At 35.8% G+C, this 67,066-nt stretch overlaps 1 protein-coding gene across 1 annotated transcript; it reads right to left on the bottom strand.

Moving 5' to 3' along the window:
- Positions 1-9,226: 9,226 nt before the first annotated feature.
- Positions 9,227-41,028, bottom strand: atp1a3a (ATPase Na+/K+ transporting subunit alpha 3a). The gene is made up of 21 exons (XM_026289556.1): positions 40,884-41,028; positions 31,179-31,295; positions 30,835-30,894; positions 27,214-27,417; positions 26,458-26,571; positions 26,030-26,164; positions 25,335-25,452; positions 23,029-23,297; positions 20,045-20,243; positions 19,139-19,383; positions 17,945-18,137; positions 17,467-17,779; positions 14,562-14,712; positions 14,286-14,454; positions 13,184-13,338; positions 12,909-13,032; positions 12,632-12,777; positions 11,220-11,350; positions 11,007-11,108; positions 10,817-10,908; positions 9,227-10,179 (listed from the first exon to the last, which is right to left on the bottom strand). The coding sequence occupies exons 1-21, from the start codon at positions 40,887-40,889 to the stop codon at positions 10,151-10,153; spliced, it is 3,072 nt and encodes a 1,023-aa protein (XP_026145341.1). The 5' UTR covers positions 40,890-41,028; the 3' UTR covers positions 9,227-10,150.
- Positions 41,029-67,066: the final 26,038 nt, after the last annotated feature.

The raw sequence follows: 67,066 nt of genomic DNA, 5'->3' as shown, positions 1-67,066 counted from the left end.
GCAAAATATCTGGAAAAATGAATATGGTTTTAAACGTATGCAATCATTTTGCGTGATTTCACTTTGACATTAATTTTACATTAATAATTAAAAATATGTATTCCCAAAATATTAATTTATTTTAAAGCATGTGCATGCATATTATAATAAATTGCTGCATTAACTATATTTCAATACTAAAACACTGCGCAACACCACTAAAATGATGTGCAGAGTAAATCAAATGCTTGAACACTGCATGATTTCACATCTTCCATTTGGAGTTTTTACCGACACCTGCACGTTCAGTTGTCAAAAATAGATTTCCCTTTAGTTGCTCAGTAATTTGATATGGGTACATTTATCATAAATCTAAATAAGCATTAACATTAAACAAATTTATTCATAACATAAATGATCAAAGCATGCACATGCATCACTAAAACTCTCACCCCACGTGCGCACGTTTGTCTAAAAGCATGCATTTATTTAATGAGTGTATAGGCGATTTGCATTTATAAACTCAAATATCTAAACGTTCCTTTAGTTTGTAAAAAAATAAATAATAATAATAAACTATTTTAAAGATTATTTTAGTTCCTAAACGAAATTTGAAGACTGGGTCAAAGGCAATATAATCCAAAATTAATATTCACTTTTTACATAAATTTGCGTTTATTTTAAATTTACGATTTTAATGTTTGTTTTAATCTGTGCGTTTTATGCATAGCAATATGCATAGATGCATATTGATGCATAATTAAACAATAAATGCAAATGCTGCCATATTATATATTTTGACCATTTAGCAAAAAAAAAAAAAAAGGATTAAATGTTATATTGTGAAAACAATAGGCTACATAAAAGAGCAGTACATATTTTAATCAATGCAGGACTAATAAACTACATTTCCATTGTAAATTCGACGATCCAGTTCATAAAACGAAAAGCACTGCACTAAATGCCCTATACAGCCAAGTTGTTGCAACATACGGTAAATTAATAAAGTAAAATCAACAGAAGACATTAGATTAAACACTTTCATAATCGGACACCATTAAAATAAGTTTCGTTCTGAAATAAACAAGTGAACACAAGAAAAGTTTGCATGGCTATTTGCTGAATAATGATAAACCTTACAAATCATAAAAACTGTAGACTATAACATAGGCTATATACATAAAAATACATACATTTGTGTTAATGTTTATTTTTTAATGTTTGTATATGGCAAACAAGCAATGCAAATGTCGTTTTGCTAAATTCCACATTCATTTAACAACGGCAAACCTATAGTCAGTCTCAGAAAATATTAAAAGCGTTAAAAGAATCTTACAGGCATACTCGTGTTTTTTTAGACATAAAATTATGTATTTTAGTCTAACTTTACGATTAAACCCTACAACGAATTGGTGGATGATGCCAAAAGGAAAAAAAAGGAGAAAGAATGAGAGGTGAGATAAAAAGGTTACGCATATTGCAAGCATGGGTGAAGTAAGGTTTTATTATTATTATTACAAATTAAGCATTATAATATATATACACAAAATGCTCAAATTCCTAAGATTTCTAGATTCCTAAATGCACATTCCTTTATAAACTATTTAATTTAAACCTAAATAGCCTAATACGTTTCATCGTAAAGCCCTTCACGCTGCCAAGACAGCTTCCTAAAGACAGACAGACACAGTTTAAACCTGGAAGATTTTCACTGTATCTTTGAGGTTGGTGTCAGCACGTCTCTCCCTCTCTCTTTCTCTGTCTGTCTGTCTCACTCTCCATGTCTCTAGTCCAGATAGAGAGATACCAGCCGCGCGCTCCAGACTTCAAACACGCGCGCGCCGGGAGGAAGCATCTCTCGCTCCCCTCTCGACCTGTCGATATCCCGATGGCAGTTCGCTCTTTATAAAAGTCACAATTCCATCCTTTTAATTGATTTCTCATAATTAACTCAGTGTGTTCATCGATTTCCACTCTACGGCGCATCGGCCTCTATCCGGGAACACACCGGTAAGGCCTTATTATTTTCGCGTTAACCGAAGCCGAATAAATAGCCTATTGACCACATTCAATATCAATTAAAGCCAAACTACACTAAATAATCCCAAGTTTCTGGCACCGGGGTCCCGTCGGCAGGTGGAGAGGTCATCAAAATGGAGGGAAAACGTGTGTTTTGAAACTGGCTTGTGCATATTATAAGCCTCATATATTCTGTCATTTGAAATAGATACATTGATAATATATTTAATTAAATAAACATAGTGCTAATTACACACCGTATACGTAGGCTATGTATACACACCTTTGTCTGATTTGACATTTTCTGTAAGGAAACAAAGTGCACCTTGATATAGTCGCCTCAAGATATTCTGTCACTGATGTAAAAATTTGCTATTATTGAGCGCGCGCGCATGCACACGCAAACACACAAACAATAATAAAAAGAAAAATAATTAAAAATCGATTATTAAAACAGTTATTAAAAAACTAAATCAGCCATTGAGAAACAAACTCATTTGAATAATTTGGTAAAGCCCTCTGCTCTTAATGTCAATGATTTGTATATGATATTTATTAAAAAAAATATTTATCTGTGACCAATGCCGGTAGCTAGTCGTGTGAAAGCTGGGAAGATTTTCAGGATCCAGCAGGTCCAAATTTCTAAATTTCATTTTTAAAAATGTTAGAAGTGCAGAATCCCAAGCTTTTTGAGAAAAAGGGCTCTGAAATTCAAGAACAGAGAAAGACAGGGAGAGAGCAAAGCAAGGACAGGAGAAAGGTTTATCGCATCTTCATCAAACAGGCACCTGACAGGATAATGGTCACTAACTCAATGTGTAATTATCAGAGAGTGAGCGGGTCAATCCTGCACAAACTCTATGCATTTATATGAAACAAAAACTGTATGATTTCTTTGTTTGCATGTGCATTTGAAAAAAAATCTGATTAGTTTGATCAACAGCAAAACATATATTATCACACTTCTCTGTATTTTCTTCCAAACAAATGCATTATGAAGAGCTTTTAAATATCTTTTTATTCAGAAATTTACTTCTGAACAGCAAATGGCAAAAGAGACAGGAATGCAATGCATGGAGGAAAAAAGGGGAGTGAATAAAGGAGCTGCGAGGGAAAAAAGTGAGGTGAACAGAGGAAGAAATAAGATGGTGCAAGAGTGGATCAGAGAAAGAGAGAGGGGCAAAAGAACGCAGGCGGAGGGAGGGATGTAGAGGCCCCTTCTCTGTAGAATCAAACCCCTCATGAATTAAACGCTTTAAGGCTCTGAATAGGAGGCACGTGCAGGAGGGCCTCTGAGAAAAAAAACGCTCACCCCATCTGGCTCTTTCAGGGAGAAAGAGTGAGCCAGAAAGAAAGAGAGAGATCAGGAGAAAGCGGAAGATCAATGTGCGTGACATGGCGAGAAACCGGAGGAACAACAGCCGAACATGATATATTTGGGGTTTTGTGGGGGGGTTTACAAAAACACAGCATTAACTAGATGAAATATTTAATGTTACTAACATGAGGACCTGAATTTGAGCCCGAGCAGGCACAGAAACAGTTGTCATTACCAACCTTTAATCTGTGAGCGAGCGACCTTTCAGACACTTTTTTCCAGTGTCCCTCACCCTCCAGCTCTCCTTCTCTCACTTTCCCTTGTTGTACCCAGCATCTTGGCTGTTTCCATGACGACCGATTAGATACTGATGGGGAAGAGGGGCACATTTGTGAGGGAGCCTGAGAGTTATTGAGGGTGGGACTCTGCTTGATGGACATTGGCACATCTAAAATCCATCATACACGACTTAATGGATGAGCTCTATAATTCTGCATGTACAACAATCAAAGCATAGGGTTATATAATACTTTCAAAAATGTATGCATCTTAATGCCATCATGCATTCAAAACGTATTATAGCTACATTTTTAATATACAAGAATCATCAGTGCACTCTGTTCCAAAGGAAAAAACACATTGGCTTGTAATATTTGTATATATTCTTTCCAATGTATAAAATAAAGTCTGACTTCTACTTTGTTATATCAATATTCTTTCAGCAATTTGGTGTAATTGGTGAATCAACATGGCCAAAATTTAAGATGAAATTCTTATAGCTTGTAATGAAAATCATTGAGATCTTTATAACAGTGTAGGCTACTTTCATAAAATGCATGTAAATATAATTGTTCTCATTTGTCATTTATCCCAATGATATGTCTTATTAAGATAATATTAAAATTTTTAGTTTGTGGGATTTAAAACATAATGCAATGCAATATAATGGCAATTAAGAGATTAATGAAAAAACTTATTCAAAAGCATAATGTATCATATTTGATGATACACTTTTCTTAAAAGAACAAGAAAATATGCATGGAAATTAAGTAAACCTAAGTTGTTCCAGTCCAGTATTTGTGATCTTGAAATATTACAAAATAAAAGTTGTACATGTACTTTATAGAAATCAGTAAAGATTTAACAGCAAAAAACACATGTGAAAACCATGACCTAAAGAGAATTATAAAATGATACTAAAGGGTTTATTGCATGCTAAAAAAGTTTACACTATCAATCGGACAACAGGTTTTTCAGGTCAGTGTTGATCATGTTGATGATTTAAAAGCTTTAGAAATTTGTGTATAAATTTAATTCTACACTTCTGTATGGTTCAGAGCTCTCAATGAAGAAAATGCAAGGATCTGAATACCTCAAATAACACTAATCATCCCTTTAATCGTGCTTTTAAGGCATTTTTCGATCACAGATAGACTGCTGCACCTCAGGTCCTCTCTGGTCCACCTGTATCTGCTACACGGTCCTTCAAGCACATCCAAAATGCTGCCGCTCGAGTTGTATTTAACCTCTGGAAATTCTCACATTTTCCGCCTTTGCTCAGTTCTCTACACTGAGTGCCAGTAACTGCGAGAATTAAACCCAAGACATTAGTCCTAGCCTGCAATGCTGCCAGTGGCCCATAGAACCATTATCTAAAATCCTTCATCAAACTCGTACACCCCAGTCTTGTCACTTCAATCAGCCACTTCTGGTCACTTAAATCCCCTTTATACGAAGACTTCCTGCTCGTCCAAGTTCAGATTTTTTCATCCATTTCTATCCTGGTTCCTCATTGGAACAAACTCCAACTATCAAATATCGGACCAGCTGACCATTTAAAAGCTTCCAGATACACCTTGACATGTTTTACCCTACCTCCATGAAAACACACACACACACAAACACTTTAAAAACATATTTAAGCCACTAAGATTCAGTATGAACAGTTTTTCTGTATAATCAACATTAATTTCTTGTGTAGCTATTAGTTTCTTACTGAGTTTTAAGGCCAAAGCTTTATACAAAGACTATGAGATATAGATTAAGAAGATGATGGCTGTGTTTTGCAGCATGGCAACTCATTTCTAGCTTGTCATTTCTTACTAACTAGCTAACTAGCTTCAAGATGGTTATACAAGTTTTTAAGGTTGACTCAAGGAAACGGTGGTTATTCAACTAGCCAATAACCTCAATCTCAATTATTTTTGTCAACAATCGTTTTGAATTTGAAAAGAAAAGGTCCTCTACACACATTTGATGTTATGTAAATATTAACCTAAATATAAATCTAAACAGTATTTATTCAGTCAAGAGCATCATTATATAAGTGCTAACCTATCTATTGGTTTATTTTCTAACAACAATACAATTTCCGTCTTGTTGACCGGAATACCATATAAATAACTTTTTAAGATTAAATCTTGTCAGTATAGCCCTATTAGTGTGATAAACCAATATAATGTGTATATATCCAAAAGCGTGTAATATTATCACCTGATTGAAAGGATGAAGTTCGATCAGAAGAAACCTCTGAACCCAATCTTGAACGTCAACTCGACGTTCAAATAATTATCAACAAGAAATCAGATGATTTGGCGCGTTTGGTCTCCATCTAGCGGCGGGAATCGTTCTCTGCACGGGTCAACGGAATAAACGGTCAGTCTCACCTTAAATAGCTCGTGGAGACTATACGGAGCGAATTAAGGTTTAAATCCACCACAATAAGTTAAAACAATTGTTAAGAGGGTCTTAAAAGTTGATTTCAGTATTATTAGTAACCATAAAAGTTAGACAAAGTCAGTTTAAGCGCACTTAAACGGTTGCTCACAAACAGGAATATCCGTTAGACTCAGAAGGTAACCATAGCAACAGTTAACCGCTTTCCAAGGGCTTTTCGTGTCAATATATTATGTATAATTGATTTATAGGCTATTTAGCAAGTTTTTCTCAATGTTTAAACATACATACATAATGTACATATATATAATATAAGAAAACGTTTTCCCTTTGACTTTAGCCTTATGTTATGTACTTCCTCAAATTATTATATTAGCGAAGCAGTTTTGAAGAAAATAAGCTGATTTCAGCAACCTCAAATGTAGTAACTTTGACTTTGGTGGACTGATTACAATTTGTATAACCACAGTTTTAATAAAAATACCATGGTTAAACTATATGGTCACTGTAGCAAACCCATGGTTAAACCATTGTTACTGTAGCAAACCCATGGTTAATATGTTACCAAGGTTTAACCATGATTTTTTTGTAGTAAAACCCTGGTTAATTTTCGTGATTGTTCTTTAAATTCTTATATAAATGAAGCAGTTTTGAAGAACATAAGCCGATTTTAGCAACCTCAACTCACACAAGCCTTTGATATTATGATATAGAGGACTGTTTATTTGAAATGGACTGCGCTAGTGTGGGAAAGATCACCATTTTATTGAATATAGGCTATGTCATGATTACGAAAATTAACCATGGGGTTTTTTAAAGTAAAAATGTAGTAATTTTGACTTTAATGGATTGGTTACAATTTGTATAACCACAGTTTTAATACAAATACCATGGTAAAACTATGATTACTGTAGCAAAACCATGGTTAATATGTGGTTACCAAGGTTTAACCATGATTTTTTTTGTAGTAAAACTCTGGTTAATTTTCGTGATTGTTCTTTAAATTCTTATATTAGCGAAGCAGTTTTGAGGAACGTAAGCTGATTTCAGCAATATCAACTCACACAAGCCTTTGATATTATGATTAGAGGATTTAAACACAAAAGTCACACTCTTTATTTGAACTGGACTGCTCTGTTGTGTCAAAGATCCTCATTTTATTGAATATGTGATCACATATGGTCTGTATTGTGTATGTAAGTATAGAGATCAATCAAAACATGGCTGGTGTGAACATGAACGAGTCCCCAGTTGCACAACCAAACACAGAGCATGTCCGCAATTACTCATCACCCAAACATTACTGGTCAGCCCAATGACCCCTCCTCCTCTCGGTGACCCCGACGACCTAGGCGCCATGGCAACCCTGTGACCTATCCGGCAGTTGCCAAGGAGACAACCTTGGAGCACATCTGACCATTGCCCCCTCCCTTCCCCCTTTCTGCTGAGACGAGGCGAGCGATCGATATTCTATCACACAGAACAGTGGAGCGAGAGAGGGAGAGGGGGAAAGGGGGAGAGAGAAAGAGAGAGAGAGAGATTGGGGGGCTGCATTGAGCAGAAAGATTAAAGCGGGCAGGACAGCTGACAAGGGGAGCGCGTGTGTATGTGTGTGTGTTTCATAATGAGGAGACATATTTCTGTTATTTTGGAGAGTTGGCTTCAAGGCATGTTTGTAATTCTGTTTTTAGAGGTGTAGTTTTGTGTGTGTGTGTGTGTGTGTGTGTGTGTGTGTGTTTGTGAGCCCTCTTCATCATCAAAATGAAACAGAGGCTGAATGTAACCAGGGAATTCATCAAAGACTTTACTGCAGCCCATCTCCTCCTCTCTCTTTCATATAAAACCCCAAACTGTATATATATATATATATATATATATATATATATATATATACAGCTTGTATAAATATTATAAGCTGTTATAGCCTCTCTATCTGTGTGTGCAGACGGTGTTTAAAAGGGGTGACCCACACCTCTAGGTGATATGTCTGTGCAAAAGCAATTTTATTTTATTAATTTATAACAGAGAATTTTTTATCTCAAATTAAATTTATGACCACCTGAAACGTTATTGAAAAACAACTTCCTCAAAATGATGAATGTTGTTCAAATATTAGGGAGTGATTTCGGGTGAGATGTGTTTAATGTGATATGATTTTGGGAGGAGCCACCTCTATAAATGTCACAGCGCCAAAACTCATAAAAGCTATGAGAAGGAAGGTTATAAACCTGTGAGAGTGAATTAATGACAGTAAAACCATTAACAGACTCGAAGAGTTCAGAGAAAAGCCATTTCAGAGGTAAAAGTTCTCACACCGGTCATGTTAATCGAGCGAGTCGGTTTTAGTAATATTTTTATTAGCTGACTACGATTTACTTGCTGAACCACACAAAGCTATCAAGAATGTGCCTATATATTTCAACCCCCAAATACAATAAAATATAATAATAGAGTAACATAAATAGAAGTCATTTTGAATTAGATATTCTAAAATAAAATAATCTATTTTATCAAATTATTTTCCCTACATTAAATACAATTTCTTATCCCCAAATTCTCATACATACTGCAAAAAATATTTTAATTAATTTGAAAAAGTTTTATATCAGTATTGAATCACACAAAACCTCTCAAATGAATAAATAAAATAAAATGTATTTTATCAGATTCTTTTCATAATCACATTTCTTAACCCCACAATTCTCACGAATATGCTGCAAAACTGTGTTTTTTAAAATTGTAAAGCATTATATCAGTATTAAAAGTAGTATATGGCAGTATTTTTGTACATTATTATAGTTTTAATTAAATTAAAAAGCATTGTGTCTGGAAAGGATGATTCTCTTTATCTAAATATAGAAATGAGCAAATAATGACATTAACTGAGAATAATGTGAATTAAAAACTGAAAAGACATCTGGATGCATTCTGGGTGATATTCTACTACACTATTTACTCCTGTGAAATGACTTTTTGATATATTTACAAATTAAAAATGTTGATTTTGAACTCAAACACAGTGTGAATGCATGTCCTGAAAATGCAGTAGATTTTTTAAATTTGCACAGAAAATTTCATTTGATCTCAAGCCAGACATCAGACACAAAAACAAACCGACGCCAAGCTGAGAAAAGAGAGGGATCCTTCTTTTTTATTTCATTTTTTGCTGTTGTTTCACATATTGGTAACATTGCTTTTATTCCATCTTTTTCTGCACTTATTTAAAAAATGAAATCAGAGAGAATCCTCTTTTTCCTAGGAGACAGAAAGATTGTGTTTTCTCTTTTTTTAACAGGGGAAGAGGGGAAACGGGGGGCGGATAGAGGAGGGAGGCTTCTTCACATCGTTCACGAACAGACAAACAGACGGGGACAGAGAGACGGACAGAAGGAGCAAGAGCTGGGAGGGAGGGAGAAGTGCAGGATAAAAGGGGAGGGAAAAGAGGAGCGAGAGAGAGAGAGGGTGAGTGAGAGCGAAAGATTGAAACGGTGGCAGTGTGCTTTGTCATATCTAAGAAAAATAAAACCAAGCAGCTCTTAGACACACTTCTAGCATAAAAAAAAACAAACAAAAGAAGTTATGAATGATTAATAAAAACAACACTCAAAAATACAACAACAACAACACGGAAAGAAAACACTCTTAGAAAGAGAGACGGACAGGTGCCAGATTGGGGTTAGGAAAGCTGTGCTCCTCTTTTCCCCAGCAGAGGGCGAGAGTCTAAAAGAGTGAGGATCTTCAGGTTATTGTCTTTCTGGACAGTAAAGATAACAGTAACGGAGCATGGCAGTGTTTGAACAGGAGTCCCTGTCGAAAGTGACCGAGTCTTTATGCAGCTGCTGGGTTTGGACAGACGTGATGCGTGCGCACACGCTAACAGTGTGTTAGTATCAGTATACTGGCAGATTCAGCTGTAGTCTTTGAGCAGTAAAAAAATACAAAAAACAGGAGGTTTGTTGTCTTCCTCTGTGGTTGGTCCTCTCACCTTATTCTTTTTTATTTCAGTAAAAGGAAGGAGTAACATGGCTGTTTCTGTATTGGTGTTTTTATAGTGAAGGGAGGAATGAGTAGAATGTCAAAGACAGATAGAGACAGAGAGAGAGATAAAAAAGAGAGCGAGGGAATGAGGGAGAATCAATTAGAGAAGTATTTGACAATTCAGTAGTAAGTCTCCTTTTCAACCCAACCTGAGATAAAACAGAGAGAGAAAGAGGATAATAAAAATTCAGCATCAGTAACATGGATATTAAAATTTGAGCAATCAGATATCCACAGAACATTCACATAATGAGCATAAAGATGGCACTGTATTTTTGCAATGCTTCCTCAGCACTTATATGACTACGATTGATCATGAATCAGTTGATACAGTCAGCTCCGCTGATTAAATGATTCATCTGCATCATAAACTCTTTGATGTTCACACGAGTGTCTATGTGACATCTTCCATGCAATAAAACGTTTTATTAAAATATATATATGTAGGTCAGTTTTTCCTATATGAAAAAAACAATATATATTATTTTCCTTTTGGTTAATTTAGTGGAAAATAGTTTAGAAATAAATACTTGGTTTATTTTAACTAGATATTTACTGTGTTTTACCAAATTACTATATTATAATGATTTACAATAATCTTGAATTTATTATTATTATTTTTTGCAATGTGACAATTCTACTGTTTTACTGGATTTTTGATCAAATAGTTGCAGCCTTGGAGAGCCAATGGCAGAGTAAATATGTAAATATCAATACTTATATACTGAATATCATCATAAGCCTAAAATATGTATATATATTTAAAGAATAGTTCAAGTTCTGTACCTCCTGGGTTCCGGCGCAGGATGAGTTTTCGGATCTCATCGTAAACAAAAATTAAGAAGCTGTAAGGGAACGCACAGAACCACCAACTGGGCCTAAGAGAAGAAACGAGAGGATTCACATTAGTTAAACTGATGCTTCCTTTCACTATGACACTGTTCCATCAGGAGGTTTCTATCCAGGGAACACTCACTTGAGAGGATACATCCTGAGGGCCACGTCCATGCCGGGGCAGTACGACAGGAAGGCAGCGAGAGCCGTCTCCTCAAACAGGCCGAAGATCAGGATTTTATTCCTGCAGAGAACAAGCACAAGCACAGTCTGCTTCAGTCACTGCTTAATATCTGATTCAGCTCTCTGCTAATGAGGAATCCTAGTGTGAGTGGGACATGAGAGAGATGCTAACTTCATGCCCTGCTGGAACACAGAGTTGCGGCGAGTCTTGCAGATGATGACGTCGGCCCACTGCACCACCACGATACTGACGAAGAAAGCCGTGTGACAGGTGAACTCCACGATCTTCCTCTGCTCATACGTCTGACAGAGAGATGACATTTATGATTACACACTCTCATGTGTTCACATTCACTACTGTTCAAAAGGCTGGGTTCAGAAAGAGTTGACATTTTTTGAAAAACTAATTATGGCTCAAGGATGAAATAAATGTGATGTGATGGAAAGACGTTTATAACATTACAAATGGGTTCTATTTCAAATAAATGCTGTTCTTTTGAATTTTATATTTGTCAAAAAATCCTGAATTTTTTTTTATCATGGTTTCCACAAAAAAAAAAAAACTTTTAAACATTTATAAATGTAATGATCTGGTTACAGAAGTTTCTGAAGGATCATGTGATTACATTTTAAAATATTTAAATAGAAAAAGGTATTTTATGTTGTAATACTATTTCGCAACATTACTGTTTTTACTGTATTTGTGATTAAATAAATACAGCTCTGGTGATTCTTTTTTTTTTTCAAAAACAAATAAACATATAAACCATAGTAACCCGAATCTTTTGAATGGTGCGGTATATTACATGTTTATGTTTTGCTAGTAATCAATGACATTATAGATTTTATTAAAGGTTTCAATGATTTGTTTAAGTTTTATATATATATATATATATACAAAAACATAAAAATTTATTTAAAAAATTATTTTTATTAGTTTTAGTTTTTTTAGAATGTATATACAGTTTTTTATTGAAATTAGTATTTTTTTTTATATAAAAACAAATTATAATAAACTAAATACCCTTCAGTTTTAGTTATTTTAGTACATCAATGATGCCCCTGAATCTAGCTAAATAAAATAAGTTTTTTATATTTTACTTTATTTTATTTAAAAAAATTATAATAATTTGCTTATGTTTAAATATCTCAATCATCAATACCTTTTTCTTTTCTATCTCCCACATTGCCAAACACTTCTGAACTATCTCTGTGAATGTGTTTGAACAACAACCTATAGATGCATCCTCATGAATAAGCTTGGCTTCCTTATCTTAGACTTCCTGTCTTGAAAATCTGCATGTTCTCCTGTATGGTTTTGTTTTCTTATGTCAACCCATATAATTAATAGCTACAGTATGATGACAGGCCAACCCTGAAAATAAGTCAGTCAAAGTTTTGGTCAGCCTGTCTGAAACAGGATAGTTGGTGCTTTTGTTTGTCTCTTTATAGAAGCATCTGTTGATGAATAAATGTAAAATGCAATGTACCTTGCTTTGTTCAAGAGCATCTTCCAAGTGCATGAATGTCAAAGCTGTTCTATCAAAGCTGTGTATCGTTTGTGTCATGTGACGCAGTGTTTACCCATTGCTGTCCGTAACTGTCCTCCAGGTCATTGTTAGAGCGATCGTCCCAGTTTAGCCGGATGCCCACCAGCAGACTGGGAAGCCAGCCGTTCTCAGCCAGAATCACGAAATAACTGAAAAATCCTCCCAGGGCCTGAATCATACCTACATATGACAGGAAGTCACTTTTATTCAGTTCCCTTCAGGTCAGTAGACCAGTCGGTTTCTTTCTACAGCAGTTGGGTGTTACCAAAACCGAATTAAAATACATTTTTATAATGTAACAGCTCACTAACCGATCTGTCCATAGGCGATGCTGATGAGACGCTCGTTCACCAGCTTGTCCCTCTGAGGGTTACGAGGCTGGCGCTTCATGATGTCACTCTCTGCTGCTTCATAAGCCAATGAGATTGCAGGGACCTGAGATGGAAGGTAATGATTGGTTAATATAACAAGGGAGTGTATTTCAGAAAACTACAAAAGAACAGTTCCAGTTACATTGTTCAATATGTTCATTATTGAAATAAAGACATTAGATGTGTGTGTGTGTGTGTGTGTGTTGGGGGCTCACCATGTCAGTGCCCAGGTCAATGCAGAGGATGGTGATGGTTCCCAGAGGAAGAGGAATGTTGACTAAGATGAAGAACAGGAAGGGAGTGATCTCAGGGATGTTGCTGGTCAGTGTGTAAGCGATGGACTTCTTCAGGTTATCAAAGATCAGACGACCTGGGAGAGAGCAAAAATGCAAACAGACTTCACTAATACTGAGCCAAAGTCATTTCTCTGATTCTTCTACAATGTGTTCCTGTGCTTTTCCAAAATTTGTCAAGGCATTTTGCTTGCAAAGAAGTGTCATGCATATAATAAAAAATTTATAAGTTATAAGATTGTTTTTAATATTAATTTATACACATTTCAAAATCGAAAAACTATAAAGCTTTTTTTATGAAAGTTACTATACAAAAACATGATCATTGTGTTTATTAATCAGTTTAAATGTCACCAACTCTTCTTTATTTTTTGTTTACATTTTGTTGCTTTTATTTATTAAAAGAATTAAAAAACTATAGTAAACTAAAACTAAAATTTTATACATATAAATCAGTAAAAACAAATAACACTATTAATACAAATACTGATTTGTACTTGTTATTTTTATTTATTATGTTTTTCCCCCCAGAAATTATTAGTTTTTTTTTTTTTACATTTATTGAATATAACCATTAGTAATTTATTGAATATAACAATAACCATTTTATGTAATATTTAATAAATGTTTAATTTGAATTAATACAAATCAATACAAATTAATACAAATATTACCAAGTTGTTATTTTTTTAATCAAACCATTAAGCTGTATTATACTTTACTATAATACAACTGTTTTATAGTTTTGTATAATACATTTTTATCAAAAATTTAATTTCTGAATTATTTGTATAATTTTTTAATTTATATTATATTATAGAATGAATGCTTTATGGACCTCAGGTAGACTAGCAACCACTAGATTTGTGAAATCTAATGGCGCTCCAATTAAATAATGAACAAAGATCAAAATCCAGGTCATAGACGAAAATAATTGCCTCATATGAACTGCCTTCATTTTCTGGCTTGCTCTGGATTTCTTTCTCTCTTTCCCATTTCCTTTGTCTCTCTCTCTCTCTCTTACCTTCTTCAACTCCAGTAACGATGGATGCAAAGTTGTCGTCCAGCAGGATCATGTCTGCAGCCTGCTTGGAGACGTCTGAGCCAGAGATCCCCATAGCAACACCGATGTCTGCCTTCTTCAGAGCGGGCGAGTCGTTCACCCCGTCACCAGTCACCGCCACAATGGCGCCCTAAACGACACAGAGAGTGTGTAAAAACATAAGCCAGCTGTTTCCCTTGATTCTGTAATCATGAATAATAATGGACAACAGTGTTTGTGTGTTATTTAGGAGTGCACCTGTCTCTGGCAGCCCTCCACGATGATGAGTTTCTGCTGGGGAGAGGTCCTGGCGAACACGATCTCGGTGTGATTCTTCAGCACTTCATCCATCTGGTCCTGCGAGAGATCCTTCAGATCTGAGCCGTGGATCACACAGGCTTTAGCATCCCTGACAACACACGCATGAAGAATGCCAAATCAAGACTCATCCTCTCAGGTTGTATCAAAATCAGACGAACTTGTACAGTTGCTGATATTTTGATAAAAATTAGCCGAGAGTATTAGACAAATCACATTTTTCAGAATTCAGTCTATTTTGCATGACATCCCGTAGCTAGATAATGTACCTACACTATTATGGGGCAAAATCATGTTTCTCCATTGATGGACATTTAAAAGTGACTATATCTGCACAAATAAATTGCTTATATTTAGCTATATTACAGTACACTCTTAAAAATAAAGGTTTCAAAATGCATGTTTTATTTATTTTTTAGTTTAGTTTTTTTTTCTTACAGTGATTCCATTTATGAGCTTTTGTAAGAACATGTTTAGTAAACAGTTCTTTAATAAACCTTGGTTTTTTTCTATATTTGAAAAACATTTAAAAATATAAAATATAGTTTAAACAATCATTTAAAAGGTTCTACTGATGTTAAAGATTTAGATTTATTTTTAAAAGTGTAGCTGTTTTACCAGTGACCTGCTTTTGAAGTTATTATAGAGAATATTTAAGTATTTTTGATTTAAAGTATAGTTCAAACAAGCAGGATTCAATTTAGACATGTTCCTGAATCAACGTTCTTTGTCATTCCTAGAAACAATATTCCTATCAAGCAACAGACACCATATCCTAAACCTAGCCTACTTCTGAAAGCAAATGATTGGTGGAAAATGATACTGTTAAAGGTTAATCCCTAACCAGTAATCCCATCAGTTGATAGGAATGCTGTTCCAGCACTGAAAAACCTGCTGATCCAGGAAAACATCCTTGGGAAGATCATGAAAGAAAAGTACTGGCTTCCTAACCAGCTGGGATATTTTTATCCATAGTATATTATTAACCCCTTACTAGTAACCCCCCTTTTTTGGCATGGAGACCAAAATTACATTCCCTAAATAAAAAGGTTTCTGCTCATGATTCTTTCTGACTAGATACATAATCAACCTTTGTTCACAAAGCTGACACTTTAAAGTTTACTGTTCAGGAATCAGAATCACTCAGACTGTTATGATAATAGAGATATATAAGCTCAAACATAAAAACAAAAATAAAAATATTAAAAACATATGTTTTAAATGTATTTTAAAAAATGTTGATGTAGGAAATGAGTTTGAAAACACAGTGTAGCTAAGGCCACAAGTCTTCCAAAACTTCATAAAAAAATTCATAATCGAATCTGTAAAACTGTGGATTTTATTAAATATTTTCTAAGGCCATGTCATGTGTGTTTTTAGAGAAGGCTAATCAGATTGATTTATGGCCCTTGTCATCTCTGTAAGATCTCACATGTAAACTCTTCTGTGTATTTTGTGTGAGTGTTGGCTTTGCAAAACTCCCCATTCTTGATTCTATTGTTCTCACCAAACGAGTCTTTCACACCTCCGCCAAGTATGACACATTATCCGCATTATTCTTTTATCATTATTCTTTTGTTTTTATTCCACCTTTATTAGCATTGATTGTGGTTTTTCAGGCTTTACAAAGCAACAAAGCAGCGATCTCACTTCAGTCTCTCTTTGCATTTAGCCCTTATTTATCAAAAGTCTTACTATAAAAATACAACAAAACATTTTCTTACGACCTTACGTGAATTATTGAGACAAAAATGCATTATGAAGAAGAAAAGCACCTGCTATTAGTAGCATTGTAGCTAACGTTAGCATCAAGCTACATCAGACAATTTATGAAATTATTAGTACACTTTTACTCAAAACTCACTTTAAACCCCGATCGAGTGTTTATAATAACTTCCTTTAGCGATCAGGGGTGGAATTTGGTCGTTTACTGTTGTAAAAATATATTATTTGTAGCCTTTTTCCATTGCTGCACAAGTTAGCATTTCCCATGTACATTTTCGATTTTTTTTATAAAAACGCCCCAGATCTCAAGAAAATCTCATACCAAGCTTTACTATCGTAATCGCGGGTTTATTATTTGGATATTTCGTGTGTACAGAGGTGTTTCGGTGTTGTTTTGGCCAGATAACTACCAGGAAGTGGGCAGGAAGCATGTGACACGATGTGGCGGTGTCCATATATGAAACTCTAAGATTGACACTGGGAAGGCCCAATCAGAGTCTGAGTGACACACAGCACGAGCTGACGGCACAGCAAACACATACACAGATCGCTGGGAGAGGCTGTTTATCATCAGATCGCGTAAATCCGTGGAAAATGAATAGAAATGACGATTCTGTCTGAAGAAATATGAAGTAAACATCAGTAAATATATCCATATATCTCCGCAGATATGCATCTTTTGTCTATAAATCCTTATTGACGCTGTTCAGTGAGTCTATGTGAACACAAATAAACGGCTGCTGACGTGACTGAATTTGAGTGAGTGGTGAATTTCTATTCAAAATGTGGCATAATACGGATTTATTATTTTGCACTTCTGACATAAATCACTAAATATCTGTCACCGCAACAATGTTTTATCAAAATATTGGTCAAATATCGAAACTAGAGTCTTTAAACTTTCAATTGATGCACAGTTTGTCCAGATGAAGTAAGACAGTGATGTTTAATGTGCTGTGAAAGTGAAACAATAATAAACTGGGGCCGTCGGCGATGTTTGCACGTAAAGGGGTTAATGTATACGGAAAATTATATCAGGGAAGACACAAAATGGATCTTAAATCAGAAATGTGAGTTTGGAACACAATGCAGTAGGTTTTATAGGGGTTTTCTGCTCTACCTGGGGTTGACCTGGCTGACGGGGATATTAAGGCGAGCGGCGATGTCCTCCACCGTCTCGTTACCCTCAGAGATGATCCCCACACCTTTAGCGATGGCCTTGGCCGTGATGGGATGGTCACCGGTCACCATGATGACTTTGATACCAGCTGAGCGGCATTTGCCCACGGCGTCTGGGACGGCGGCTCGGGGAGGGTCAATCATGGACATCAGACCCACAAAGCACAGGTTGTCTGTCTGGAAGTTAATATCGTCTGTGTCGAAGGCGAATCCTTTGGGGTACTTGTCCTCAGGCATGAACAAGTGGCAGAAACCTGGATGGAAGGAGGAAAAGACACACTTGACTTGAAGATCCACTGGTTTGCTTTTTCATTTGTCTTGGATATATATTTTAAAGGAAACAGGAAACAGAAAAGCACATGCACGTCCAATACTGTAGTTGATTTTCTAATCCCACGTCACATCTCTGTATTTCTCACCCAGCACTCTTTCTCCCAGTCCTCCGAGCTCCAGGTAGGCGTTCTGGAAGGCCTCCTTCAGTTCCTCGTCCATGGGCTGCTCTTTGCCCTGCACCATGATGGTGGAGCAGCGGTCCAGGATGCGCTCTGGCGCCCCCTTCATCACCAGCAGGTAATGGCTGTCAGGCGTCTCATCCGTCTCGTGCACTGAGAGCTGGCGGGAAAACACATCCGAGCACATGAGAATGAGTGTTCACGAGAAACTAATAATACTGTAGATAAATGTGACTAAAGATGAGCCTGTTTAATCATTCATCAGAATTAAATGAAATATCTTCTGTAGCTGTAGCTTTCTTTAGATCAAATCATTCATAAATTCAAATTAAAATGATAGACTAAACTGTTTTTTTAAGAGTTCGTATTGAGTTTTCTTAAATTCTTAAGTATTGGGTATGCCGAATTAACACTGCATCATTTTTCATAGGCGAAATCGCCAACAAATGCCCGAAATCGGAGGGAAATCGTGCCCTTTAACGCAAGTGACATCCATGCAGTGTGAATTATGAAAGACGTGATCTGAGGGAATTGCCGATATGTCGCAGATGGCCACAAAAAATTTGGCATGCTAAATATCTGGAGCTGTTGGTGATTCACAATCACGCTGTGTGCAGTGATTTCTGACCAAGAAACAGGGCAGAGGGAAGTTCAGGGAGGAGTTATAGACCAGAATATCAATACTTTAATAGATATATGAACAATTATATCATACAGAAACAAGCACAAACATTTGCTTGACCAGCCACAGCATCAGCATAAGAACACCCAATCCCTGTTCCTGCATCTCCCTCTTGCATAATTGTTTTTCTTTTTCTCCTTGCAGCCGGAAATCATCTCACAGACAATTTGCGGGCTATATATATATTTTTTTTTAATAATCCAGTCTCACTCGAAAACTCCGTTCTCATACACACCGTTCTTGCATTATTTCCTTATATCTTCTCAAGAGTGTTTTGTTAGTTTGCGGATCAGACGCCGATCCATCATGCTATCTGAACACAGCAGCAACTGAATGCTACCCCAGTTAGTCACGCAGTGTGAAAACAACGCCGATCCGACGAGTTTGAACATCTCACAGTGTGAACTCGGCATAAGTGAAAGTAACATTGATTGAATGTTAACAAGTTAATGGATTCTGATACTAGACAGTAAACAAACCTGGTATTTGTTGGTGGAGTTGAAGGGAATTTCAGCCACTTTCTTGTTCTTGTCCCTCATGGCTTTGACGGAGCCACAGGAGAGCTCGATGCACTTGAGAAGAGCCGATTCAGAGGCGTCCCCCGCGACATCACGCTTCAGGATGGGCAGAGAGTCCTGTCCCGCCTTAAACACGGCTCTGTTACAGAGCGCCGCCACACGGGCCAGAGACAACCACGTCCCAGAGCTCTTGTCAAAGGACGCACCTGTTAGACAACACACTCGGGATCAGTAGAGTACCAGCCAGAACAGCCTCAAAACAGCTAGAACACAATACATCTACATTACCATTCAAAGGTTTTTATGTTTCGGAAATTCACCTAGGCTGCATTTATTTGATTAAAATAGTAAAAACAATAATATTGTAAATATTTCTTAATATAAAGTAACTATTATGTACTGTAATGTATTTTAAAATGCAGTTTATTTTTGAGGCAAAGCTGAACATTTAGCATCATTAATACTGTCTTCTGTGATGAAGATGATCCTTCAGAAATCATTCAAATGTGCTGATTTGCCGCTCAAGAAAAGATTATTTTTATTACCGATGTTGAAAACAAAAATGCATATTTTTGTAAAAAGCATCAATATAAATTTTTTTTAGGATTCTTCAATGAATAGAAAGTTCACAAGAACAACGATAATGTTCAATAGAAATCTTTGGTGCAGTATTACTTGAGAAATAATATTATAGTTTTTTTATAATATTTTGAATTATTTTTCTAGCTTCTTATTTCTCCTGGTTGGTTCACAGTTGGTTTTGATTCATTTTAAAATGGTGTTAGTTATATTTAACAATAATAATCCTGCTTTGGTAACATTTTAAATGCCTGTACTGATCTATTCATTGCATCCTGAGCGACTCACCCGACTGATCTTCTGTGGTGTCGGCCTCATGGATCTGATTGTCGAACCACATGTGAGCGACAGTCATGCGGTTCTGCGTCAGGGTGCCGGTTTTATCAGAGCAGATGGTGGATGTGGATCCCAGGGTCTCCACAGCCTCCAGATTCTTCACCAGACAGTTCTTCCGGGCCATGCGCTTGGCCGTGAGCGTCAGACACACCTGGGAGACGCAAACAGAGAGAAACCCAAACAGAGGAGCAGTGGAACAAAAGGAAGTTGAAAGGAAAAAGAGGTGGAGAGAAAAAGAAGCGAACAGTTTTAGTGGCATTTCATTATTTGTGGACAATGCAGCCTCGTGCATTAAGAGAACCGAGTGAAATCAAAAAGAGCCAAGCACAGCAGAAAGCAGAGAGGTCAGAAACATACTCAACGCAATGTCTGCATTTATTATTGATCAAGAGGTGAGCCAATCAAAATCGGTGGTATAATCACACAAATGTATCTTTTACTTGATAGAAGAGTCAAATTGAATGCCAAAATGATCAGATGTGCATACTCTTATCATCCAAAACCCTTCAAATATGACACACTATTTTAAAAATTTTTGGCTGCCAAGAACATGCAAAATGCAATTACCAAAAAAAATTGACAACCAAAAATCAAGAGACTTAATCAACTATTCTATTCAGCCTATATCACATTAATAACTATTTATATCGTTTGGCCTATCCAGGACATTTTTTTTTACTTTTGTGTCTTTATAATTTTTATAATGTGCCTTTTTTTTTCTTTTCTTCAGTAAATCAGTATATTAGAATGATTTCTGAAGGGTCATGTGACACTGAAGACTGGAGCAATGATGCTGAAAATTCAGCTTTACATCACAAGAATAAATTACCCCTTAAAATAGATTTTGAACTGTAATAATATTTTCACAATATTATTGTTTTTTTTTTTTACTGTTTACCGTTTATTCAAATAAATGCAGCTTAGGTGAGCATAAGAAACTTTTTTTAAATACATCAAAAACATAAATTATATGACTGACTTTTTATTATGTGTAAGTGTTGAAAATTGCAAAATAGTTTCACAATTTACAAGAAAACTAATTGTGTTGTTAGCTAAGCATGCAAATTTCATTTTATGGACATAACATTTAGGTAGAAAATAAAGAGGTTAACGATAAATTTCATATCCTTATTTTTCTTTAAGAGACAATTAATTTTTTATAATAAAAAGAAAAACATTACCATTTACTGTAAAAAGAATATAATTTATAATATAAACATTTATAAACTTAAAATTTGCCGTCGTGTCCAAAAAACATTAACAACTTCACTAGGAATTTTTTTTTTGCCAAAAGTCTCAGCATCCTCAGTGTCAGTGCATTTAGCATGCATATTTAGCATCCATATTTGCACTGCATTATGAATTACACGTTTCTGAATGCAGTGATGCAAAAAAGCGTAGAGTGTTTCAGGCCTAGATATGCACAGCAGCCATAGGCACAGCACAGCCAGAGCCCCGTCAGTCTCTGTGTCGCAGCCACTAGCTCACACAGGCAGCTACAGATACCACACAGTAATACTTTTTCAGATTTTCATATGGGCCTAGGATTTCAACAGTGAGTGTCTGTAAAAGAACACAGGAAGAGAACGAGAGGAACAGACAGAGAGAAGGAGAGAGAGACAGTGATAGAGTCACGAAGAGGCACAGATATGAAGGATTCGAGAGAGGGAATACAGTTCAAGAACACACACGATCATATTCAACACTACTGACACCACACACACAACCACAGAGCAGAAGCCACAACACTCACTGATACACTGAAGAACAAATGACCCGGAGATGGACAACAGATTCAAGTATCTGTATATAACCTCATGGAATATGTTCAGAATGGCACACTACTAATATCTGAACTAGAGAACTACTGTATGGTACTGTAGTACACTCTTAAAAAGAAAGGTGCTTCACGATGCCATAGAATACAATTTTTGTCTAAGAACCTTTAACATCTGAAGAACCTTTCTATTTCACAAAAGTGACTAACAAATTTATTAAAACAAATGTATGTAAGGTTTTCAACCAATTTTGTAAGGTTTGTGCCACTGCTGCTCTTAACTAACAGTATTGGTAATTACCCAAGTAATTTTTTCTCTGTCAGTATTGGTTAGACCTCCATTGTGTGTAAGCTTTTGAATGACAGTAGTAAGCTATTTCTAATGCTATAATATAATTATTGCTGTTATCTGTGAAAGAAAGGCAGAAATGTGTCAAGTGCTTTATAGTGTTTTACCCAATTAGTACAAAAAGTACATAAACAAAGTAGATATGCTGTTATCAAAGGCAAAGGAGGCCATTATTGTTATTAGGTGAATAAATACTATTTAGTTGTTTCAGTTTGTTCTTTGTTCAGAAATTACAATAAAATTTTTAGAATACATTTTTTTGACAGATTCCTGAAATCTTTGTGTTTTCTGTATTATGACAGGTGGTCTAATAAATTGTTAAGCACTGTATGTTTTCATAGCATTCAGTTGGCACATTTGTCTTAAGGATATTGGGCAGAATGTAAATAAAGAAAATAGGGGTTTTAATCAAAAAAATAATCTTCAACTAATTAATTATCAAAAAAAACTTTAGTTGCAGCTCTAATTGACTGACATACTATTGCCACTTGTGATTTTAATAGTGAGAATATATTGTAGCACACTACTGTTTATTTACTCGGTAGGCAGTGTGCAGTGATACTGTGCAGTATCTACAGTAGTATAAACTGTGAAGTATGTCAGTATGCAGTATGTCCATTCCAAACAAAGCCATGGACAAAAGATAAAGAAACAAAAAAGACAAAAACACACACGTCACAAATTATACTGAAAAATAACAAAAACAAACACGTACTTGTCACAGAAAGACATTTGAACATTAGCAGGGACACCAACACACATTCCACACTAGAACATCCTGACACTGCACAAGCCCCTCAGGTGACTCACAGTGACGGTGGCCAGCAGACCCTCGGGCACGTTGGCGACGATGATGCCGATGAGGAAGATGACGGCCTCCAGCCAGGAGTAGCCCAGGATGATGGACAGGATGAAGAAGGTGACGCCCAGGAAGACGGCCACGCCGGTGATGATTTGGATGAAGTGCTCAATCTCTCTGGCGATAGGGGTCTTTCCGGTCTCCAGGCCGGAGGTCAGAGTAGCGATGCGGCCCATGACAGTTCGGTCACCGGTGTACACCACAATCCCACGAGCGGTACCTGACCGAGGAGGAGAAAACAGAAGGACGTCATTATAATCATCAGATGATATTAGAAAATATATAATATATAAATATGAAATATAAATAACAAGAAATAGTGATCTAAGTTGATATTATATATTATAATGTGAGAACAAAGAGTGTGTGAAGGGATAACATGTGTGACCTATGCTGCAATATTTAGTAGTATTAGTGTGTTCACTAGTGGTACACAGAATATACAACTCTTAGTTTTAGTAATTTGGCAGTAATGTTAATATTTCTATCACTGGGCAAATGAAATCACCCATTTTGCCTTACAAATTATAAAAATAAATACTGTCAAATGATTAATCACATCAAAATACAAGTTTTGTCTACATCATATATGTGTGTGTACTATGTATATTTATTTTTTATATAATATAAATATTTACAAATATTTTCATGTATACATTTATATATTTATATTCTTATATTTTATATTTTATATAAATATTTAATATATAAACATGACATATTTTTTTAAATATATACAAGCATGTGTTTGTATTTGTATACATGATAGATATAAACAGTACACACTCATATATTATGTAAACAAAAACTTTTATTTTGGATGCGATTAATTGTGATTAATCGTTTGACAGCAATAAAAATAATACAAATTATATATAATATACTGCATACACTACTGCTCAAAAGTTTTTGGTTAGTAAGGTTTTTGTTGCAATGTTTTTGAGGTAAGTCTCTTAAGATCATCAAATCTTTTTTTTTTTTTTTAAATACAATAAAAACTGTAATATTGTGAAATATTTTTACAATTTAAAATAACTGTGTTCTATTAATATATTTTAAAATGCAATTTATTCCTATGATGGAAAAGCTGAATTTTCAGCATCATTCCTCCAGTCTTCAGTGTCACATGATCATTCAGAAATCATTCTGAAATACTGATTTGCTGCTCAAGAGACATTTCAGATTTTTTTCAGAATTCAAGAATTCAAGAAGTAAAGAAAAAAATAAAAAATAGAATCTCATTAATTATTTCTTTACTGAAAAAAAATATATAATAATAATAATAACAAACCCATTAGTTAATTTAAAAAGACCCCAAAAAAATGAATGTGTAAATATGTTTATTTATTGACCACCACTGCATAGTGTTATTTGAATATTACATATGACCAAATAAGTATATATTTTAATGAAAAATGTATATGGTTTACATGAGCTCTTTTGTTTCTTATGTATTCTTTTTAAATATAATATCCAGTCTGACATATTAATGTGATGTCTTGTTTTGGGATGGTTTAAGGTCTGTGCTCTAATTCACCAGATGGTGGCAGGAGAGCGCCACCCTGAGGCTGAGCTGGGATCTACTGCTGACAGCTCCCTACTGAGCCTGGCCATATGCAGCATCTCCTGACCTATCGAAACAACTGCATTACACAACTGACAAGAGCCACAGACACATGTACACCGACTGAGAGAGAGAGAGAAATCAGTCATTTCCAAAAGAACTATACATGGAACTGCTTTCATATGAGCAGTTGTATTTGTTATAATGAACATAAATCATCATTTACAGGTAGAAAACCTGCCAAAGGCTGGATTAGCAAACGATGAAACCTCATGTGAAATTCAGCTACACAGAAGGAAATGTCACCAGCTCCTGCAGAGTGTTATTCATTTGTTCAGTCAGATCTGAACTGATTAGTGTTTACCATCAAAACGAAGTGAAATGTGTGGAAAGCGAGTGAAAAACAAGGGTGCGAGCAATCGCGTGGGCAGTAGACGAGTGGAAAGATGGGTGCAGACGTGAGAGGCTTCCTCGTCTGCTTTTTTTTGGTAGTAAAAACATTAAGAGATTGGAAAAAAGGGTGAAATAAAAAAGCTGAAATCGATCTGAGAAGATAAGTTCATAAAGAACAGGAAATGAAATAATAAAGAGAGAGAGAGAGAGAGAGAGAGAGAGAGAGGGAGGGAGAGAGGGAGGGAGAGAGAGCCTGGAGGAGAAAATAGAGCAGAGATGCAGCTACTATGGCAACCGTACCCTCAACACAGTTGGTGGAGAAGAAGGCGATGTTACGGGTTTCCAGAGGGTTGTCATGGGTACAGTCAGGTGACCTGGTCTGAGGCTCTGATTCGCCCGTCAGGGACGAGTTATCAACCTGAGAAATATAAATATATATGAAACAAACTGCTGTTTCAGTGTCTGAAAGTTCAGAAGCGCTTTAGAATAATGAAGTTTTAGATGGATGGATAGACAGACAGACAGACAGACAGACAGACAGACAGACAGAAAGATAGATAGATAGATAGATAGATAGATAGATAGATAGATAGATAGATAGACAGACAGACAGACAGACAGACAGACAGACAGAAAGATAGAAAGATAGATAGATAGATAGATAGATAGATAGATAGATAGATAGATAGATAGATAGATAGATAGATAGACAGATAGACAGATAGACAGACAGACAGACAGACAGACAGACAGAAAGAGATAGATAGATAGATAGATAGATAGATAGATAGATAGATAGACAGATACAGACAGACAGACAGACAGACAGACAGATAGATAGAAAGAAATATAGACAGACAGACAGACAGACAGACAGACAGATAGATAGATAGATAGATAGATAGATAGATAGATAGATAGATAGATAGATAGATAGATAGATAGATAGATAGATAGATAGATAGACAGACAGACAGACTGTGTAGATGCTGTACCTTGCAGCCGTGAGCAGAGATGATCCTGAGGTCAGCAGGGATCCGGTCTCCTCCCTTCACCTCCACCAGATCCCCAGCCACCACCTCCTCAGCGTTAATCTGGAGCTTCTCACCTTCACGGATCACTAAAGCTTGCTGCGGACCAAACACACACACACACACTTCGATTTCAATCTCTAATGAGTCTAAGGAGATAGGAGAGATTAGAGGAGCATTAATACAGTCTGGGGGATTCACAGAGATAATAATTAGGATTATGACCACAGAGGAAATCAACGGATTATGGTTATTTGGGTTTTCACTTTGATCCACTCCGACTGTGACTTTGAGTTGAGAAGCACAGCCAGAAATATGCACAGCAAACTTTCTCACTTTTGAATTATTAGGAATCTGTACTGAGGGTATTGAAGAACTTTTATTTGGTGTACCTGGGGAACCATGTTCTTGAAAGACTCCATGATCTTCGAGCTCTTGGCCTCCTGGAAGTAGGAGAAGCAGCCGGTGATGATGACCACAGCAGACAGCACGATCCCCAGATACAGCTGTGGAGAAGAGAGAGCAGATTATCAGAATAATGTGGAGGAACTCCTCAGAAGCTCACTGACCTGCTCCAAACCAAAACAGAAGCCACTCTGGTCAAATTCTCCAAAAACAGCTGAGTAGAATTTTTTCAGGTTTCTTTGATGAATAGAAAGGTCAGAAGAACAGCTTTTATATTTTGTGACATTATCATAATTTTTGATAAATTTAAAGCATATGCATTATAAAGAAAATAAATCATATTTGGGACCCTCTCTGTGAAATCCAGGCTGAAGTCTCAAGATCTAATGATGAGATAACATGCATTAAAATCTGATTTCAACCATTAATTTCACTATGATTTCAATCTTTGACATGGTCTTAGTCAGTAATAAAGATATCAATGTTACATTCTCACAGAATGTTCTTTACCTTATGAAGAATTATTTTATATAGAATATATGGAAAACAGTAAATCACCAAAAAATGACTTTAGCTGGGTTTTCACAGAGAGGGTCACATTTAATACAGAATTATTAACAAAACAAAAATATTAAAGACTTGCTATTGAATGGGATTACTGTGTTAAGTCTTGCACACTCTAAACTGCAGCGAAACACATATTTGGTGTAAATGTATGCTTCTGTGAGTGTGTGAGTTCTCACATTGTCATTGGCAGGGTCGTCCTCCGTGGCGGCCTGGATGGCGTAGGCCAGGAAGCAGAGGATGGCTCCGATCCACAGCAGGATGGAGAATCCTCCGAAGAGCTGACGGCAGAATTTGACCCACTCCGGGGTGGTGGGGGGCGGGGTGAGAGCGTTGGGACCGTCCCGAGCGAGGTACTCCGCCGCCTTGGCATTAGTCAGACCCTTCAGGGGAAAGGAGAGTGTGAGAGCAAATCTGATTCAAGAGTTGACGTCAAACACTACTGCACTGCCACTAGAGGGCGCCTTCAGAATAGATTTGTTGAGCTCACAGTTCCTGTTGCTGCAGATAAGCTCATTTTAGTGAAGCATTTTTTCCCGTACTATGGAATTCAATGGGGAAACCAGCATTCTTCACAATATCTTCCCATATGTTCCACAAAAGAAAGAAACTCATGCAGGTTTGGAACAACTTGGGGTGAATGATGACATTTTTGGGTTGACTGTCCCTTTAAGCTGCTTTGGAAGAGGCGAATGTGTTAAATGGCAAGCCTTACATCTGACATAATAATCAGAAAAATATATTTTTAATTAATTATTATTATTATTATTATTATTTAAATAGTTAACTGATGCTTCAGACAAAATAAAAAAATAAAAAGTATCATATCTGATACATCAGGCTTTTATGTCTTATATAATATGATATAGGAGAATATGGAGCCCACAGTTGAGGAAGAAAAACACCTTCATTTTATTAATCAAATAAATCAAACTGAGCAAATATGCTGATATTTATATGACCAGTAAGATAAGATTTTCTGATTTTGTAATGTAAATCAATGAGAATTGTGCCAGTATCAATGAACAGGAGGCTAAAACATACATAAAAGTGCATTTAAATATCAGTTATCACAATTACTTATGATTTGTTCTTAGCTATTTTTCCCTGCCAGCATTTTTGAAAAAAAGTTGCCAGCCACCGCCAGCGATTTAAATGATTTTCACTAAAATCTGATGGCCTCCAGTTTATTCTCCTCTATGAATATTTGAATATGCAATACACCAAAATAAAGATCAAAGCCTCTACTTAAAAAAATAAATAAAAATAAACTGTTTTATTCTCTCTTAAAGCATTTTTTTAAATATTTTTATCAACACTTGAATAAAAAAGTAAGTTTCATAAAAATGTTTAGTTTTGAGCAAAAAAATGAGAAAATCACATTTTTAATCAACAACTAAATCTGGATAATATTCACTATGATTATCAAAGCATTTCCATCAACACCTCCAAAGCTTGCACAGCCATACACCACTTCCTGGATCAACATTTTACCCCATAACATTATGCAGTTTTCATTTAAATGCTATCTATTGTTGATGATTATTTTTAATATGCATCTGTTTACGTAAGAGATCACTAGTTTCTCCGTCCTGTTCATGTGTGTTTTTGTTCGGGAAGTTTTGTACTCCAGAAGTTGTTTAATAGCATCCCCAAGTGTATTACTGAAAACACGGAAAGCTGTAAAACTCGTCTTGTGTGGGGAAAAAAAAAAATATGATGGATAATCAAGGATCTTTATATATTATAAACATTGTAAGAGTTATTTGTTTGTTTACTTGATAAAAACAACAGCATAAAGACACATAAACAACAACCGGATACTAAACCGGATACTTGATAAAAAAAGTATGAACTATCGATCGGACAACAGAAGGCATGTGGTAGATTGGGGTTTCTTCGAAAGGTTTGATCACATTGATAATTAAGAGGCCTTAGAAATTCGAGTAAAGCAAAGTTAAAAAAGGGTTAATACAGGCTATACTTTTTTGCAGTACAGTAATGACTATTTTATTGCCAGTGTTGGGAACGTTACTTTAAAAAAGTAATTAGTTATAGTTACTCACTACTTGTTCCAAGTTAGTAACTGAATTACTCTATAATATAAGTAACTCGTTACCAGGGAAAGTAACTATTTGCGTTACTGTAAAAAAAAAAAAAAAGTTGCTACATGTCAGAGAATTTGTACTTCTTTTTTTTTTTTTGCAGTTTTCACAAGTCAATTGAAATGAGTAGAACAGACAGGTACATAACGTTCAATATTTATTGCACGTCAACAGACAGCAAGAGTTTTATCCTGCACTTCAAGTATTATCTTTGTAAGAGAAGTGTTTTTGGCCACTAGCTTTGTAGATGCGTCACACATTACATGCACACATTACATGCACGTTCTTGCCTTTGACCACAATGAATTTGAAGTAGTGCTTATATCTTCACCTTGAAAATGCCAACTTTTCATCGGATTGCTCCTGACTCGCCATCTCTGCTGCGAATCTCTGTGTAGCTGTTGCGTGTGTGTTTGGCGCCAGGCCCAGCCGCGTGTGCCGCCATGTATGTAAAAACACTGGCTCTGATTGCCTATCATGAAACACATGACTCTGCCTTAGCCAATCACAACCGCTTATCTTGTCATTAACGCACTGCTCACTCGCTGTGTGAGTCAGGGGTGCGTTCGGATTGCATAGTTTATTAAATCATTGCATAGTAACGCACCGCATTTAACGTTCAGTAACGTTAACGGCGTTGTAACGACGGGAAAAGTAATTAGTTAGATTACCGCGTTACTGAAAAATAACGTCGTTACCTAACGCCGTTCTTTTTTAATGCCGTTATTCCAAACACTGTTTATTGCTATGTTAAAATAAATAAATAAATAAACTTTAAGAAGTAATAGCACTGTACCATTACTATGATTAATTAATTTAAATTTGACAATACAGACTTAATTTTAAAACATTAAAGGGAGTTCATCAATATTTAAAAAAATATAAAATGGGGGCAAAGTAAAAATCTTCATTGATGATATTGCATGTAATAAACAAACTAAGAGACATTTTTCACAATATATTATTTTGCATCCCACAGAAGAAAGTCATACAGATTTGTAATGACAAGTGTGAAAAAAGGATTTTTTTTGGGTGAACTATCACAGAAACCAGGAGACAAACAGAAGATATGATTTTATGTGAATAAAGTAGAAATATTTTGAGAAACACACACACACACACACACACAAAAAAAAAACGTATAGGAACAGGGCACCAGAGTAGCCTCATCATTAAGGAAATGGACGATTTAGTTCAATTCAACTTTAGAGTAAGATTCACTAAGACAGAAATCAGGCTTTTGCTGCATCAGCATCAAGTTATCTTCAGCATCCAGACACATTCAGTTCTGAAGGAAACTGAATTTATTCAGGAGAAACAACCAGACAGAGAGACAGGAAATTGCCTCTTAACCGCAATCTCGAATGACAACCAGTGTTCAACTCCACTTCACTTTGATGTTTCTTTTCATAAGATCCTCCGAATATTACTTCTTTGATCTCATTATACTTTCATGCATTCTCAACAATTTTAACTTTATACCATAAATATTACTACTTTGATCTCTAAAATATTAGGACTTTATTTTCAAAACAACGCATTTATTCTAGTAAAATAGTAAAAAGTCTTTTGTGAGGCTATTTTTAAAAGCTTCATTCTTGTAAGAGTATTTAGGTTTTAAGATTTATTTTAATGTTGCACTACAATGCCATCATATGAAACATCTGGCTTGTTGACATGATTTGAGAAACTCACCTGTACAATGTCAGTGCTGTATTTTCGGCATACTTCTTCAATTGACATCTTATGCTCTGTCTGGGGGAGAAAAAACAAACATGTTTCTATAGAGTCAGCCGGCCACAGAGGTTGAACCACAACCTTGCTACATCTGATTCACGGCAGAGTAGTGTTTGAAATTCAATACAGTATGGTGCACTACATTTATTTATGAGGCATTGAACTGCTCATCCTAGGAAGCACTGTTGCCAAAGCAGTACGCAGAATATACAATTATTCAATATAGGTCACTCATAGTATTAAATACATAACTCATTTGAAATTTGATACAAAAACATGAAGATGTATGATATGTGTCTTACAAGCGGTACTTCCTTCTTCAGGTCATCCAGGTCTTTCCCTCCCTTTCCCTTTTTAGGAGACTCCTTCTCATCTTTTTCCTGCGTGGTCGCCACGCGGTAGCTGTCCGACCGTCCATACTGCAGGAAAAAAAAAGGATTATTTTCTAGCCGATACAAGCATGTATATTTATGCATGTAATACATTTTCGGACATATCTTTCATGTACATGTATATCCATCCTAAAACCCACAAAAACATGTTGCTATATAAGTAAATACAAGACAGAACATTAATACAAAAACATACTTAATCAGATTTTTTTTTGCATAAATTTTGTTTATATAAATAGAGTAGCATATATAAATAAAATATATACTGTTCACATACATGGTTGTTATTTATCTTGCCATAAAATATAATGTTGCAGGTAGTTTTAACCTATACAAGTTAGAAATTTTTACTTTCAGACATTACACAAAATGATATATTGTGCGTATATATATATATATATATACACACACACACACACACACACACACACACACTGTACATGCACACAAACACACAACATATAAATATATATATGGCAATATCCCTCTTGATATAGGGGATACAGTATATGTCATATATTACATTTCTATGTGGGAATTCAAAACAATAAGTAACTTTTATTATTTTTAACACATAATCCAGGCAGTATGAACTTTCAAAAAAGCTATAGTTAACCTTTTTATTAGTCAAATAACATATATTCTAGCATGTTTACTGCCATCACACATCTAGCATATATGATGACTGTAAAACCAAGACATTATAAAAAGAATAAAAAACAATGGCTGTACTTTACATGGTGGTAAAATGGAATTTAAAACCTTTTTGAGGCACAAAGAGTAGCAGGACATCTCCCACAAATGACAAAAACAGGTTCAGCTTAATAAACCAGAGAACTTAACAAAACGTGTCTCAGCTGAAACCGCAACACTATCATGAACACTCAGATGGACTCATATTTAAGCGTCACTCAGCTCCGTCTGCTGCTCTGTGAGAGACACACGGGGCACAAACTGAGGAACCGGTGCTTTCCATGACTGAAGAAGAGAGGGGAAATGCCAGGTGGATAAAAATCAACTATCCTGCCGTGAAGCTTTAACAGGAACCCCATGAGGGATACAGGGGTGGTGTGAGCAGGGTCAATCCACATTAGAGCCTTTCATTGATGTGGCATCCCCTGATCTGCCATGTGCGCTTCTGTGACCTATTTTAGTTTGCATGCACAACCAGACGGCATTACTGTCAAATCCACCATTACAGCACACCAGCATGCTTACATAATAATGTGCAATGCATTAAATGCATCCATAAAGATTCTGATGTAAAAGCAGCTTGATAATATTTATAAAAATAAAAAAAAGAAACATTATTAAATGAATAAAATATGATTTCAAATTTGACAGAATGTCTGCATGAACTTATTGAACTTTTACTGTTGACAGAACATGAACACTAATTAGTCATAAATATTTTGTCTTTTATTAGCAGATTTTATTTGTCAGTATTGTTTATTATAAGGTTCAACTCGACATAATAATTGCTTGAATTATCATTTGTTATTTGATACTAATTATGTTCATCGCAGGGTTAACTGATTATTATTTAGGATCTATTATTAAAACAAAACACGGAGGAAACAAACAATCCTAACAAAGACTTAGAAGTATTGAAAATATTAAATGAAGATAAACTCTATTTTAGTAGCAGCTTGTTTTGAATGAGCTATGTTCAAGAGTTATTAAGGGTTTACTAATATAACCATAAAAAAGTAAATACATTATTTTACTTGAAATAAATGCTAACTAAAATAAAACAGAATTAAATATTAAAAACATGTTTTATTTTATGTAATGTCCAAGGCAACGTTTCACATTTTCATTTAGTTAACTTTATACACTAAAATAAACTAAAACAGAAATTACAATTAATTAAAGCTTTTTTAAATTACAAACTCATTAAAATCGAATCACTAAAACTTTAACTAAAATGAGAAAATATATAATTAGAAAATATAAAAATAAAATCTAATGAAAAATATTAACAAAAACTATAAGAGTATCTCAGTGACAGCAAAATAACTCTGCTGTGTTTACCATTTTGTTTAACAGGACAGTAGTTCTTTTGTTAAAAAAAATGCAAAAAAAGGTGTTTAAAAAATAAATAAATAAACCAAAGAACTACAAACCACAAAAGGTCTAGATTGCAGCATGCTTGTGGCCGTGTGTTGACCATCTGTCAAGGGTTTTTCCTCTCTCTATCTCCGGGTGAGACGGCAGTGCAGGATTAAGACTGTTTACTACAGTTTACAGTCTAGATTAACCTACTGAACAACAGCCATCCTGCTCCTGCTTTTCTCTTATTCATACATTCAGTCGCTCAGATGCTTTGAAACACACTGTACTGTCTGTTTATTTTGTCTTAACTCATTCACTCTCTTTGTTCATACTTTGCTGTCTAATGCAGTCCAATCATCTTTATGCTGCTCCTGACACTGATACACTGTGTCCTCACTGTATCTCCATCGCTCACACACACGTGCACATTCATGTCCCGTAGGACGTGTGGAGAACTGTAGCTGCTCCACTTTAGTAAATCCAGTGGGGTTTGTCTCAGGCCTGATTAAGATTACACTCTCTCAGAGAGACCCAAAAACTACAAAACAACACAATAGATTACATAGATATATATTTAAAGACACAAAAAACACAAAAACTTTTAAACTATAATTAAAATTAACCAATATAAAAATATATATTAACAAAAACTATTACATCATCTCTTATACTTAAACAACTACACTATAAAAAAAAAATATTTTTCATGAACAAAATATTTTGTGGTTAATAAAACAAAGATTACTTAAGTACTTTCTTTTTTTTTTTTTTTTACAAAAAAATGCTATTTTACTTTCTTTGCTTAATTTTTTCCCCACTCATTCAAAATGTTATTTGCAATTTCTCTGCAATTATTTGTGAAATTTTCCAGTAATGTTTCTAAGTAAAAACTGTTTTGAAGTCAATCCTTTATTTTCTTTTTTTTTTACAAAAATACGATTTACCAGAAAACATAATCTTACCAGAAAATAGTCCTTTAAACTCAAAAATGTGTGGTAAATTGAATGTGTTACTTTCCACTTCTTTGTAATTGGTAGAAAAATTCACAAGCAATTTCCGAGTGAAATTGTTCCTTGTTAGATTTACGTGAGAGAAACAAATCTCATTTGTGTTATGTGAATATGCGAATATTAAATTCTGACATTTCACAACCAGTTACAAGACACACGAGAACCAAAAAACATTCTGTATCATTGATATCAAAGCTAGCATGACACATCGGTGAGTAATGATTTACATTCTGGATTGTTAAACAAAGCAGCCTAAAACCTCCTTCTGTGTTTCACACAACAAAACCTTACAGGGCTAGAACAACATGAGGGTTAGGAAATGATTCATTTCATGAATTCATCTCTAGGAGAACTAATAGTTACAGCTAGTGGACCTCAAGAACTAAATCACTAAATGTGCTCCAGATGAAACATTCTCTCTATCTCTGTCCAAGGCTTCATCTAATGACCTTGATGACATGGAAACACACAATGTACTGTACACACAGTAACAGATTACACCCTGTATAAAGAAACCTTGCTTCTGGATAACAATGCTAAAGACGCCAATAAGACAAAGCACACATAAATGTTGAGGCTAAATGACTAATTAAATGTTAGCGCGGTCCATCATATAGCAACAGAAAAGCTCAAATCATGTAGTTAGTGAATGATGGGGTGTTTAATTTAAGTGCACTAAGTTATGACCTGAAATGAAATATACTGTGCATGCATTCAATTCGGACCAAGGCAAAATCAGTATGTTAGTGTGCAATGGATTCCTAAAGCATGGGTGTGAATTAAAACATCTCTGTTCTTTATGTGAAATATTACTTTAGCAAAAAATGTGTCTGATAACAAATGTGATGTACACTGTAAAAAAAAAAAGATTTTTGGAGTACATGTTTCATCAAAAAAATATTTAAGCTTTTCTACTTACTGTTTAATTCAATGTGTCATTTGCTATTTTTGTTTGAAATGTACAGCCAATTTCTCTGTAAAAATGATTTTGACACCAAATTTGTCCAGCGTACATGTAAACTTCAAGTGTTATTATTTTATACATCCAAAAATGTTATAATTTTTTGCATTGTGTAACTATTTTCATAATAGCTTTCCCCTCTATTGTATTTTTATTCCATACGTTTTACAACTTTCTTGTCGCTAAAAATGCCATAATATTTTCGCTACTAAAATTCTTAAGTAATTACAATTTAATTGCATAATCATTTCAAACTTCATTCATTTTAGCACACACCAGATTGTTGATGCAGTCGTGGTTGCTGTGGTTTGCTAAATATAAAGCAACCTTGGCATGGAACAAACTGATTCAAACCTGCTATTGACATTTGAGAGCCAATCAAACAAGCTTGCTGGCTGACCTTCAAGGTCTCACAGGATATGACATCATGTCTGCGTCTGGCAAATTGACTGATAGCATGTATGCTAGCTTTGCTTCATATGACCCCGGACTTCAACACAAAAATAAGGCTTGATTGTGTGCTTTAGTGGAAAGTACACGCACACATACATATCCAAATTCCCTCAGTGAGAATGAGCTATTGAACCGAGTCCATTACACAACCATCTATTAGAAGACTTTTCACCACCAGTCTGTTTCTCAATCACGGATACACAATTATCAGTTTTACAACATGCAAAGTTATGTAAACAGATACTTAAAGCCTATTGTTGCCATTTTTTACTTAAACAACAAAGTGATTTATAATCAGAACAAAATGTTTGTAGACACCACAGTGAAAAATTAGAAGCCTAAAACCAAAAGAAACCACATTAAAAAGCCGATTTCACACTAGCAGATGACATTTCTGCTATTCTAAGCATCCTAATCACCTGCAGTGCCCTTGAAGCCTTCAGACAGGTTTGCGTCTTTGGCTGCATGTCCCAAGGGTATCACAGAGTCACCCTCCAAGAAACATTCACGTCATACTAATTGCCGACAACCCCAAGCACCTGAGCCTCCTACAACTGCCTCCCTGCTGTTCTCAAGGTGACACCAGGTAACAGCCTGCTGTTCACATCTCCTGCCCTGCACACCTTACTCCTTTACTGTATATCAGCCCATCCATGATATCACTTAAAACTCAGAACCTTATCTACAGTGGAATATTATCATACTGCACTATACTGTATACTGCATACTATACATAAAAAATAAAATATAAAACACATTAGGGAACTATAAAGATATTGATCATTGTGTTGCATTAAAGGTCCCCTTCTTCGTGATCCCATGTTTTAAACTTTAGTTAGTGTGTAATGTTGTTGTTAGAGTATATATAAAATCTGTAAAATTCTAAAGTTCAAAGTTCAATGCCAAGCGAGATATTTTATTTAACAAAATTTGCCTACATCGAACGACCCGTTTGGACTACATCCCTCTAGTTCCTGTAGTAATGATGTCACTAAAACAGTTTTTTGACTAACCTCCGCCCACATGAATTCACAAACAGGGGGCGTGGTCTTGTTGCGCTCCGACGGAGAAGAAGGAAGAGCTGTGTTTGTGTTTGCCATGTCGTTGAAACGCTGTTATTTTCATCTCGGAGTCCAATCATTTTGTTTGGGCTTCCCAGGGACGCTGTACTTGGAGATTAATGGTTACAATTTATGTTTAACTCGGTTCACGAAAATTATAATCCACATGTAAAACTATGTGCAGCACATTTTGCTGAGGACAGCTTGCTGAGGACAACTTCCTCAGTCTCAATCAGTTTAATGCTGGATTCGCACAAAGATTATTCTTGAAAGATGGAGCAGTTCCCTCTTTGTCTGGAGAAGGTGTTGTTTATGGACCACAACTGGTAAGTGTATTTTATTATTTAAGTTGGTGCATTTAACAGTTTCTGTAACTTATTACACAAAGGGCAACACTGTTTAGCTTTGTTAACTAGATGGTAGGGCTGTGCAAAAAAACGAATGTGATTTTCATGCGCATCTCGTCGGTAAAAACGCTCCTGTGATTATAAGTACATCTCCAGTACGTGTGTTCTAGTCCAATCACGTTTCCAGGAGGGCCGCGTGCTCTAAGCTGGTGTCGAATCACAACACAGGAACCGCTGGGCCAATCAGAACTTGTTACGTATTTCTGAAGGAGGGACTTCATAGAACAAGGAAGCCATCAGCCGAAACATGAACACATGTTTTATTGCACATTGTAAACACAATCAAAGCTTAAAAAAAGCGCGAATAACGGGAACTTTAATAACTCAGGGAGAAATGTAATTCAGTTTTGATTCAATTAATTTAATTAATTAAATTTTTACTTCTGAAATAAAACTAATTTACTTTTTATTTCTAAAACTTACTGAGTTAAAAAATTTGGTGTAGAATCAATTTTCACTCAGAAATTGCTAGCAAATTGTACTACACTGTATGTAGTATCTGTTCATTGTGGGATACTATATTTTGCACTTACTATGTCTGAAATCACTGAGGGGTGGTGTTGGTGCAGTGGATAAGACGCCTTTGGTGTGAGAGACCTGGGTTCGAATCCACTGTGAGACACCAATGTGTCCCTGAGCAAGACACTTTGCCCCTAGTTGCTCCAGAGGTGTGTGACCTCTGACATATATAGCAGTTGTAAGTAGCTTTGGATAAAAGTGTCAGCTAAATGAATAAATGTAAATCACTCAATTTCTCACTCACTATTCCCTACAAAGTGATAGCCATTTAGGAGTTAACACAGAGCCGATCCTCTCTATATGCAAAATACGCAAGTTGCATAAAAGATGACTTAATTTTAGTATAGTTTTTGAATTTGGCCAGCAGTTATGAAAACATGAATGATAATTTATTTTAATGGGGTCCACTGTTGCCCTTTTTACATAAATATTAAAGTCAAATCATGTAATGTCGTAAAGTATTGCGAGTTGAAAGTGTACCGAGCTACAGAAGAGATACTGTTTCTCAAACAGTTTCACTGTACATTATTATGAGTGTATACAGGTGTTCGCGAAAATGAATACTGTACACAAATTATACTGTATATACTACATTCTGTACACTGTAAAAAAAAATTAGGTTGTAAATGAAGCAGATTTTTGAAGTACATTATACTGTTAGTAAAAAACAATTTCAGTAAGAAAATGTAATTTCAATATTAATACTTCATAATTTCATGTTTAATTAAATGTGTTTGGCCTTCTTTATTCTTTGTCATTTAAAATGTATTACAAAGACGTAGTGTGTAGGCCAAGTATGGTGACCCATACACGGAATTTGTGCTCTGCATTTCACCCATTCAAGTGCACACACACAGAAGGGAGTAGTGAACACACACACACACACACACACACACAGAAGGGGGTAGTGAACAAACACACACACACACACACACACAGAAGGGAGTAGTGAACACACACACACACAGAAGGGGGTAGTGAACAAACACACACACACACACACACACAGAAGGGAGTAGTGAACAAACACACACACACACACACACACACACAGAAGGGAGTAGTGAACACACACACACACACAAACACACAAACAAGTGGGTAGTGAACACACACACACACACACACACACACACACACACAAGTGGGTAGTGAACACACATACAGCAGCCCAGGAAGCAACTGGGGGCTCAGTGCTTTACTCAAGGGCATCTCAGCTGTGGATATTGAAAGTAGAAGAAAGCATTGTACTTTTACTCTTTCACCTCCATTTCCTTCCGGTGCTAAGAATTGAACCCACAACCTCTGGGTTACAAGTCTGACTCTCTAACCACAACTGCTTGAGTTTTCTATATGATTTGTAAAACTAAAGAGTGAAAATAGTAAATAAGTATTAACTATTTTTGTTATTCTGTTCTAAACACAGTCAGTCTCCAAGAGACATTCACCTCATTCAAATTGCCACAACGCCAAACACCTGAGCCTCCACAAATGACTCAATCGAGCCTCTCTCAAGATGACACCAGGTAACACTCTCCTGTAAACCCATCATTCACTTTTCATGGCCATTTTATTCTCCTCCTGCATCACTCCATCCCCACCACCCTCTTAGTACCCTAAAGCTTCATTTTGGCTCAGCGCATCCTGCCAATCACGCAGCCTCTACCGAATGATTGACTGGCTCAGGGCCAATCAGTCATCAGAACCGCGAATACGGCCCCGCCCTCGTGGCGCTACACAGACCAATCGCGGTACTTGTTCGGGAATTTCCACTCTCATTGATCAACCTCCACTTTGACGCAGTCACCATCACCAACCGTCGAGCCCGGTAACCCCTCCGGGCATCACGACCGATATCAGCGTGTCAAAACGTCACAGAAACCGAGACACAGAACCTCGCGTGCGATGTAAAAGGTATCGTTTGAAAAAGAACTTTGCGTCACATCACCATTAAATTCCATATCGAATGATTTGTTTCTTTTCATCTGGACACAGATTTCCAGTTCTGGTTATTGCAAGGTCGCAAAATAACAATCTAGAAGGCGCTTGTTGTGACAAAGGAGTTCGATATATTCACGCTTCAGTCGTGAATCAGTAGACGTCTATTTTAACGCAGCTGGCCGCGCGTCTACTGACCATTTGGACTCGCGCTGGGATTGAATTCTGGTCATAAATGTGATGAGATGTTTGATAGGCGGCTGTGAAACTACTGAAACGGGCCAGTCCGGATGCTTACACTCCCCCACCCCCATCTGTGGTTAACGCCTTTCATTTAGGAGACTGACAGAATTTCTCCTCAGACTTTCCAGACTTGCAAACGACCTCACCTGGTTATTTAAGAGTTTGTTTTCCTAGTGATTAAACCTTTCTGTCGTCATTCATTAAAAGTAGTCAATTTCTAAATTGGAAGCTATAGCAAATTTACGAATCACGACTAACAGAAATGATCACTTTATGGCAATGTAAGTTTTCTAGTGTCATATTAAAAACAGGCTTAATCCCGAATTGCTAACCGCAGACGTTCATGACTGCGGTCGTCCACGTTATTCTCCTGAAGCGCTGTCATGGCACGCTTGACAGAACGATCAGAGGCGCAAACGTTATAAACATAAAGTGCTTCTGAATATGTTTATTATTATATCGTACCGGTATTTATTTTAAAAAGCATTAGTTCAACGATAATTTTTGCGTTTACCTCGGTGCGCTTTTTTGCATCGAATGAGAGCAGAGCCTATGTATTCCAATTCTATCATCTGCCAAACGACTTAGATTATTATATTATGATGCATATACCTAATATGCCAATATGTGCATATCAATACTCCAGTATTCTTCATTATTTGCATTTTAACTGCATCATGACGCATCGAATGGGTGCAAAAATGAAGCATCCGATTTGACGCAATTGCCAAACGATCGAGCAGCGTTATTGCACAATGTCAATGATTTTTAACCGGTTAAAACGCACACAGTTAAAGTGATACATGTTTGCTTAACATTTACAATGTTTTTAGTAGTAAGTGCACCTGTTTAATGCAATTATTTGACAAAACAAATACAGACACGTTACCATCCAAATAGCATAACCCCGAATTATCCTCAAGACGCATGGCATTTAAAATGTGCAAGCATTTAAAATAGATTCTTACCCCCATTTTGGAGCCGTCAGCCGCTTTGTCTTCAGTCAGTCACACTACGTTTGGTTTCAGTCAAGCGGGAGAGAAGAAAAATTAAGGTCTTGAACGTATAACGACGGACAGCGTTTGAACGACTCTGTCTATAAATTATATCTGTATATTCTTGAAGACAGCATGCATAGTAATGTATTACAGGGGGTCCTGATGAAGTAAAAACTAAAAGAATGGCCCAAGCAGCAAGGGTTTCTAAAAGCACACGCGGCAGCCTCTGATTTAATGATAGAGGAGCATATGCAGAGGAGAGGATTGTGAAGCGTCTCTGGCTGAGAATGATGCCGGTGAGATGAAGAACCGACGCGCTTACTCTGCCTCTCTGTGTCCCTCCGCTGCTGGTGCTTCCAGCCGCGGCACGCACTTCTTATCCTTCCGCGAGCGACAGTAGCCCCATAAATGCCTGTAATGTACAGACTTGCTAATGAGATACTGTTCCAGAAGAATCCGGTTATATAAAGAGAATTTTACAAATGTGCATCTCCAATGAAAAATATCAGCAAACACTTGTTTGATTATGGATTATTATGCTGAATCACAGCCGAACCACTGGACAGGCTAATGGACATAATATTTCACAAACAACTAGTACACTTGTGCTATACAGTGATGCTTTTGACATGTACCATGGTTTTGTTTGAAATACTCTGAAATTCTTTGAGTGCAAATGGCATGATAGAAAAATGTGGTAAGTTTGTGGAGTCCGTAAACTTACCGAAAAGCTTCCTGAAAGTTCCCGTTGCAAGGACTGCCATTATTTATACTAAAATGCTGCTGTGAAACATTCAAAAATCAAGTTTTTTTTATTGGCATCTATGGTTCCATGTAGAACCTTTAACATTAATGGAACCTTTCCGTTCCACAAAAGGTTTTTTACAGTGGGTAAAGGTTCTTTAGATTATTAAAATGTTCTTCACACTAAGAAATTTTTATTTTATTTTAAGAACTGTTCATTGAAAGCTTCCTTGCGCAACCAGAAATGGTTCTATGGCATTGCTGTGGAAATCTTTTGGAACCTTTATTTTTAAGTGTACATTGCTTTCCACATCTTATTATAAATCTGTTCAACAAATGATTAAAAGGTAATTTTATTGATGGCACTGTGGTCTGTGGACAATGCACCAAAGCAGACTATAAGCTCTGTAAGACTAATCAAACTTATTTTGATTCTCAGCACATTTTCCAGAAGATCAGCCAATTTAACGGCATTATCTGATCCCCGAAATGGACTGAATCTCTGTGGATGTATTACAGATAGAGAAAGACAGAATGAAACAGAGAAAATGAATAACATTTTGAAATATAATAATGGACTGAGAACAGTAAATTTGATGGACTAAAGGTTTTTAGGCACTGTTGGTTATGTGTGAGTGAATGTTTTTTTGCAGTGAAAAGAAGATGATGCTATCTGTTAGTTAAAGACTTGATGTTTGTGATTGTGTGTATGAGGGGAAATGCCAAACAGATAGAGTTATCAGGTATTTTTAAATGTACAGTAGCAAGAAAAAGTGAGTCAAATGCAGGTAATGAGAGAGTTATAAATAGAGAGAAATGATTCAGCCATCTAATCAGTGTCTGGATTGAGAGAGAGGAAGTAAACATAAGAGATGTATAGACAGAATAAAATGGATGAAACGAGCTCAGGATGAAAGGAGATTTCAAGCGTTTCACTAATCAGGTGCTAATGAGTCCTAAAACAAAAAGGGGTCACACAGTTTATCTGAGAATCACATTTTCAGGATGGATATAGGAAACTACTACAGCAGCATCGTTTATCACCATCAGTGAAATCAAATAATTTTATTCATATTTATATTTATTGAAACGCTCATTCACTTAAGTCCACTCCACTAAATAAAAAAGGTAATTTCAACGTATTTTCCCATAACTGCAAGTTTCACAATTCTAATGTTATAACTCACAGTTGCAACATGCATTGCACAATTCTGACTTAACTCGCAATTGCAAGTTTAATCGCAAATCTTAGAAAAGTCGCAATTGAGAGAGGTAAAATCACAACTGTGCGGAAAAAAGTCTGTGAAATTTTCATTACATAATTTTTTTTTCAACGGAGGAAACAAGCTTTCATAGCAAATCTCACAATGTGGTAGAAGCAAAGTAAATCATTTTATATTTTTGGTTAAACTTACCTTATCTTACCTTTTACTTAATGCTTAGATGAACATATGTTCTTCAGATGATAAGTGGTCAATCTATATTTACATATTTACTGTACAATTCATAACATTACTTTCCAACTGTGTTCTCAAGGCCACATGAGAACCCACAGTGCTGCAATCAATCAATATTTTTCAGTTGTTTTTAGCAACCCGATCCTGCCATTAACATCATCTGTTTATGTCCCATTGAGTAAACTAAGTTTTTCTTTTTCAGAGAACAAATTAGCTGACAGCATCCAAACCACACTATACTTAACCTCTTTTTCACTTCATCCTCCATCAGGTCCCCATAGCAACGGCTGCTAAGAGATGCATTAGGGGAGATGGATTAGGGGGGCTAAAGGACATGTTTAATTAACCTCTCCAAACCAAAATGTCTAATTTAAGCAAATAGTTCTGAATTTTGATTGCTGTAGACATCTCAGGTAATGAGGCTAATCATTTGGTTTGGCATGAAAGTGCAGTTAAAAACAGCCTCTGTTCATATTCCTTTGGCTGAAGTGCACTCATTCCGTTGCCTAAGATTATTGGCTCACATTATTCTTCTTTTCCTTACTTTTTCTTTTGCCACTCTGTAAAACCCTGCAGCTAGTAGCACATTATATATTTATGCAAAAGATAAATGCTTTATCGATCCCTGAGATTAAATGTAATGGTTTTTACTTAGAGATAAGAGTAAAATTAGAGCTTGCTATCATGAACCACAGTATTCCTTATACACACTCAACTAACATGAGTCATTGCTACATCTATTTTTGTCTCTGTCTACATGTGCATTCAAAACTGTCCAACCTCTAGTTTGTAGAACTTTACATGTAATAGGTACAATGGTACTCCATTTGTAGATGAATAAACATCTTGCCATTTGTCCAGTTGGATTCCACCTGCTGTATTATATGCAGCTTCTTGCATTCTTAATTTAATTACACTTTACAACCGTGCAATAATGCATTGACCACATACGTCAAACACAGCTTTATAAACAAGCTTCAGTTTTTTTTATCTACCAAAATTTTATTAATGTTTTAAAAGTGAATGCATACTCAAGGCAACCTCTGGTGTTCATCAGACTGGTGAAACTCTGGAACAGAGGATCTCAACTGGTGGGCTGCAACCTGAAAATGGACAAGGAGCCTAAATTGGATCTATGGAAGTAGGAAAAAACAATGCTAGATGCAAATAATACAATGCAAATAAGCATATACTCACAGTTAACATAACATATATTCACCAGGCTCAATTTGTGAAAGTTTGACCACCACATAGTCCATGTTTTGCTGATACCGCCTTTAGCTTTTATTATACTGTGCATTAGTTGTGGCATTGTTTCGGCAATGTCATGCAACATAACAACATTTATTCCCATCAAGAGCTGCATTCATCTGCGGTTATATGACAATGGGAGAGTCGAACCACTCTGTAAAGGCGACTCCAGCACGTTCTAAAGACTGTCAGTGGGGTTAAGGTCAGAGCTCTCTGGCGGCCAGTTCTTACCTAAAAATGTTTCCTCAAGCTCACTGAACCACTGGCTCACAATTTGAGCCTGAAGATTTTTTTATAGACATGTGTATGTTTGGTTGTTTAAGAAATAAAAAGCTACACACTGTATCGGTTAGGGGTAAAAAGAACAGTTGCAAAGCACACAATATGCCAGCATTAAATCCAAATGGCAATTTCTTTCCCCCAGGTAGTTTGTTTGTAAACATGATGTAGATCACAATTGTTTCTGCAGATTGCAGTTTGTTTTGTGTTTAAACATATTTTAACACCAAATCATCAGTTTTCCTAGTCAGACTATTGACAGCATACTGTTTGGCATGTGCAGTCCTTAGTAATTTCAATGCATTTCAGTCTTCATTTTAAGGATTTGTGAAATTAAGAATTCTGTGTTGGATTTTGAAGCAAAAACAGCAAAACCAACTTCTGGTGTAAGTACACAAACAGGGCAGCTCCCTGAATAACTCATGAAGCTTTCTGAAGACCAAACTGATGGTGGCTACAGGAAATTGGAGCTGAGGCTAAGTGCTTAATGGATCCCATAGTAGAACATTAAAGGCTTATGACTGCTCATCCACATGTTACGGAAAAGATTTTAACATTTGAAATATTTATTAAAGTTAAGTACACAACAGAATATTTTAAGCATATTTAGTTCTACAGTGGAGACAAATGTAAAGCAACACAAGGAGCACTGTGCTATTTACAGAAAACTGATTTTTTTTTCTAAAACAAATTTCGGTCCATCTATTTGTGCTTCAGAGATCGTATTTACTTAGTTGTTTTCATATTTTTACTCATTAATTATAAGGATACATTTTCATGCAAGCATGGTAAGAGTTGAAATTGTTAACTAATGACGTAACACCATTCTCAACAGCTCTCTTGTGCTAATCAATCAGCTTGGGTGTCGTGACTGTGACTTGAAACAGCAAATTAGTAGTGTAGCATGAGTTTTGGAGAGCCCTGAACCACCACCACACTATTTATGAGTAAAACTGAAGAGGTGTGCATTTGCAGATATTGTCATTAGTGTAATTCAAGTAAACTGGGCCACATTTCTGTCATTAAAGTCGGTGTGAAACAGAAGTTACAATCACCTTTTCTTCTCTATTGTGGTGTATATCCGTGAAATGGCATCTCAAATGAGGAAAAACATGGGGGCATTTGATTTTGGTACGGCCTGAAACAAAATGATTTATACATGTAAGATCATACGTAATGAAGAGAAACTATTTTGTTAAATTCTTTTAAATTGCAGATAAATATATTTGAACAATACTAAACAAAATTGACTATATTAATAGAAACATTTATTATTTTTTGGTTATGAAGTGAAAGATATGCATTATCTCTTTTAATCTTTTGAATTTGACTTAATAAATATTCAGTGCTCATTGAAAAAGTAATTAATGTAAATGCACTGTGAATACTTTAGCTTTTTTCATCTACAGTACATTTAAATGTATCCCTCTGACAAACCTTCTGTGCTTTTTCAGGTTTGCATTCAAACATTTAATAAACAGTATGCTCTTATGTATTTTCCCCATGGGGGGCATTGGCTGGTCCACAGAACAGATTATTTCAGATATTACTATTCTTGTGAGGACCACTGCAGTCAAAACCCACCCACCTCCACACCTGCTGTTACATAACCTGCCAGTGAGGGCTGAGAGCTGAGATTGTATGCCCAGAGCAGAATCTAACCACATGCATCTGACCAAATGTCTTATGATATCTGAATATTCATATTGATATAACTCCTTAAGCTTTCATGTAAGTTTATGCATCCAGAAAAACAAAACTGTTGTGCTTCCCCAGCTAGTATTAATTCTGGAACTATTCCACAAGTGAAAGATGTTCACACTTCCTCTGACATGAACATTACTAGGCTGCTAATGTCTCTCATTTGCTCTCTCTCGTTTTTCTGGAGCCCCTAATCTGCCTTTAAGATGTTTGTGTTGTTGTTGTTGTTAGCCTCCTCTTCTCTTTCTTGCTAAGCACCTCTTCTCGCTCTCCTTCCTCCCCTCCACTCATGTTGTCTGGAACGTTTCCTCTACAGCAACTGAAGAAAAGAATTAACACAGATTATTTGCATGTTCTCTTTTCACAAGTTGACAAATGATGCACAGAAGATCATTGATGCATTTACCAGACCAACTCAAACAAAGCATGCAGGAGGATATTGCTGTTTTGCATAACAGATGCAGAGGAAAATGTCATTCAAAAAAAAAAAAAAAACTCTTTTCAGAGGGTTGAACTGCACGTCTAGCCATATTCTGATGGCCGGAATGAAATGTCAAAAAATTCAGCCATTATACATGAAGACCTCATTTGCATGAAATGCAGGAAATCTAAAACGAATGCAAATGCATTTCTGTCTATCCAGGATCGATTCATGTGGCAAGGATATCTGGATATTCGATTTGCATGCCAAAACGTTGTACAGAATGTGTGTGTGTGTGTGTGTGGTAGCCAGAGACTGTCTCTTCTTCCTCAGACTGTCTCTGACTCCCTCCTTTATTATTCCTATGGGTTTGCTAAGCTGATATATCTAGCACAAAATGTGTGAGCATGAGTTTCTCCATAAAAACCACTGATTCTGTGCAAGACGTGTGAAAAAGCACAGTGTTTCCCCCGTTCTCGTATTTCAAGCCATTACTTATGGAACCTAGACCTTATTCCTGAGCAAACCTGATTTTAATACACAAGAAATCACATAACTTATCTTTTCTAGTTTTCACCATCATTTTCTTCTTCTGTACATCTGCAAACGATACGGTCAGGTCAAAGTAATGCACAATTCTCCTCGTGTTCAATACTGTAGTCTGCTTGTGAATGTAAAATCTTTATAACCTTGTCTTGTCCTTTGACTATTTCAGATATGCTGAAATCTCTTGAAAACAGAAAATTGCTATGTATTATGATGCATGTTATACAGCTTTTGTTGTTAAAGAAGAAACACATCATGCTCTTTCAATCGCTCCTGATCAGTTTGGGTTCAGGTTTGATTATTTTCATCAAAAATCTAAATGTTCACTCTTTGTGGAGGATTAAGGATCCAACATGGCTGGCAATTTTAATCGCTCTTGTCTCTTTAAGCCCCAGCCGGGGACTCAGCCAATCAGAGAGGAGATGCTGTGAACGTCCTTGCCAACGACCTTGATGAAGAGGGAAGAGGATGACTGAAAACAAGGCTTTAAGAAAGGCAGTGATCAATGGGTTTCAGCAGAGAGGAAAAGGAAGAGACAAGGAGCAAGGGTAAGACTCGATGGCAGCATGTTGATCAGGAAACACACCAATCCTCCATCGGACGGCGACTGTGCTCAGCTTCCCCCATCCTCCCCTCCACATCCCTCCATCACACCTCCTCCCCCTCACGCTCTCTACATCTATGTGCGTAAATGTTTCATAATCTCTGCATTTGTAGTTGAGAGCTTGAGGCTGGAAAAGAAATAAAAACACGTCCATGAACACATCACTTCTCTCCCTCTTTTTATCTCTCTTCCTCTCTCTCGCCTCCACTCCTTGTTTTACACATGGATGGGTTTGACAGGTGGTCTTCCGGAGCAATGACACATTATTACTGGCAAGTTCAGGTAAGACAAACACACACGAGCATACACGTGGGATACATTATATGGCACCTCATTTAACAACAAATGCGTTTGGAGGAAAGCAGGAATGGAAGCAGACTTTAACATATTTCCCCCGATGTCACAAAAAGTTTCACTTGCTTATACTTGGGGAAAGCATATACGCATACTCATATGCAAACACCATAGAGTTGCAAGCATGAAATGCTATTGAAAATATAAATTTTATGTTTTTTTTGTTGTTGCAGTGATGGCAGCAAACTACAGGGGGCGATATAGATACCTTCAAAATGTCTGATACAACCTAAACCTAACAAGTTTTTAAGCAGCTGGCTGTAACACTTCAGCTTTAAATAATTTGCTCAGCAAATCTCCATCATGACAGAAAGAGAAAACTTCCCTTAGAAAAAGATAGTAGTTCACGCTAATGTGCTGCTATAGTGCATCTCCTGGCAATGCTGAGAATGCAACATGCACTGTTCAAAAGTTACAATATCATTAATCACAGTTAGATTTGAAAGAAATATATACCTTGATATACAGTATGTTTAGATATACAGATTTTATTAAATTGATCAAATATGACAGTAAAGAGTCAAAACTTTTACATTATTAAATTTTTTATTTCAAAACATTTTTCTTAAAGCTTCTTATCCAAAAATCCCAACTGTTTTTATTGATATTTATAAAAATTGTTTCTTGTGCAGCAAATCTGCATCACACTCCAACATAAATAGAAGTCATTTTAAATTGTAATATTTAATAATATTATTATTTTTATTGTATTTTGATCACATTGTAGCCTTGATGAACATATAAGACCCCAAAATTTCCAAAGGAAGCTTTTAAAGTCCCAGGAGTTGACTTTTTTATTTTTTTATTTTATAAGTCATATAACGTTTTCTTTCCGAAAACATTCTAAAATTTAATTTTTATCACAGTCATTTTCACTACAGAATTTTCTAAACATAATAAACTTGGAAATGGACACGAATAGACAGTTTCCAGTGTTGAATACTGGACAAATTAAACTACCGTAGTGAGTGTGTGAAAGTATGCTTTGGAAGAGTTGGGTTTTCTAAATGTCCACAAGATCAAAAAGCAAAGTTCCCAAACCTGCAACACCCAAAGTAACAACCACTTGCATTGATATATGAATTGCGGTCTGACAAATTTCAAAATGCACAGATACATAAAATGAAGCCTAGCGAGAAACATTTTTTGCAACCCTCTAACAGCTAGTGACCTAACATGACCTTATAGTAACACTGAAAACTCCTCAGCAGCTGCATTATAAAGTTGAAAATCACTCAGAAAATGTCCATGTCCATTACAAAATGCCTTTTAAGAAATTAAAATAAATCATGAAAGGGGGAAGAGGCAAGCTAGGGAGCCTGTCTTTTGTCATTGCAGGAGGTCAATCAATGTGCCACAAGCCACAGCAGCGATGGTGAACCTCCCATCATTATAAAACAATCAACACCTTCCCACAAATAACAAAGGCCTATAATTACAACCTTACAGTCTTTCACACCCCACTGGGTCCTGGTGCTCCATTTTAAAAGTTCCCATCTAAATGGTTCCATGTTAGTGATCACACTAATGAAGAGAACAACCGCTATCAGTTTCATCAAACAGAAAATACATGGATGCACAACATCATCCCACACCATTTGTGAATTATACTTCAAATCATTTGGATTTTTGATCAAAGCCAAATTATTAATTGAAGTCAGGGGACTTTCAGTTCCACCGTTGTGAGCATTCATATCCAGGTTCGTCAGGTTTCATGTTGTTAAAGTGTGTTTCTGTGTTTCCTGAACATGAGTATAGTACAAACAGTGTGAGCCGTGATGTCTGAATCATTAACAAAGGACTCATATGAACCGGATCCTTTCAGTTAGTGAGAAAGATTCATGAAACAGCCTCTCACCAAGGATAAAAACTATAACTGTAATTTAACTATAACTGTACAAGTCCAATAGGGAAGTTCACAACAAAACTATAGCGATAGTAACACAGAGGAGCAATATTGATGAAAACACTTTCAGAATGATTTCCAACTGAAGAATGATACAAACATTAGCCGCATTTCCATTACCCTTCAAATTGCACAAATTGAAACTGCAAAATTGAAAATACACCTAATGGACACACGTCAATAGCTGGGGTTCCGTTACAGATTTGTGCAAAACTTTTGCTATATTTTATTAAAAAACATTTTAGTTTTTTAATTGACAGTGTTTCTCATGATTAGTCATCGCGACGGATGTTTGTAGATTTATGTATACAGCAGCAAACACACTAGCCATCATTTCTAATTGAAGGAGACCTATGCATTTAATGAAGTAGTGTGGAGAGTCACTTCGGGAATGTTTTGGAAATGTGTCACAATGTGGCTGGTATAAACACAAGCACTGACTAGAGTGGCCACAATCAGCTTCAGCTGAGTTGGAGCCGCAACACACTGAAGACGTGTGAAGTGTAAATAAGAGGTTATCAAAGTAACAATAGCAAGAAATGCACCTTATACTTCAGAGTGGCCACATATATGGTGTTTCTTGGAGGTTATAGTACAGTCTATAGATATAGACTTTACTGTATGCCAGATGACCTGTAAATGCGGGGGAAAAAAACTGTTTCCATTGCAGTTTCGCAATATATTTCTTTTTCGAATTGCCTAAAAAAAACACCTCATGTAATTTTTTTTGTAGTCTTTGTTAAATTAAGGGTACCCTTCTTCGTGATCCCATGTTTTAAACTTTAGTTAGTGTGTAATGTTGTTGTTAGAGTATAAATCATATCTGCAAAATTCTAAACCTCAAAGTTCAATGCCAAGCGAGATATTTGATTTAACAGAATTCGTTTGGACTACATCCCTCTAGTTCCTGTAGTAATGATGTCACTAAAACAGTTTTTTGACTAACCTCCGCCCACATGAATTCACAAACAGGGGGCGTGGCCTTGTTGCGCTCCGACGGAGAAGAAGGAAGAGCTGTGTTTGTGTTTGCCATGTCGTTGAAACGCTGTTATTTTCATCTCGGAGTCCAATCATTTTGTTTGGGCTTCCCAGGGACGCTGTACTTGGAGATTAATGGTTACAATTTATGTTTAACTCGGTTCCCGAAAATTATAATCCACATGTAAAACTATGTGCAGCAAATTTAGCTGAGGACAGCTTGCTGAGGAAAACTTTCTCAATCTCAATCAGTTTAATGCCGGATTCGCACAAAGATTATTCTTGAAAGATGGAGCAGTGCCCTCTTTGTCTGGAGAAGGCGTTGTTTATGGACCACAACTGGTAAGTGTATTTTATTATTTAAGTTGGTGCGTTTAACAGTTTCTGTAACTTATTACACAAAGGGCAACGCTGTTTAGCTTTCTTAACTAGATGGTAGGGCTGTGCAAAAAAAAAAAACGAATGTGATTTTCATGCGCATCTCGTCAGTAAAAACATCTCCAGCACACGCTCCTGCCCACTTGCTTCTCAAAACTACTCCAAAACTAGTCCAATCGCGTTTGCAGGAGGGCAGCGTGCTCTAAGCTGGTGTTGAATCACAACACAGGAACCGCTGGCCCAATCAGAACTCGTTACGTATTTCTGAAGGAGGGACTTCATAGAACAAGGAAGTCATCAGCCCGTTTTTATGACAGTGAAAACAGCGGTATACAGATAGGTGAATTGTGTGGAAAATACTGTTTTTTTTACACGCGAAACATGAACATGTTATATTGCACACTGTAAACACAATCAAAGTTTCAAAAAAGCACGTAAAACGGGACCTTTAACATGTTTTTATTGGGTGTATTTTCAATTTGCAATTTTAATTTGCGCAATTTGAACAGTAATGGAAACCCAGCTAATAACACAAAAACTCCCAAACTGTAGATCCCAAAAACTTTTTCATGCTCGTATGAAGTAGATTTTCAGGCAAATCTAAAAAGGACTAGATTGCAAAACTGCAGTGGACAGAATATCCTTGAACACACCCCTCCAACCGTTAGATTGCTATGAGAGAGAGACTGAGAGGAGGAGCGCAAACATAAACCAAGCCCTCTATTTAGTATTCAGTTTCAGATGGAAATACGTCACTACACTGAAAAAAAAGTTGGCAGCAACTTCCGGTTTATGCAGGCTTTAATGCTTAGACAACCCCTTATTTACCTTTTATTGGAAATGCCGTCATAGACATCTATAAAGTTTCGCAAAAGTTTTTTGAATATTCTGCTTTAAAGAGTGCTAGCATTTAAAGTGACCGATGACAAAACTGAAGCATGCGATTCTAATAAACAGAATGTTCGTTTATATTAGAGTGAACGTTAGTTATATTGTTAGATAGTATATTGTTCTTAGTTTGAAAAGGCCTTAATTCATCCTCGAGTAAAAATCTATATCACAGCATTCCGTTCACAAATGACTCCCTCATTCACTACATAGTTTTGTTGTTATAAATATCGATATCCTATATCCTATATCCTATAAAAACAATACTATTGGTTACTGTATAAAAGTCCAGTTGTATTGCTGAATTGCCAGGAAACCTTTGTTTTGGTCACATGTCAACATTTTTGGTATTATATTATATATATTTTTCTTATATATATATATATTATATATATATATATATATATATATATATATATATATATATATATATATATATCACTATACTGTGTCTTCATCACAGCAGAGAGCAGCATTTTATTACTTTAAAGTATGAAGCTATATGTACTCAACCTCAACCATGTCTTGTGGCATAGTGACACCCAGACACTAAGTTAAAACACCGTTCAAATTTTCATCCAAACATAAAAAAAATGCACATCTTTACCCTCAAATGCAACTTGTGTTATTCTTGCCAGCCCTGCTTCATTTATCTTCTCACTCCCATCTTCAGCATTATGAAACAAGATTGCAGAGAGAGGATGTGTGCAAAGAAAAGACTGATAAACGTGTAATGGGGGTGGGGGATGTCTGGGGTGATGTCGTGAGAGATGGTTTAATTTTAGCAAACACGAAGTTCCCCCACTACTTATCCATCAGATCTAAAAATAACCATGTTCCTGGATGGCTCAGTCGATCTAGTCCACTCCCACACACTCACACACACACACACACACACACACACACACAACACACACACAATCAGCCTCCGGAGTCAAAGAATCCAGCGAGGGATGGATGGAGAGGGGACCGAAGGGAGGGGGAGGGGAGGAGGTTGCTAGGCGACCACTGGCAGGCAGGCCATGTGACTGGAGATGACTGGCACTGATGAAGAATGCAGTCTCACGACACACACATACACACACACACACACACACACCGATCACATACAGATTTACATGTTGTAATGTCACAACACAAAGTATATATCTCCTGTTTGACATGATCAATGCGTGTTGATACGGTTAGAACGATTGGGTCACTTTGCACCAACTCAAACAGACACACACAAACAGGGAAGGCAAAAAAAATCTTTGGCCAGCACAGTGTGAATAATGAAAACATTGATAACACACATAGACTAATTTAACAGTGTTAAAACAATTAATTTTGCTATTATATTATATTATATTATCTGTTCAGTCTTCACAGCAAAGGCATCTAAAACTGACACAATCTAAAAATTGCACATCATCTGTGAACTACTTGCTTTGACTTCTTGCTGTTTTAGTGATATGCATTAATATATTTTGAGACCTTGATTATATATTTGTCATTAGACTATTGTATTTGTTACAGCAATTAAAGGGAAATCCACAGCGGTGGCAAAAAAGTCACATCACACTAAAAATCTGGGATTCAGCATTTGATATAATCCTGGAAATGTATCAGCTATTCTGTTCACTTGTTATGATAATATATTGATTTTAAATTTAATTAACAGGAATTTTGAAATGTAATTTGAAGGTCATTTGAAAACAGCTTTGAAATTATTTTAAAAAGCGCATCAAAAAAAATATTTGTCTTCAGGTTTATATATCTAACATTGCCTAAAATACAAAATCATCATTTTACAAATGTCTTTTTTTCTTCAGTACACTAAGAATCTAATATATTATGTTTATTGTGATAATATTATTAATCCAAGCATATAAAACTTATCAATATGGAATTATACCATTATCCAAATGTGGTCACCATCACCATTGTTTCAGAAAGCAGCTCTACCAAGCCAACATTCATCAGGCCTCCATGCAACACATATAGCTTTAAATCCAGCACTGCCATATAACACAAGAAAGAGGTTTTAACATTTCTTTGCATCCAGATTAATCAGAAGCACAGAAAGAACGAGACAGAGATTGAGAGAAGGAAATACGCAGCGATGCTTGCTGCTAAATATACCAGAAGAGTCAGTACTCACGCCTCCCTGAGCATTCACCTTGAGCTCAGCAGCCCGCCGCACCATTGGAGGAGAAACCGGGACACCTCACGCTCTCATTGGACACGAGGGGCCAGCCAGTTGCCGGGCTGTTTCCATGGAGATGGTTATCGAAGGTGTCCCTGAAATTCGTCACACGGGAAATAGATGGGACAAAGATGGTTAATGAGAAAAAGTAAGTGTGTGTGTGTGCACTAAAGAGGGAGAGAGACCAAATGGAGGGTAATGATGCAAAAAAAGGATGGATGAATAAGGAAACAGATTGGTAACGTGTGGCTGCTGGTGAATGTGTATGAATCACATAAACATGTATGGATGAACTTTAAAACTTGATGAAGGAAAAGCAGATGCGAGGCCCTGAAAGAAATATCGGTAACACTTTAAAATAATGGTCCGTTGTTAATAAGTAACTACGCAGGAAGTAATAGGTAGTACTACATTAACACTTAACTTAATACTATTAACTAATATAGAAGCAAGATTAACTAAGCAGTAAGTAATAGCTCATTTAGGAGATAGATAGGTAGTTCCTTATTAGTTATTTGATAATTACTAAAGAAAAATATTGTCATTGAGAACTACTTTGGAACTATGGCCAACTAATGAAGAATAACCAATTAATTACTAATCACAACAGCTACGGCTATAAAGTGAACAATTAGCTTCTTTATGGAAACGTGTATATATATATATATATATATATATATATATATATATATATATATATATAGCCTATCCATATGACATATTTAATGAGCTCCATTAAGTTCAATGTCTCCAACTCTAATAACTTCTCTTTAGGAAGTGACAATAAATAATGATGTTCTCTTGTCAAAACATATTTGCATCCTTCATGAAAACATTGACTGCATTTATAGTGTTAAGCACAAAACAACATCTTCCAGATTACAATGTCTGGTAGAATATCACTAGTTCCTCACAGAAATATATGGCTGTACAGTATGTGTCAGATAATTTTATTGTAAATTACTTGTGAAATCCATGACTCATTACTCAAGTGTTACCTTGTCAGTCCGCAGGAACTACTAGTGATCTGGCCCATTATTTTAAAGTGAAAGATTTTTTATTTTAAAGACAACATTTCTTAAAACTACATAACGTTACTGTTATAAATAAACAAATAACAAACAAACAAACGTAACGTTTATCATTTATTTTTTGTGAAAATATCAAAAGTGGTACCAAAAGTAGTTCAAATGATAATGAGTTCCAGTCGCAGTCCCCTATATGGAGGTAATAGTTTAATGTAATAGGTAAATGTAAAATAGAGTTAGAAGCAACAGAATATATTTTTTTAACTGAAAGTGCTGCTCCTCTCTGCTCGCTGAACATAGCAGATGCAGAGAGAGAGAGGCGTGTGTGCACTGTGGCAGTGTCGGCAGACTAAATAAGGTCTGTCAAAAAAGTCGCTAGATTTGTCACTAGTCGCTTTTTTGGAAAAAAAGTCGCTATGGGGGTCTGAAAAGTCGCTATATCTAGTGACAAAGTCACTAAGTTGGCAACACTGCTCAAATGTCATAAACTGAAACACGACATGTCGCAATCTGTGACGAATTGGATGAGGACCAATGAGCGTTCGATATCAGTGCCGTAAACCATGTCGTAACGTGGCGCACTGGCGCTATTTTCAAATTCGAATTAGTGATGGGAAGTTCGGATCATTTTACCGACTCGGACTTTTGAGTCTCGTTCAGCAAAATGAACGAATCTTTTTTCGAGTCATTTCGTTCATTTTAGCAAAATGTTATTAAAATATTAAGTGCTACCTTCCCAACACATCTAGTACTTACGCAAACGTTGATCACACTACAAACAATACAAAACTAAAATGTTATAAGATAAAGAAAAAAATATTCATTCTTTACCTGGGTCTTCAGCCTGTGATTAGCTCATGTCACCTCTTATCTGACAAGAAGTCTTCGGGTTTAAGTCATTCCTTAATCACGTGACAGCCCCATACGCAAAACTAACGCGGTCTTGAGCCGGAAAGAGAATTGATTAGTTCATCTCATGAGTCTTTCGGGTCGAGTTTGACTCGTTCCTTAATCACGTGACAGCCCCATACGCAAAACTAACGCGGTCTTGAGCCGGAAAGAGAATTGATTAGTTCATCTCATGAGTCTTTCGGGTCGAGTTTGACTCGTTCCTTAATCACGTGACAGACCCATGCGCTATTTCTGACATTTCTGTCATTGTGTTTTTGTTACTGTTTGTTGAGGATCTGTGGTGTGTTATTATTTTATAAATAAATAAAACCTTGTTATAAATAAAATTTTGATTAATTTGTCTTCTTGACTGTCTATCGGTAAATGAACACTAGGCTATATAATATAATAATCCAAATTTACAATAAAAAGTATTTATAGACTAGTTTGTTCATTTTTACTCCAGTTTTGAGTTTGCTTGTATGCTAATTGCTTTTCCTAGGCAGACTTGACATATTGGTGTAATATATGTATAAGAAGATTGCTCAAAAAAGGACATAATGACATGCATTAAAAGCAAATAACATTTTGAATTTGAATTATTAATGTTAGTTTAAAACATTAAGGTTATGATAACTTCAGTTTTAACAGTTTTAACCCAGCTCAGAGTGAGGAGTTTTGGGAAGACTTTGACGAGAGGTTAGCAAGCTTGAGGCCTTCTGCTACCTCTTCTAAGACCTCAGATGCTATGATGGAGATGCGGGCCAACCTTGCAGAGCTACTCTTACCCCGCACATCAGACCCTCTGGCCTGGTGGAGGAGATGTTCACCAGTATACAAAAGCCTTTCTGAAGTCACAAAGACAAGACTTTGCATTGTGGCCACATCAGTGCCATCTGAAATGTATTTTTTCTAAAACTGGGCAGATTATCTCAGATAGAAGAACTCACAGACTCAGCCCATCCAAGGTCAGGGAGCTTGCTTTTTTTATTTTTTTTTATAATGCAAACATGCCTTAAAGCAAGTCCGAAAAATATAGCCACAATGTGTTATTTATTTTAAAGCTTATTTTTATTTCTTTAGAAAAAGACTAGCTTGTTGTGCAATATTTTTGTTGTTGTGATTTTAAAGGTAATTTGTTATTGTTATAAGGCTCCGTAGCTTTAGTATCTCTTAATTTTCATTTAATTTTTTTTCAAATGGTTTAAAATTATTTTGGGATTAGTTATCCTCTTAGTTTTTATTTTGGCACAAAAGTGTTATTTATTTTAAAACGCATTCATTTAAAATTATTGTGTAAAAAAAGCAAAGCTTGTTGTGCAATATTTAGTTTTTCTTTTTTTTTATATTGTACTTTTAAAGTTCATTTGTTAAGGTTATTAGACCCAGTGGCTTTATTATCTTTTAATTTTAATTTCATTTTTAATTATTTACATTTTTATTATTTTAATTTATTTTAATTTATTTTGGCACAAAAATAAACAAACAACAATTGAAAAGTATGTACAGTGTTTTTAATGTTTATAAAGTGGCATATGTTACAAAAGTATGGTTTACACAGACAATCTGATTTAATAACTGCACAACTAAACAAAAAACAAACAAACAAACAGACAGAAAAAAAGATCAACATTTTAAGCATAACCAACTCTTAATTTCCACATTCAGTGTTATGGAAAAGTACCACCATGACAGAAATTAAAAGCAACAATTTGAAACCAGAAATGCATCACGTTACTGTAAGAGTAAATAATACTAATAATAAATAAGTACTACGCACCCATGTTTTAAGAAAAGTTGTAAATTAACTAATTACTCTAGCCAATGTTGTCACATCACGGGAATGTAAAACCCGAAGAACCGAAAGATGAACTATTCAATTCTCTGCATTCTTTTACTGTCTATGGTTTTAGCGTATGGGTCTGTCACGTTATTAAAGAATGACTCGACCCGAAGACTCATGAGATGAACTAATCAATTCTCTTTCCGGCTCATTCTGCATTGGGTTCAGCGTATTGGGCTGTCACGTGATTGAGGAACGAGTCAAAAACCCGATAGACCCGAACTATGAACTAATCAATTCTCTTTCCGGCTCATGCTGCATTGTATGGGGCTGTCACGTGATTAAGGAACGAGTCAAAAACCCGATAGACCCGAACTATGAACTAATCAATTCTCTTTCCGGCTCAAGACTGCATTGACTGACAGGTGAATTACTACGACTAGAACAGAACCTATTGAATAATGCGCAAGCGCGACTGAACGAATCACTCCCCGAGACGACTCGTTCTTCCCGAGTCACATTAAAGATTCGTTCAAAATGAACGAATCGTTCAAGAACGACACATCACTAATTCGAATCATAACGAGCGCGAGCTTTGACTGTGACGGACGCTGTTGCTGAGAATGATTATGAAGATCCATTGATAAAGGGCTGAATTTGGATATGTTCCTTGCAAACATCTGGATTCTAAAGATATGCAGTACAGCAAACAAATAAAATGGATGTGATTTGTAATTGTATGCTGTGCTTTTGTGTGTATCTATGGTTTTGCAGCATGCACAGAAATGTTATTTCCTATTAAATAGACGAGTAAACTGCTTTCAATAAATTGAATAAAAACATGTATTGATATGACAATTAAATACAACAGATTTAAATCATTAAAGCCACGATTTTAATATTAATACATGGGAATTCATATACATTCACACTTTAAGTTAGAATATTTACGTTTTTTTAGCTGCTAACACGTAAGTATTTGTACGTTTTACTGCTATATATACGTCTAAATTGTACGTTTCTATGTGCATGAAAACGTTAGTAAATATACGTGTGATAGAACCACATTTAACGTAAAAATACACACGTATTCTCATGAGATCACGTTGAACACTCGAGTAATGAGTCATGGATTTCACAAGTAATTTACAATAAAATTATCTGACACATACTGTACAGCCATATATTTCTGTGAGGAACTAGTGATATTCTACCAGACATTGTAATCTGGAAGATGTTGTTTTGTGCTTAACACTATAAATGCAGTCAATGTTTTCATGAAGGATGCAAATATGTTTTGACAAGAGAACATCATTATTTATTGTCACTTCCTAAAGAGAAGCCCTCCCCAGCATAATATTGCTAACGTTAAAGTTATTAGAGTTGGAGACATTGAACTTAATGAAGCTCATTAAATATGTCATATATATATATATATATATATATATATATATGTATATATATATATATATATATATATATATATATAAATATATATATATATATATATATATATATACACGTTTCCATAAAGAAGCTAATTGTTCACTTTATAGCCGTAGCTGTTGTGATTAGTAATTAATTGGTTATTCTTCATTAGTTGGCCATAGTTCCAAAGTAGTTCTCAATGACGATATTTTTTTTTTTAGTAATTATCAAATACCTAATAAGGAACTACCTATGTCCTAAATGAGCTATTACTTACTGCTTAGTTAATCTTGCTTCTATATTAGTTAATAGTATAAAGTTAAGTGTTAATGTAGTACTACCTATTACTTCCTGCGTAGTTACTTATTAACAACGGACCATTATTTTAAAGTGTTACCGAAATATCCTCTATCAGACCTGAGGCACACTGATGTTTCAACAATTTAACAAAATATCTGATCAATAAGCTGCTAAGGCCAAATCCCTCTATATTTATCAGCCACTGCTGTTGTTGCATTAAGAAACATGTTGTAGTGAACTGACATAAACCGAACACGAGTGAACTAGCCAGAAAGAGCAGAATTTTTTTTTAATTACACTAAAATTCACACTTAATGGAAGAGTTAACCAAAAAATGAAACTTTAAACCATTGCCTCTGGCCAAAAAACCCTAACCCATAATAACGCTTCCTCCAGAGAAAAAGTCTATCCCTGTAGTCCTCTCACATCAGCATCCAACAAAACTCTTTAGGACAGTTTACAGTGTAAAATCTGTGCAGATTTCTCTCCTGATTCAGATGATAAGACTTTTTCACTGTTAAAAAACAATGTTAGAGGACTTGTATTTTAGCCAGAAGCATTGGTTTAAAATGGAAACTTCTTAATGATGAATTTGTTTTTTACAATCACGCAATTTTACAATACATTTCATAAGATGTTAGTTTTTTCAACTGCTTACACACATTTTCAAAACTTTGCTTCTTTTTTTTTTTTTTTTTTACACACAAATCCAAGAATTGCACACACAAAATGCTAAATGCCTCACATCTCTTGAAAAATCTATCATTTGCATTCAAAATATCACAAACAAATCTCAAAAGCAGACATTTGCATACATCTTTGTTTTTTTTTGTGTTTCATAGAGAATTGTGAGTCAAAGTTGGAGAGTTAGCGTATGTTTGTTTTTTGCAGATTTGGTGTGTGGTTCTGCTGTTTGAGTGACAGCTTTCAGAAATTTTGTGACAAGTAAAGATTTTGTATGTTAACGTTGAAAAAAACTGTAATTGATGGCCTGGAGTTGTGTTGATTACTTGTGGATTATTGTGATGATTTTATCCTATGAAGAAACAAACTCATCTACATGTTGGATGGCCTGAGCATGAATAAAAATTTATTTGGTGAATTGTTTCTTTAATTCATCCGTTTATTGTTTATACAAAGAATCTGCTGAGAGGTTGATAAAGTAATCCAGCATCAAAAAATGGAAATTGAGAAATAAAATGAGAAAATTGGTGGTTATATTTTAAAATTAAGTTTTTATTTGGATTTTTGAATAATAAAGATGTTTGCTTGCCTTGCCAACATTTTTACTGACCACAAAGCCCCAGATATGATAAACTGAAAATGTTAAATAAGTTTAGCAGCATATTCTAAGATTATTAAATATTGCATTTTCTTTTCAAAAAGACTGTAATGTATCTTCATGACTTCAAAACTTTCACTGGAAAATAAATTCATTGCAAAACATTACTGATTTGTTAATAATTTTCAACCCTAATCTATGTCCACCAGCTGCATAACCTTGGTCTAAATTAGCACAATTCAACAATGTTCAATGTATCACCAAAAAAAACACACACAGAATCATCAAACTTGTTTATGATCAGCTAAAATGCAATTACGGTTGACATTTCTGTAATTTGGCTTACAATGCATCATCAGGCCTTACTGATATTATCGTAAGACACATTACTCAATTTTGCATTAGAATACATTATAATTTTTCTGTATTGTTTTATAAAATATATACAAAAAAAATAACAAATGTAAAATAATACAATACATTTCACTAGAATACAAAAATATTATTTTACAGTGCTTTGATTACATTTTTTTGTGTCCAGTGAGAAATTCAGAGTGAAAATGTTTTATAGAAAGAAACAAAGTATTTAGGATTCCTGAACAATTAACTAATAAACTAATATGACTGGACTTCTTCTATTCATCATGTGTATCTGTATTGCAGGTGCTAGTTTAGATGTTGGGGGCTCAGTATGAGACTTCAGTATGTGACTTCACAATAAAAAGCCAATGGAATCATCCAGCTAAGGTTTGTACAGACTCTTTTATCCTTCAAATGCATTTCCTATATCAATCATTCTGAGCCATACTGAGGGATACTCCATGGAGACCAACATCTACTCATGCAGCACTGAATCACATCATTAACTAAAGCCAGTAGCTTTAATAATCAGAGATGTGTTGAGCAACACGGTTCTGATTCATTAAATATCTAAGGATGACTGGAATCACTCCATTCACTGGGAGCAGCATTTGATCTTAAGGGTTATATGTAATGCATGTGATTAAAATGACACGAGTCAGTCTTTGGGCTGTAATTATTTTATTAATCTGAGAAAGTATCACACTGATGAGTTATTAATCTAACACCAGCTGGACACATCTGACAAAATACTATTGAGTTGTTGACGTGAACTGAATTTTGACATTCTATAATGCTAAAACTACTTAAAAACAGCATTTTGTTCATTCTTTTAGATCTATTACAGTATTTAGTGTTAATGACCTCAAACTAATTTAGAGAAACTCAAAAGTGAGATATTCTAAGGAATATCTGTACTATTTATGAGTTTCAATTTAATATCTTATGATACAAGCCCAACAAACTTGTCTCATTTTGCAACGCATAACGAACACAAATGACAGGAGACAGAGGAAACACCAAGCCCAGTGCATTTCTCTAATTTAATAGTGAATTCACTGGGGACTCTGAAGCTTCTTCAGCTGTATCTCATCCCAATCACTCTGAACATGGAGCTAAACGACATGGATTGATTTTGAATGAACAGAGACAATTCAATTTAACTGAAGCAAAGCCTATAAAAGAGATGCAACGAAATCCTCGAATTTACAAGCACATGCAAACAACAATATTAAGGCTGATGCTCGAAATGGGCAAAATACGAATAAATTATTCGAGGATGAAGTGTTGCAGAGATTGGTCTCACTTCTGTTAGTTAATGTGAAGAACTGCGCCCTCTGCTGTTTTTGGAGGATAATACACCGTTCCTGATTATTTGTAGGCCTACTGTCAATCTCTTTGTAATGGCTGGAGTGTCTTATTAGCCAACATATTCATAGATATATGTGATAATTAGCAAATGAAACAAACGTTTTTTATAAACTCCCTTGTACATGACTTAAAACTCGTGGCCGAATGACAACATAAAATCACCTCAAATCAGTGCATCAAGTCTTTTTAACCTTTACAAATCATATCGAACAGAAAGAATGAAACGAATTTAAGGTGATAACAATCACATTCATTAACGTTGAAATGCCTAAATGTATGAATACGAATACACTTCAGTAATGTCACTCACCTGAAAAACTATTGGCGTCGAATTGTTGTTTCTCCCTGAGAGCCATTTGATAATCCTTCCACAAATATATATTCTTCGTTATTAGACTATCTCCATTAACGTCCATTTAACCGTTAAATTTGCAAACTGGAAGTTGAGAAGCGCTGTGATCGTTATTCAAAAGCAGAAAGCCTGGCAAAGTCACGAGTGATCCACCAATCACCGCCTTCACATGGAAACTGGAACAGTTGCAGGGATTTTGTAAAGACTATTACAAAAATAGCGATAATAAAAAAAAAATAATAAAAAAAAATTATATATATATATATATATATATATATATATATATATAGGGGTGGTTCTAGGGTGAGTGGAGATCCGGGGCTTAGCCCAGAAAAATCCATGTATGTGACTTTTTATTTTAATAAATCAGAAATATTTACCTTGTTTAAAATATACAAAAACAATAAAAAAAATTAAACATTTAATTTAAATTATTGAGGAAAATACATTTGCTGTTTGCAAACAAAAATTAAGAATTAAGAATGATTTTGCAATAAATATTTTCCATGGCCATATCTATTAATTTATTTGCAACGCTGCTTTTATTTTGTGTGTCAGTCTAGTTTGAGCTTGCGATACCATTTTTCCTTTGTGCTTCACTTTTCTGCACGTCACTCTTTGTGGCCAGGCGGCAAGGAAGTCGACCGGAAGTTGAAGTCGGCCGCGTGCCGCCATCTTGTAGCAGAACTTCACTTGCGTTAGCATCTCATTGACTCCCATTCATTTTGGCGTCACTATGACAGCGAATAAATTTACATCTGAGGCGTTTAAAGACTACATTTGTCCATTATTTCTAAAGATACACGAAAATGTATAAAGGGCTCCATTACCTTCTATGTTACATTATGGCCCCGTAGAAACCCGATTGCGTCTAGCGACTCTCTGTCGCACAGTAGAGAAATTACCGTACAGACAAGAGGAGAAGCTTGCAGGCAATTAACTTAATATGGCGTACTGGCGTTACATTTTAAAATACTATAAAAAAAAATAATTAATCAGGATACTTACTCCTGCTCACTTACGCCATAGAACTCCCCGCTCAAGCTCGACGTCTCTGCCAGATTAATGATGGTAGTTTGCACGCACAGCTACTAGAAGATTTACATCTGTCAGACAGGTTGCTGACTTTGTCAAGCTTAGTTTGAGTCTGCGCGTCAGAAACGGAAGTGCTAAAAATAGCTAAAAATGGGCTTCACTTTTCTCAATTGAGTTACAATGGAGTCGCTGTGTCCATTTCTTTTAATGTCTATTGCTGTGTCCAAATTCAGGGTCTACATCCTTCGGAGGACTCATTTGAAGGATGTTACGTCACAGCGCCGCGATGAAGGCTGTCCAAATTCGTAGGATCCTTCAAATGCGGCCCACAAATGCGTCCTCCTTTTCCCCGAATTGGAAGGATGGGTGTGATGGATCCTTTCGCGTCCTACCTATCCCATAATTCTTTTCGGCAGGACGAAGCGAGCGGTAGCGGAGTGGGGGAGGAGTATTATTTTCGATGTTTTTTAAAAACTGGCTTTTCAAAAATATATATTTTCAGTGGTTTTCTAGTTAGGCATTTTGTTTTAGCGTTAAGCATTTTTTTTTCATTTGTATGTGTAACAAGTTATATTTAAAAAAAAAAAAGTTTACTTTCATAAACTTCTTCCTTACTGCCTGTGTGAATATCCCCTTACACACAGCTTATTTGTTAGTGATTGAAGCTGTTTTTAACGCTTCTAAGGACGAAAGAGCAGACAGAAGTGTTTATAAAGCTCAGGGGAGAGAACGATGAGCTCTTCACCCGCTACTTGCTTAGCGCTGTCACGGTTGCTAGGCGACAGGATATGAGCAACGGGTAAGGGAGGGAACTGAAAGAAGGGTAGGCTGTCCAAATTCACAAACACCGACTTCCGGTTTTTGCGGTTGGGGCGAAGTCAAGGGAAGGGGGCGTATACAACATGCCTCCATGGAAGTGACGTCATCGGCCCGAGACGCAGCTCACTGATCCAGGTTCTGTCATGATGAGCTTTGTAAATCCTTAAAGGAAATTTTGATACAGTCCCTGCTATTAACCTCTTCTCATTTATTTCAGAATATCAGTTGATATAAACTCCTATGTTAGGGAATTTGAATTGTTCTTATGTTTATTTATTTTTAGTTATATTTCTTTGGTTAAGTTGTTATTGTTTTATGTACTTTTTAATTTAAATACATTACAGCTGATAAGGTCAAACTATTTTGTTTAAATAACTGGTGCTTACTATATCTTTGGTTAGGGAGAAATTTTTTCTTCTAAGATTTTTTGTATTAAGGCGTAATGTGAGATAGTCGTCTGTTATGTGGTATGTCTTTCTGTTTTGTATGGTTTGAAGTTTAAATAAATGTATATAAAAAAAATCCTGTCATGATGAGCAGAGACTTTTGAGTGGATCGTTTATTTTTATTCAGTAGCATTAAACCATTCATGTTTTCATTTTATTTGCTTTATTAACAAATGTATGTGTACATGTTGTTAACATGAACTTCTTCTGTTTATTTCTCTCGATGTGCACACTTTTATAGCATTATGTGTACTGGGATCGCTTATCATTTGAGTGAGTTCGGGAGTTAGTAGCGGGATCGCGAAACATTTGAGTCAGTTCGGGAGTTCGGAGCGGGATCGCGAATCATTTGAGTCAATTTGGGGATCGCGAATCATTTAAATAAGTTCGGGCGTTCGTAGCGGGATCGCGAGTCATTTGAGTCAGTTTGGTGATCGCAAATCATTTGAAGCAGTTCAGGAGTTCGTAGCGGGATAGCGAATCATTTGAGTCAGTTTGGGGATCGCGAATCATTTGAATCATTTCGGAAGTTCAAAGCGGGTTCGCTAATCATTTGAGTCAGTTCGGGTGTTCAAAGCGGGTTCGCGAATCATTTGAGTCAGTTCGGGAGTTCGTAGCGGGATCGCGAATCATTTGAGTCAGTTTGGGGATCGCGAATCATTTGAATCAGTTCGGAAGTTCAAAGCGGGTTCGCGAATCATTTGAGTCAGTTCGGGAGATCGTAGCGGTTTCGCGAATCATTTGAGTTTGGGGTTCGCAAAACATAGCTGTATATGGATAGGCATTTTTAACTAATTTAGTATTTAGTTCTAATTACGTTTTCCACGCTTGTTTAGGTGTGAAATGTGAACTCTTATTTTTTGTTTTAATGATGTGCCTTTTAACCGTATCAAGTATATTAAAAAACTAAACAAATCGTGCCTAAAAAGTGCAGGCATCTAGGCTAATGTAAAATTACATGATGAAGTCATAGGCTACTAGTGAGCATGGCGCGTGTGCATTTTGAGTGCGTTCTTTCACTGCATTATTCGGTGTATTCAAATGCATTTATGAATGCATGTGAATGATCACAAAATTATTTTATATATATATATATATATATATATATATATATATATATATATATATATATATATATTTAAAGTGACAGGTAAGATTGGAACTACAACTTAAGTGGAGCCACAAAATAATACATTGACATATTAAGTAAATAGATAAGTTAGGGAAGCAGCATATTCCCATTAAATTATCTGTGAGGGACAGTACAATGCGTTCAAAGGATTGTACTATTTTTAAACAAATCAGTTGTTCAGTTGATGAAATATTTATATAGACAAAAACTTCTTAAAACTTCTTAAAGTGA

The sequence above is a fragment of the Carassius auratus genome, chromosome 19, assembly GCF_003368295.1.
Source record: "Carassius auratus strain Wakin chromosome 19, ASM336829v1, whole genome shotgun sequence".
NCBI lineage: Eukaryota > Metazoa > Chordata > Actinopteri > Cypriniformes > Cyprinidae > Carassius > Carassius auratus.
The sequence above is the reverse complement of the archived record's forward strand: the minus strand, read 5'-3'. Positions and strand labels throughout refer to the sequence as shown.

What these genes read in the sequence shown, in the direction of transcription:
- atp1a3a (XM_026289556.1), bottom strand. An exon ending in ACTCCACCAACAAATACCAG is followed by an intron (nt 18,138 to 19,138) that starts GTTTGTTTACTG and finishes TTTTCCCGCCAG; the next exon opens with CTCTCAGTGCACGAGACGGA. An exon ending in CGTTACTGGAGTTGAAGAAG is followed by an intron (nt 13,339 to 14,285) that starts GTAAGAGAGAGA and finishes GCTCTCTCCCAG; the next exon opens with GTCGTCTGATCTTTGATAAC.